The sequence below is a fragment of the Pimephales promelas genome, chromosome 19 (genome assembly GCF_988280905.1).
Source record: "Pimephales promelas chromosome 19, fPimPro1.hap1.1, whole genome shotgun sequence".
Classification (NCBI taxonomy): domain Eukaryota; kingdom Metazoa; phylum Chordata; class Actinopteri; order Cypriniformes; family Leuciscidae; genus Pimephales; species Pimephales promelas.
This window is the reverse complement of record NC_142787.1, coordinates 15,704,036-15,776,124: the sequence shown is the minus strand read 5'-3', so window position 1 is coordinate 15,776,124 and position 72,089 is coordinate 15,704,036. Positions and strand designations below refer to the sequence as shown.

The 72,089-nt window shown below is 36.0% G+C and overlaps 3 protein-coding genes across 5 annotated transcripts in view; 1 reads left to right on the top strand and 2 right to left on the bottom strand.

Moving 5' to 3' along the window:
- nr5a1b (nuclear receptor subfamily 5, group A, member 1b) overlaps positions 1 to 4,983 on the bottom strand; it is a 16,715-nt gene extending 11,732 nt beyond the window's left edge. Inside the window, exons 1-4 of one of the 3 annotated variants that reach the window (XM_039689532.2) lie at positions 4,275 to 4,983; positions 3,448 to 3,566; positions 2,826 to 2,967; positions 860 to 1,556 (exon numbers count right to left, since the gene is read on the bottom strand). In XM_039689532.2, coding sequence (XP_039545466.1) covers positions 860 to 1,556; positions 2,826 to 2,854 — 726 coding nt within the window. In that variant the 5' untranslated portion in view covers positions 2,855 to 2,967; positions 3,448 to 3,566; positions 4,275 to 4,983. The other 2 variants (XM_039689531.2, XM_089123705.1) reach the window with 2 other exon arrangements.
- An 8,974-nt stretch (positions 4,984 to 13,957) lies between these two features.
- On the bottom strand, positions 13,958 to 42,865 carry nr6a1b (nuclear receptor subfamily 6, group A, member 1b). The gene is made up of 10 exons (XM_039689533.2): positions 42,683 to 42,865; positions 36,242 to 36,277; positions 25,689 to 25,916; positions 24,167 to 24,222; positions 21,168 to 21,328; positions 19,337 to 19,543; positions 17,885 to 18,139; positions 16,976 to 17,097; positions 16,705 to 16,857; positions 13,958 to 15,327 (listed from the first exon to the last, which is right to left on the bottom strand). The coding sequence occupies exons 1-10, from the start codon at positions 42,744 to 42,746 to the stop codon at positions 15,212 to 15,214; spliced, it is 1,398 nt and encodes a 465-aa protein (XP_039545467.2). The 5' UTR covers positions 42,747 to 42,865; the 3' UTR covers positions 13,958 to 15,211.
- Positions 42,866 to 44,453: 1,588 nt separating this feature from the next.
- Positions 44,454 to 66,152, top strand: LOC120491646 (olfactomedin-like protein 2A). Its single transcript, XM_039689609.2, has 8 exons — positions 44,454 to 44,638; positions 50,645 to 50,905; positions 54,853 to 54,960; positions 55,545 to 55,733; positions 57,116 to 57,374; positions 61,685 to 61,951; positions 62,183 to 62,368; positions 63,837 to 66,152. Exons 1-8 carry the CDS (start codon positions 44,570 to 44,572, stop codon positions 64,448 to 64,450), a joined length of 1,953 nt encoding a protein of 650 aa, XP_039545543.2. The 5' UTR covers positions 44,454 to 44,569; the 3' UTR covers positions 64,451 to 66,152.
- Positions 66,153 to 72,089: the final 5,937 nt, after the last annotated feature.

Below are 72,089 nucleotides of genomic sequence, written 5' to 3'. Positions count from 1 at the left end.
GTAAAATGAGCCTATTTCCAAAAAAAAGTGGAGTATCGCTTTAATAACCTTGTGATGAATTCAGCTCAGTGTCCAGTATGAATTCCCCCCAAATTAGATATTTTTACTTCTGTGATACCCCAGAACATTTTATTTGGTATTTGCAACTACACATAACTACACAATTGTTCAAAGGTTTGGGGTCAGTAATTTTTTTTTAAAGAAGTTAATACTTTTATTCAGGGTGCATTAAGTTGATAAGAACTGACAAATGATATGCAAATTATCTATATTTCAAGTTAATGCTGTTCTTTCTATTCATCAAAGAATCCAGCACAAAAAAAATTTGAATTTGTTTCCACAAAAATATGAAGCAGCACAACTGTTTTCAACATTGATATGAACAAAATGCGGTTTTACCGTATTTTTTTATCAAATAAATCCAGCCTTGGTGGACTTCTTTCAAAAACACATTGTCAAACGCAACATTTGAACGGTCGTGTATTATCTAAATTGAGTCTAATATACTCAGTCTTTACCATCGACACCAGTTTAAACCCTCATTACAATCCAATGATTCACGTTTGTTCTTTTAAAAATGACCTACGACAAGAACAACCAGAAAACTTTCCTCGAATACTTTCCTGTTGATTGAATCACATCAGACATCACTAGCATTATACATGTGACAGAGCAAACACAGCAGGCCTGACTGTTTATCTGGAAACACACACACACGTTCATCCATGTCAGCATCATCTCATCATGCTGACTGCATCCGCTCGGTTCATGCAAACATTGTGTGTGTGTGCTGGTGAGATTACTTTCAATGCTCTTCTAATTCGGATTATAATAGGATTTCGCCCGTGTTCACACTCACCTTGAGCTCCTTAAAGAAGATGCAGCTGCGCGCCCACTCCACGATGGAGAAGAGCGTCTGGTCGGCCATGTGGCACATCAGGCCGAAGGTGCTGAGCCGTTCCTGTTTGGCTGCGAGACTCCGAGAGTTCTGTTCCTGCTGCAGGTGGGCCAGGTGAGCGCTTATCTTGCTCTGCACCTGCAGCTCATCTTGCTCACAGCGAACAAACTCCAGAACCAGCGGCGGGACCGTGGAGCCCGGCGGGGCCAGCGGCGGGCTGCTGGACACTCGCGTCTGATCCATGTACGTGTAGCCTGGGACCGATTCTGGGGAGCTGGCGCTGGTGTAGTGCTCTGAGCTGGTGTAGTGGTCGGGATGCTCGGACTTGATGGCGCGGCCGGGTAGGTTGGGATACGGGTACTGTGCTGGCAGAGGGGTGTGGGCCGGGACTGGGCCGGATAAGCTCAGGGAACTGGATGCGTACAGGCTGCGTTCATAATCGGTGGGGGCCAGCGAGGTGCCGATGTTCAGGTGTGTGTTTTTTTGAGCTGGAATGGAGAGAGCAGTGCTAAAGCTGTAGTCAGACTGTGGTGATGACAGCAAAGGGGGCGTGGCTTCCATCTTTAAGCCACTCGCCCGGATGAGAGCTTTCTTCTGCTGCTTTAACGCCCGGTCTCGTTTGTACATGGGGCCGAATTTGTTTCGCCCTCCTCGCATCCTGTCGGCACGGACAGCTGTGAGCACAAACAATACCATGTTGCATTGCGCTTTATAATTAATGTTCATTTGTATTATAGTATTGTTCATAGTATCATAAAAGTATTGATGTTCTAATTTATCTAAGTACAAGTTTTTTTTTATACAAAAATAATATCAAATTAAAAAAAGTATTTCTCTAGCCTAAGTTCTTTTTGAAGTCATTTAAAAAATAAAAAATAAAATCATGATTTGTTATCATTTCATATCTTTTTTTCTTCTGTCAAATCAACTTACATAATTTATATGGTTATTATGTGGTGGATTATTAAATCAATCTCCTTCATTGTATTAACTCAATTTTTCAATTTCAATGAACTTAAAGTTTTAAGGCAACCAGGTTACTTCATTTTTTTAAGTTAAACCAAAAATATTTTTTTTTGCAGTGAATTAAATGTGTGTGTGTGATAATTAATACATTATATAACCTATTCAAATGAAGCTTCAAATTAAATTTAATTTCTTGCTTTGTTTCTGGCTTTGAATTATATAAATAAATAAATAATGTATTTATTGAACTGGAAATGTTCTTATATGACATAAAACGGTAAAACCCTTTTTAGTTCTAATTGGAATCTTTGTTTTTAGAAGTGAAGGATAAGTTGAATTTTACTTCTTGTCCGTTTTTCTAAAATTCGTCCTTCTATTAACTCACGAGCTAGTTAAAAATACCTCTATAGCCTGACTGATTAAAATAGAGCCGTGCTTAAATGAATACTTAACCTTGATCCAAGCAGCGCGCGCAGCCGGGAACGCAAAGGTGCCCGCAGATAATAGCGACCTTGCAAGAAGCACTGCAATTTCTTTCTTTTTTTTTTTTTTTTTTTTTTGACTGTTGATTCTTTTTTCCCCCCCTGGTCTTTTCTCTTATTCTAAATCTACATCCGAAACTAATCAACCGGCTGCAATTCAATTTAAATTCTGATTCGTTTTTTTATAGCCTACTGTTCTGTTCAGGCATAAGATTGTAGGCTATATATCGTGGGTATATAATACATACATGTACTATATTTAATAATAAATAAGATAGGCCTAGTAAAATAATAAGAAGATAGTAACAGCTCTAAGAATGAAAAAAAAAATGGATGAACAATAACCCATTTTATACGAAACTATTTACACATGTAATCCCTTAAATAATTGATTATTATTTGACCTCCAAAATATATGCTTTATAAATTTCAGATGCAGAAATGCTGAAGTGAATTTGAGATGAAACTGTTCCGCTCACCCTCCAGCCGCATCCCGACGTTGAGACATTTCTGGAAGCGGCAGAATGGACACCGTTTCCTCTGGGTTTTATCAATCTTACAGTCTTGACTCTCTGCACATGTGTACCGTTTGTTATTCTGTACGGTCCTCTTAAAGAAACCCTTTATCATGAAAAAAAAAATACTGTTACGATTCGTCAGAGGTAAAAAAAATTAAAAACAATAAATAAATAGGCTAATATATTTAAACATGTAATTCTTCAGAAAAAAATGCAATTACATAGCTTAAAAATGCACATATTCATTATTAATTTGTTCGCAGTGACGGAAACATCTAAAAAACCCTAATATATAAATAAATAAATAAATAAATAACTAGGCTATATATAATCATACAAAATATAACATTTAATAGGCTACGATGCAAAAAAAAAAAAAAAAAAAATTGAAACTGCATCTGTCAGCTTACAGAGATGTTTCTTCACCTGACCCTCAAAATTATAAATAGCCTATATTAAATTAAACATTTAAATTAAACGAATTATTCTTAATTGTACAAAACAAGTAAATCTAATCACATAAATTACTACATTTTAGGTCACCTAAAACAGATTGAAACTGTCTTAAAGGCTGATTTATTACCTTGCAGCTCTCGCAGGTTAATAACCCATAATGATAGCCAGAAACTTTATCCCCACACACCGGACACAACTCTTCCAGGTCCGTATCATAACTGTAGTCCATCCCGCCCCGCCGAGCGCCTGCGCACACACACATAAACACACACTGGTTGTGCGAATAACGTTCATCGTATCGAAAATGTTAAAATTAAAAATGTTCTTGCAGTCACATTATTCATTTCTGGACCAGGACATCGATGGATTTCCATGAAACTCTGGATGGAACTAGATCATTTAAAATATAGGCTAAATAGCTTATGTATTTATGCAGCAGATTGTAAAATATTTGACGGTTCTAATTGAAATCTTTATTTGAAATGTGAGCTGATATCAAAAAATAATTAAACAATACGGGCTTGAAATGATCGCATTCAATATATAGGCCTACATCTAATAAAGCAGCTAATTTCATTGATAATAAGTGCATTTAAATATGTAATTACAGTTGACATTTTAGCATGATGGCATTGCAATTTTAAGCAGTAGGCTATACATGTTTAAAATCATATCACATTAAATGAACAAGAAAATATTACATCGGCATTTAATTGAGCAATAATAATAATGCAATCTATTTGTATTATTGTATTAGCGTAAATATCAATAGACTATATTACAGATGCTGTCTTAAACATGGCTAATTGCCTAGTGATAGGCTATATATTAAAAAAAATCCACTTTAGGCCTACTATTACAGAATAATCGTTTTTTCACGTAGTTTGGTTGGAATGCAAATGGGTCCAAATGAAGTCACGAAAGCATGTGATGTTGAAGTGAAAGAACTGTTACCTGTCAGTGACTCCTGCTCCTCTGCGGTGCTTCAGTGCTGCTGATCTCTGCGCGAGGAATTTAATCACTAGAACCGCGAACCCGCGCGAGCCTGCCGGTTCACTGTGTGCGTGTTTCCCCGGTAAAAACCTGCGTGATATCTGCGAGGACAGCGCGAGGGCAGCAGCTCTTTATTAGTGTTTGGCCTCGTGCGTTCACATAGTAGACATGCCCTCATATTCGCGCGCACGCACACACATACAAAAAAGAAGTGAATGAGCGACAGGAAGAAGCGCCTATCTGCAACAGGTATGGGGATGGGGAGGAGACATGAAAACGTTTTCAAAGGAACGCTGAATAATTTCGGATTGAAATGAACTCTTATTTGAAGACCTACCTGAGCAAACAAATCAACGCTGCATGCAAAACAAAAAAAGTAGTTTCCGTACAACCAACTTGGTTGATTAGGTCATCTCAACCTAATTTTCACGAAACTGACTTGAAAAATGAGTTGAACTTAAAAAAAGTTGAAATTGCTTAGCTTATTTTGATGAGTTCAAGCAATGTAAAACATGATGTCATAACTTATAGATCATGAAATGTTTTAGTGAACATGTTAACATTTTTGTTGTGTTAAAATAATACATAGCCTAATCATGTGCACAAACAATCTTAAAGTGGGCTAACCTTACATTTATTCATTATTATATTAGGCCTACGTGTTTATAAATAGCATTTGCTCACTCATAAATGCGAATTAATTTTAACTTTTTTGCTCTAAAAAAAAAATAAAGGTTCCAACACGTTTTTTTTTGTTTTGTTTGTTTGTTTGTTTTCTCAGCGATGCCATAGACGACCTATTTTGGGGCCTTAACTGGCAAGTAAACATTTTGCCAGTTCACTGGACAAGAACCATTTTATTTAATGTGAATAACGTTTAAAAAATCTAAAGATTACCCTTTAAAGAACCGATTGTAATTGAAAGGTTCCATTGATGTAAATGGTTCTTTATGGAACCACTGACACCAGTAAAGAACCTTTATTATTAGTGTATAAACGCTGAAAGATCAAGATCCACGTGACATTCAAAAGCAGTGAATTAATACGCTAATAATAACAGCCCAATGACAGAGTGTGATCTAGCTGACATGCTTTAGTTCAACTCTTAAAGCAAAAGTTGTCCATTAGGCTAGTATTTTATTTTGACTTGTATGACCCGTCATGCAATCGTTAGAAAAATACTTGACCCCGTTAATTATTTGTTTGGTATCATGACAGTTTATTTAAATGTTATAGCCTACTTTTACTTCCTTTCTTTTCTCCCATTAAAAGCAGGTTGGATCAGTCTGATGACTGACGGTTCTCTCCCTACATCATCATCCACCGCAATCATAACCGACTAATAAATCCTGAATGTGCAAAAGTGGACACACTTAAAACATTTCGATTAAATCTGAGGAAGATTTTTCTTACGAAATATTATAACATTAGGGTGTCAGAAAATTAGAGAATGTCCTCATTAATTTCACCATCAAATATATATAGCCTATACATAGCCTATATAGGCTATTCAATTTAATGAAGTAATCGGCACTGGTTTTCCAATCGCACACAAACGCTTACACGCGCAAACAAAACATCTTTCATTCTGTGACTCCTGCACACGAGTGTCTCCATATGGCGCATTTCCCATCAGTCATTGTGCTTCTTAATCAATAACGAACACGAAACACCGCGTGCAGAGGTGCTGAAGATCGCTCTCCGTCACAGACACGTGGAACATGTGTGCGCACAATAAAGACAATAGCTGACGGGCCCACTTTAATTTCTCATTAACATATTAATTAATACACTTCAGGAAATATTTGAGTAGCACAGATCAGAGTGCCAGAATAACACAGGTCACTTGTCACCGTTTGATAAAAATAATAATCTGTGACTGCAGGACTAATTATTTAGTTAGACATTGAATAGACATGTCAGCCAAAATATACCCCCTCCCCATAGATAATAATAATAATAGTTATAATAGTAATCACTGAAGAAAAAATCTTTCAATTGTGATTGTTGAAGCTGGAGTCTCCTTTCATTTCTAAATGAATATATAGCAACAACAAAAAAAATTATACAGATATTTGATCATAATATTAGAATAAACAGAGAACATTTATTTGTTTAAAATATTTATATTATATTTTATTTTATTTATATTTTACTAGTGGATTTATTAAAACATACAATCATCACAATTCTATCATTTATTATCATGTATCACAGTTTTGTAGGCTACTGGCCCACATCCAAACATTTGCTATAATAGTGACAAATAAAATAGAAGCAAAAAATAAAAAATATTTTTACATCATTGTTGTGTTTGGCATATTATTATAATCCAATAGGCCTATATCCATATCAGCCACACCCACACATTTGATACCACACAACCAAAATGCTTTGGCATGCTTATATTATGATCCAAACTTTACATTTGGATCATAATATAACAAAACTATACATATTATATTGGCCATTTATCATCACATTGAAAAGGATCTACTTAAGACCAGCGCCTAAAGCAGTGACAACGTCTAAAAATATTCATTAAAAGCCTAACAGAATTGGTGATTATTGAATTGTCATGCACAACACATGGTTCCCCATTCATTGACGGGATAGATGTTCATCTCCAATAGATATTTTGATCTAGTCTGTCGATCAAAATATTTGTCAAAATTAAACAACAAGCAAAAAAAAAAAAAAAGATAGACTTTATTCGCCCTAACAAGGTCGAAAGCCCAAACGTCCAATGGAGTCGTCACTTCTCACATAAGACCTGAACATCGCACCTGATTTTATTCAGGAAGAGAGGAGAGAAAGGGGAATAAAGAGAGATTCAAAAGAGTCTTTGTAGTCTTTGACCTTCGTGGCCTTTCCGCCGACATGACTCAACTATAGATGAATTAAAATGATATTCCAGGATAAAAGATGAATAGCTGAAGAGGGAAAAGAATGAGAATTAAGGGGGAAAAGCCAGAAAAACGATTAGCTTTCATACTAGCCATATTTTAATGCATTCTGTTAAAAGTGAGATTAGGAAATTGACATATAAAAAGTATTCCTCTCCTTGTATTGGTCTATACAGTGTACTCTATACTCTGCACTTGCAGCAGTGTAATTGTGTTTACCAGGGTGTGTGTGGGTGAATGTGATTTCACCAAGTGCAACATGTTCCTGGATCAACATCTTTGTTGCTCCTGAACAATCAACCAATCAGATTTGAGGGACAAGTGCACAGTTTGAACAATGGGTTAGGTGCTTTTACATCAGTTTTATTCACTGTAATTCAGTATTTCCTTGTGCTTGTGGTGACTTATGGGGCATGAATGTGGATAGGACTTTTTTATGGTTATGGTCAGAAAATTTTCGGAGAGGAATGTTGTTCTAGGCTTTTGGCGAAATCACGGGGATCGTTGTGTGTGTGTGTGTGTGTGTGTGTGAGTGTGTGAACATGGTGGTCTGTATTTTTAACTGTCCTTCACCTGCACACGCTTTCACACACTTCTGAAGATTGCTTTCCAAATACACACACTTACACATGTCAAGTGTGTTAAGTATGTAGGTCTATAACAGCAAGATCTTGTCACTGCATCATTTGCGTCAAGTAAATTGAAAACAGCTTTTTTTACGCTCACAGAATGGTAAACTAGTCTTTATTTACACAAAGTTAAAAGTGAAAACATGCAGGACTCAATCTTACCTTTAGAAAGTGACTTGGTTTTGTTGATGTAACCCCCAGGTTAACTCACACACTGTATTTTCACACAAAGGATTCATGGAGGGTTAGACATATGAGTTTAATAAATGTAAGCATACACTGAATATGTTGCTATAATTGCGTACTGTTTATAGCCGAATGTCTACTACAATATACTGAGGAGCAAATAGTATATATATATATATATATATATATATATTATTATTTTTTTTTTTTTTTTTAATGACATTTCTTACAGGCTACTTGCAGATATTATAAGCATTTCTTAATAAAAGTTATTACAAAATATAACATTGAATATCTTTATATATATATATATATATATATATATATATATATATATATATATAGTAAAAAATATAGGTGAAATATATTAGATTATCTATGACAGATAGATAGATGGATATATAGATAGATAGATTTTTATTAGTATTTTTATGCCTCTAGTACTTATTTTTTAGATATTAGTATCTGTCCGATTAAGTATTAGCTTATTTTTTAGTAGTGCCCATTACATTTTTAAAAGATACTACTAGTTATTCACTAGTTCTTATTTTTTAGAGACTTGTACACAAGATACTACCTAATAGACACACAATATCTAAAGAATAGGCACTATTAAAAAAAATAAGCACTAGTATGAAGAAGTAGGCTACTAGTATCATGAAAATAGACACTACACTGTACAAAAATATTGATGGGTTAACTTAAAAAAGTAAGTAACCTGGTTGCATTAAAACTTTAAGCTCATTGAACTGGAAAAAGTGAGTTAATACAATGAAGGAGATTAATTTAACCATCAGAAACTCAAAATGATATGTTATCTGAACTAAATAAAATTATTTAAGTTGATTTGACAAAAGAAAAACTGTTGTGATTACTACACTGTAAAAAATATTGTTGGTTTAACTTAAAAAAGTAAGTAAGTAACCTGGGTTGCCTTAAAATTTTAAGTTGATTGAACTGGAAAAAGTGAGTTAATACAATGAAGTAGATTAATTTAACCATCAGAAACTCAAAATAATAAGTTATCTCAACTAAATAAATTATTATAAAGTTGATTTGACAAAAGAAAATATGTTGTGATAACAAATCTTGAAAATATTTTTTACAGTGTATAAGGATTAAATGTTGAAACAGCTTGCCACAGACAGACAGAGACAGGCAGATGGATAGATGGAGTGGTGGTAATGTGTGTGTTAGTGAGTGTGGCATTTAGTGCCCCGGCCCTGAGATCTGTTCTACAATGACGTAAAATATTTCACCCCAAGACCCTCAAAACCTTGAGCCTGTTACACAGCTGATTTCAAACACTCTTGTATAACACACACACACACACACACACAACCATATAACTGACTATGCCACGAGCCCTAAAACAGCCACGTGTGCCTGTGTGTGCATCAGGAGTGTTAAGTGTGTGAAGGTCTCTGTGTGTTTTAGTTTCTTATCTGAGCCATCAGTATTTTGAATGTTCCGCACAGATAAGATTACTTGTGTCAGAGTGAACCTGAATGACTGTGTAGGCCTATGTGTGTTTAACACAGATGACCAAAAAAGGGAGTGAAAAAAGAGAGATTTGTTCATCTTGAAAGAATAGCCAATGAGATCTTTAGTCTTGTGTAAACTAAGACCAAGAAAAGCTTCTTTTACTGCCATTAATTGATGCTATAGCCTATTAAAAGCCTTATATATAGTAAAAATCACTGCAATTCATGGCCAGGGTTCAATAATGTTCATTAAATATTTTTTTTTTAAAGTTTTTATTTTCGATTTTGAAAGAAGCATTTCATTCCTAAATAAATTAGTAGGCTATCAACATCAGGCAATTGACAACATCAAAACAGAAGCACTGTCTTCTGACCGTAGATTTGATAAACAATCTAAAACTGAAAGTTTTAACACAAAGTTAGGCAAAAAACAAAAAACAAACAAAAAATACTAATCTATCTGAGACTGCTTTCATTTTACAGATGTGCTTCTCAAACTAAGCCAACATGAGAATTGGAAACAACTGAGAAATTAACTTGTAATATTTGTCTTTGGCTTGTACCTGTCAATGTCGCCCTGAGAACGGATCTCACAAACCGCGGGAAAATTAACTGCTCTGTTTTAACATGGGCTGTGTCCGAAATCTCCCACTACTCACTATATAGTGGACTACATAGTGAGCTCGCCATTTTGTAGTGCTGTCTGAATGTATGATGATTATTATACCCTACATGGTCCACTCAATGTATCCCAGAATGCATTTTGAAAAGTAGTGTACAACCGATGGTCACTAACCCAAGCCCTACATACCATCATGCATTGCACTGATCGTAAAAACGGCGGATGGGCGACAGCAATGACGTAATCAACGGCGCTGAGAGACGTCCGAGTACTGTCCGAAAGTGGTGTTTGAGCCCGTTTACACAAAGCCGGGTATTTAGAGAAACGAATATTTTCCCCCTCTCCGTTTTCAATAATAACATCGTGCGCACACCCGCCGTCAATCGCCATCATATCTATGCCAAACCTATGGGCGGCAGTGTAGGGAGAAGGATAAAGCCATGCAAGCCAATCAGAATCCTCAGAATCGACAAGAGAGAAACTAAAACACCGTTTCTCCCAGCTGACACGACAACACATAACGATTTCAGAGATCTCCACTTTGGCCGGAGTTTTTAGAAATAATCGTTTTCTGTGATAAAAATGGGGTTTTCATGTAAATGAGAGGCCAAACCACAGGGAAATATCTGCGTTTTCCCTTCGTGTAAACGGGGCCTCATATAATGAGACATACAGGTAAGTTGAGTTATGAGAGACTTAAACAAATTAAAATAAACAAAAACATTTTTGAGAAGGGCGCAATATTTGAAACATCAAAGTTGTGGAGCTGTGAAAGAGACGTTTGCTTACATATTTTTATGAGAATTAGTCACCAACCAAAATGTCAGATGAGAGGATATGGAAGTAAGTTATCTTTTGGAAGAATTAGACTAAGGAAGAGAAAAGGTTGTGCTAAAAACAGTCATGATTTCTGTAGCCTACTCCCCGCAGGAAGGGGCGGAGCCTGACACAGGAAACAGGATCTTCACTTAGAACTTACACATAGAACTCTATGCTGATTCAGGATATAAGTTTGCTAAATTTGTTGTATTGTTCGGTTTATCCAAACTACTCCATCATGATTGTGATGGAGAAAAGGAGAGAGGAAAGAAAACTGAATGAAGAGTGAACAAGGTCATGGGCATCTAAATTAGTTCAAGTGGACACTCAAAATTCTGCTCACAAGTCAAAAAGAAACAAAGACATTCTTCTATATCCAGCATTTAAAGACAACTTTGCAAGTTTTGACATCACAATTTACACATTAATAAACAAAATTCGCTCTCTCAATGGCCAAAGGCGTCCTGTATTTTTCCTGTTGTTTCATTCTCAATTCAAGAAGAGAATATAGGCTCAGATAAATCAGACCCATATCCAGTTCTAAGGCAATTAGACTGAGGAATCAGAGGGCCGTGTCAAGTTTATGCATTTTGACTGATCGGATTGCTCTCCAGTTGGGTATTAGCATATCTATACTATTAACTTCACTTCTATGATGTGTCCGCCCACTTTAAAGCAGCCTTGGTTTCGGAAGTATTTTTCCCATTCATTTTTCCCATAGGTATTGCAAAAAAAGTACTTAAGAGTTATAAGTAAACCAAATCAACCAGCTATGAAGTGAATCAAAACATTACCAACGTTTTCAAGACTGGCTGTGACATATAACGAGGCAATCTCATGAAACATTGTGAACAACATAATCAAAAATAAAAACAATGGATAAATATAAAACTATTGATTGAAATATGTTAACTATGGTTACACTTATTTTTGTACACTTATATTGCACTCAAGCCCCAAGTACTGAGTGATATTAATTACCGAGTTACAGTTAAGGTTCGATTTAGTTACTTGTTACTTAATTATGCATAAATTACTGTTATTACTATAGTAAACATACATTTAGCAACGTGTAACTATGTCACCCTAAAATAAAGTGTTACCAAAGTGTTACTTTTGGCTTGTTTCTGTTAAGGAAATTATTTAGCAGAATTATGGGTAATGCAGTTTTTCACCATGAGTTATTAAACGTGCTTCTTTTATGCTGGCTAATGGCTTCAACAAAAGCATATAGCATTGGTTAAAAACGTTGTAGCTCACAATACTGTAGGTCTATCTTTAAAGGTTTGTAAGTTATCATTAAAAAATAAATTCCTCTATTGAGAACATCTTTTACGTCCGGAATCTGACTGCTGCACTCTGGCAGACAGAAAAATGTTCTGTTGAATAATATTGGTATGTGACAACAATAAGTGTTTGAATTTTTGGTAAATTCAGTTTGGCATTTGGGGAATGTGATGAGCCACAAATGCTGAGTTTGTACATTTTGATCATTGCTGATCGAGTTTTACAGACTTGTATCCTGTACATGTCCAACATCATAACTATATGGGCACCTGCACTAATATTAAAATGTTACTAACCATTACCTTAGTTTCTTCACAATGAAGTACACTGTATTTTCCCGGCCCCTTTTTTTTAAAAAAAAATCTGCAAGTAAATATTAAGAAATGCAACTGTTAATTCTCAAATGTGATAAAAGTGTGCCTTGATGCTATTTGGTTGGAGATGGTATTAATGGGAGGGGCATTCTTAGAAAGCATTTGATTCAGGATGATTCATCATTAGTTTTGACGATTTGATCAATATTAGAATATCATATTAATAAAAGCCGAATGACTTATGTTGCTAAACGGCATGCAATTCATTTGAAAATATATAGTATAAAAATGCTGTATTACTGTTACGTTAGCCACTTGTCTCTGAGGCATGGTAAACATAATACTTGCGTTAAAACAAGAGTGTCACACAGTTAAAAGTTCAGGGAAGGAGGTGCTGGGAACCGGAAAATTCAATAAAAAAAAAAAAAACATAAATAAAATAAACACCAAAACAAAAGTAAAGCAGCAGCCCCCTCACGGGAGACTGCACCATAAAAACATAAATCAAAAACATAAAGTCCAGGCCTGGTTCTTTGTTGTTTCCATGCTTTCTATGGAAGGAAAACCAGAAATCAAGGGTAATGCGGATATGATGTCATTGACCGGCGACTCAATGTCATGGGCCGGTTACATTGGTTAATAAATATAGATGATTCTCTAGATTTAAACATTATTGGAAACATTTGGGATAATGTAAATTCATAACTGAACAAAATATAAAATTATTCAGCTAAACTTTATTTTAAGGTGTCTATTGTAATTATACAAGTACTGAGTAATAAAAATGTACTACATGAACTTACTATAAGCGTTATGCATGTAACTATGCATAATTCCGTTATCACAGTAACTACACGTAACATGTTGCCCATTGTTCTGTTTCGTGTGTGTGGATATTTTAAACTGAAAATCTTACATATTGTGCCTTTAATTTAACTTTCACTGGAAAGTTTTCCTTGACATGACACACAATCGGGGCACGTACGTTTCTGAACGTGATGAATGACGGGACGCGCTTAGCCTGACAAACCGCTCCGAAGCTGTATTAGAGATGGTGTGGAATTACTGTGTGTTGTGCATACAGCACTTTGGCATTTTTCAGACCTAGGGCACACTTGCGCACTTGGACGTGCTCTCGAGTAGCCAAGACCCCTAGTGTGGCTGTTTGGACAGGCCCCATGTGTTGTGTATATCTACTAGTTAAATTTGTCACCATTACGGAGTGCACTAGCACATAGACGGCCTCAAAGCGAACGCATATTGTCTAAAAACAGTCATAGAGCATGTTAGATTAGATCTGCAAGGCCACAGAACCAGGAAAACACAACATGGATGGAATGTAAAGAATAGTGGAAAAGACTAAACAGAGACACTGATAATAAATCAACACACAGAAACATGTTTATCAGGCCTTCTTTATGAAATGAGAAGAAAGTACAATGTTATTTTTAACGCTGTAAACATTCAAATTCATAGAAGAAAAATACAATGCTAAACAGATGAACAATGAATATAAACAGAAAGACAGACAGCTGAGCGACACAGTCCGTTTGTCACCCGGTCTTTATATGTCATCAACTACAGAGGCACTTCAAGGCCTCAGATGGTAACAAAACAGAGCGAGAAACGCGTGCGCACAAAGAAAATTATTACCCCCCCCCTCCCCACCCCCGCCTTCGTTATCTATCAGAGCGACCCTCGCATGCTATCCGCGAGTGTGCTGCTATACTCTAGCCTTTCATTGTCTGCTGCTGCGGCAAAAAAAAAAACAAAAAAAAACACAGAAATGTAAACTTTCAAAGGAATGGAAGGTTAAAAATCGCATAAAATTCTTCCAATGTTTCGTAATACTGGGAATGTTCCTCCGCCCAACACGACGAGGTTTCATCAAACTCAAAACCCTCTTCTCGAGAATCGGCTCCTCAAGTAACAGTTAAAACGCATATCAACAAGGTTAAAAATAGGACTAAAAATGATCCAAAAAACTACAACTATGGCAAAACACAAACACATAAACCCTGTTCAAACATTCACACTTCCTTGAAGACATGTAACACACACACACACACACCTGGGCTAAAGAGTGTGCTTATTGCATTTCGTTACCCCGGCGACTGGCTCAAACATTACCGGAAGTCTCCATCCCAAAGAAACGATGATCAACAGCTTGTATTTTGCGGCATTGGTACTCAACAGAACTAAGCTTGCGAGCTGTGGATGGTCGAAATGTCAATCATTTCAACTAGCGAACAACTGAAATCCCTATAGCTTAAAACGTAGCTACCATTCGAATAAGAAACATTGTTACTCGACTGAAATGCAGCACCTTGGCATATTTCATCAGTGACATCCTCTAACACAAGGACATTTTATATCATAGCTAGTGGCTGCATAATTCAACAAATGATTGCAGCACGTTCATCTTCATTTGGATAATTAGCACAATTGTCATGCGTTTTGTTCAATGTCACTGGAGAATGCAGAAGTCTTTATTTCAAAGGCTATGCTCCTGAGGTAATCTTGAAATCTAATTCGGTTGTTTGCTACATTTGCTACCGTTCGAAATAACACACACATCGGTTTTACATTCAACTTTGTCATGTAATAAATACATTGGGGGGAAAATATCAACAGCCAGCTGGAGGCAAGCCTTATGTCCTGGAGGCGGAGCTGTTGGCCAGCCAGGGGTTTTGATTGGTTGTGCAGGAGTACAGTACTGCCTTAAAGAGCAGTGGCAGCTGCTCCAGAGGAACGCCCATCATCTTACCTGGAACCAATTATTACATCATTAGCAGAGCAACGTTTTGATTGGCTATCGGTTGCACGCGTATTCACGATGCACCCGAATTTTCATTGTGAAATATTAAAAGGAAATCAATGTATTACAGTGCTGGGTTGATTACATACAAATTGTAGTCCGTTACAGATTGCATGATGATTACTTTTGACCAATCACATTTAAAATATTGATTTGAATAGGACAATCTTATGCCTGGTTCAGATTACACGATTTTAGCCCGATTTTGGCACGCTCCGTTTGACGTAGGGTGTCGTGGGGATTCGTAAACGACAACGGGCGTCGGGAGGCAAGATTCGATCGTATCATCTCGTATAGTGTGTCAGAGTGGGCGACAACCAACGTCGCGTCTGCGATGCTTCGAGACATCACGACAAAAAGACTAGCATGTTTAATTTTTTTATTTTTTTTAAGTACAGAAGCTTTTCCGTACTCAACTTTCAAAAATGGCGAAACGAAAGAGAGACGATGGTGCTAACGTTAAAAGTAAACTAAAAGTAAAAATATATAAGAAAACAATATTTTACCTCAAATTCTCTTTGAAGGATTGACAGCCCATACTGTCCTCTTCAAGCAATCCAGGAACGTGTCCATTGTCAGGTTTTCTTTCTTTTTTTACTTTTTTTCTGATACAACACTCATCGCTACTAGTTTCGCCTTCTCGATGACATCACGCGCGCCGTTAAAGATGCCATGCGATGACTGGTCAGAAAGCAACGTGTAGTCTGACATGTGTCTTGTCCACGACACAACAAGATTTTAGGAGTCAAAAATCACGTAATCTGACACAGTGACTATCGTAACAGACAAAAAAAATCGTGTAATCTGAACCAGGCATTATTAATAACATATTGATGTAAAATGACATATTGCACAGTATGAAGGGCATAAAACATAACGGATGTTTTTAATGTTTTTGAATGAACTCTCTGATGCTCACTGCATTCATTTGATCAATATTTCTGGTTGATTTCATTATAAGATATAATATATTGCTGTGATACAAAGCTGAATTTTCAGCATCATTACTCCAGTCTTCAGTGTCACATGATCCTTCAGAAATCATTCTAATATGCTAATTTGCTGTGCAAGAAACCCTTTTTTATTATTATCAATGTTGAAAAAAGTTGTGCTGCTTGACTTTTTTGTAGAAACAAAAAAGTTTTTTTTGTTTTTTTAACATTATAAATGTCTTAAATTGATCAAAAATGGCAGTTTGCTTTATAAAAATGTATTAATACTGACACCAAACTTTTTAACGGTAGTGTAATTGAAGAAAAAAAAAATCATCTTTTCGTGTTCTTGCTCTCATCTGTAATTTCTCTCCAAACGAACACATATACACACCTGAGGTATGGCGTATCTCAGAAAGGCAGGTGATGATGTCAGAGAAGCGTTTGGGCCGGTGAGGGTGGAGATGTTCAGTAAGGTCGCGACACACAGACCAGTAACGTTCACTTAACTGTTCCAGCATGGGTGTGTTGGACAAACCTGCCACATCTACAACACACACACACACACACACTCAAATTACACACATCTGCTCTGTCGTAAAAAAAGATCTCAGTGTGTATCAGGGTTAGTGTATGTGTGTTATCTGTGTGTATGTGTGTGTTACCGTGATTGAGCAGGGTGACTGTCTTCAAGCAGCTGAACTCCTCATTGCTGATGTTTAGTTGATGAAACTTACGAAAGAGAAAATTTAAGCTTTCCATCACCTCCATAGCATCCTCACCAAACCTGTACTCACACATGCATACATTCATTAATATCATTTTTTTGTACATATAATTCACATTAAAGATCAAATTAACTCTTATATATATATATATATATATATATAACACTTTACAGTAAGGTTTCATGTGTTAAATACATTAGATAACATTAACTAACAATGAACAATACTTCTACAGGATTTATTCATCTTGTTAACTCAATCAACATAAGTTAATGCTAATTTCAACATTTAATAATACATAATTAAAATCTTTTTTTATTATCACAAAATAAAAAAAAATTGCTAAATAAAAAAAGATGAATGAATGCTTAAAAAAACATACAAACATACACACACACACACACACACATATATATATATATATATATATACACACACACACACACACTGTATATTGCTCATTGTCAGTTCATATTATGTCATGATTTAATGTTTACATTACCAAAATATTTTATGTTAAATTCAGTATGAAATCAAAATGGATTTATAGTATTTATAATATTTTTAGTACAAATGATTTATCACATAATTGTTTGTTTGAAATTCATGTGCACTAATATTGAATCAAAATAACTTCCCCTGCCTCTGGCATCTCTTCTTTAGCGTGAGGGCGGGGCAACCGGTCACCAATAGCAAAACACAACCATCCAATCAATTCCCCATGGAAAATCAATTCGCTCCCTACATTTATTTTTGTTCAAGAGGTCGTTTCACTCGGTTATATGGCACAAAAAGGAAAGAATAGAATATCATGGAAACTTTGATGGCCATACACCTATATCTCACCTCTGTAATGTCAGGCCGGATGGTGTGTACTGGTGTGTGATGTTGGCCAGTTCTCCCAGTATCTGTCCGCTGTGCACCGTGAGCAAGGAGAGCAGGACGAGCTGATGCCAGGAAGCCCCCAGTAAACGAGTGCAGTCTTTGATGGACAGATCACTGTAGAACGGTAAACGCTTCAGCCAGACGATGTGTCTGAATAACAGCTCATCAGCTATACGACACAGCAGAGCCAACAGCTCCGACTGAGTCACGATATACCTGAACAAAGGACAAACAGAGACACTTGGAATTAAACAAGCTGGATCTTTCAGCATCTTTAAGACTCCTTTTCCATATAGGATAATATCTACATATAGGAGGATAACACAGTATTTATATAGCAATGGAACAATGGTATTGAGCTATTTTTTTTTATTATATGCACAAATAAGGTATACATACATTTTAAATTATGTTTTTGAAAGACGTCTGTTGTGCTCACCAAGGCTGTTTTTATTTCAAAAACGGTACAATTGTGAAATATTATTACAATTTAAACCAAATGTTTTAAAATGTAATTTACTCAAGTGATCAGAGCTGATGTGAGCATCATTACTCCAGTTTTCAGTGTCACATGATTCATCAGAAATCATTCTAATAAGCTGCTCAATCTTATTATTAATAATTATTAGTTGTTTTGCTTAATATTTTTGTGGAAACTGTGTTTTTCTGGATTCTTTAATAAAAAAGTTCAAAAGAACAGCATTTATTTGAAATGGAAATATTTTATAATCACTTTAATTCATTTTTAATAAAAGTATTGATTTCTCACAACAACACAAATCTTAGGGTGCAAAAGATTTCCAAATATAAAATGTCCCTCAGGAGCTTCTGGAAATATTTTGATACAAAATATGATGATACAAGCAACAATCTGTGTTTTGAACAATTAATTGAAACATCGAACCCTTAATAGCAAGTAACATAAAATATACCACTGAAAAAAGAAAAAGATAAATAAATAAATAATTATATATATATATATATATATATATAAAATTTTTTTTTTCAGTGGTATATTTTATGTTACTTGCTATTAAGGGTTAATTAATTGTTCAAATATATACATATATATATATAATATATATATATAATATATATATATATATATATATATATATATAACACATTAGACAATCAAAATGGCTCCAAAGATCAACTTTTTTATTTGTGGTTTGTATCACCATTTAAAAAAAAAAAATCTAAAAATATATCAACATTCAGCTCAAGGTCAGCTGCCTTTTGACAACATGCTGCTTGTAACATTTAGATAAAGATGGTGTCAGACCAGATCAAGACCATTAGACACGACTACTGACACAGACATTTGAAAACCTAATGGCCAAGTAAGAGAGATAATCCAACCAAATCCAGTTCAAAAGTTGTGTTTGATATGTAATGCTGTGAGAGTCTTACCCCTTCTCTATGACCATGGGTGTAGTGAGAGGTGTGAGGTCTTCCGCATTGAGTAGCTGTGTTGAGAATGTGTGTGATTGCGTCTTCAGGCTGCTGCCAGTAGGGGGCGGCATAGGATATTTACACAACAGGAAAGAGTGTGTAAGTTGAGGACTGCTGCACTGATCCCTACAGGACACAGAGTACGTGCTCATATCCACAGAACGGCTGCAGAGAGAGAACGACAAACAAGGTTATGTGTGTCTTATACGCCCAAGCAATCTTAGTTTATAAATGTAAATTACATAATTTGATAAAAACGGCAAAAGTCAACATAAAACAACATAAAACAACATTTGTAACACTGCTACTTTAGTACCATTGATTTACATTTACATTTTTAGAATTTCTGTTTTTTTTTATTAACTCCAGTTAGTTTTAGTATTCTTTTTAAATGTCTTTAGTTTAGTTTATTTATTTTAGTACTTCAACTTTAAAACAAAAATAGGAAAAATTATTTTACCGTTAACCTTTATTTTATTTGAATGGTTTTAGTAAGCAATAACCTGATTTTCAACCTATTTCAATATTTTATGTCACATATTTAACCCCTAATTGCATATACATATAGGGACACCATTCACTACCCTCCTCCTTATGATTTTTTTTTAAAGTTAGACATCAACCTTCTTAGCACTCCTCAATCAATCAATTGTAAACAATAAGACAAGAAAAAAAAATACAATTATAAAATATTTTTCTCCATTCATTTTTAGAATTAATTGTATAGGGTCACTAATGACCCCAGGTGTGTAACAGTGTAAGTATATTGTTCCAGCACCACAATAATTTAATCTTTGATGACTGAATAAGTGCAATTCACTCCAAACTCCAAACTTTTCTTCCTCCTTCACTTGGTCCTCCATTAGTGAAACAAGGGGGGAGACGAAAACAACTATCGGCTTTGCATCCCTATCGTTCGCCTAAGCTAACTCATTCACCACTAGCAGAGTGAGCTGGATAATCAAACTTTTCCCAAACCCCATGGGGAGGAGGGCCACAACATCATGGTCACCAACAAAACTTAGCAAACATTGTTCTTGCTCCTGCTTTAAATTCTGTATATTCGACAGTTTTCCAACAACGGACTGAATAGCTTTTCTCACGTCTTTCTGAACTCAATCTGACGCGCTACATCAACGTCACCGTTTTCAGCCACTCCCTCTATTCGCTGATTGGAATTAGAAAATGAATTTGAGCAGCCAGGCTAGGCAATGTCTGCAATGATGAAGTGACGTTTCACTCATAGTTACAGCAGGCAGAAAACAAAAGAAGAAGATACATCAGTAAAGCTTGAATTAGCTCAGCAATTTACTGTAGAGAAAGTACTGAACGCAATCAAACAGTGTCACTGTTTGAAATATTTCTGCATTTACGGGTTAAAAGAGTGAAAAAAAGAGTACATATTAAAAAAAAACTAGCGAGGAAATTGATTTTATCCATCGGAAAGGATAATTAATTAATTAGATGGTGAAAAGTGTCTATTTATGAAAAACAAGAGGGCTGGATGATGTCAGCAGAAAAGAAAACATGTTTCAGAGGTGGAGCGAATAGCACATTTTTTTGAAACAGACATTTTTCTCTTTGGAATCGCAACCGAAAGGAATGAATGAATAAAAAATTTGAGCGTTTCTTAATCTTGTTTTGATTTTCTGCTCGTGTTGGTTCGTTCCACGACAGAAACACCTCAATTCAATTAGATCAAAGCCATTTGTCCCCGCGCATAAAAAGGGCAGACTCAGGTCAGCGCGTCCGTGTGTAAATGCATTAGAACATCTCATTCGGGTCACACCTGGTTGACAGCGTGGAGAAAGATAAGGTCTGAGCGCCCTCGGAGATACTGTTGCCAGGTGAACTGTGGTTACTGTAGCCGTGGCTCCACGCGTCTGATAGTTCGGCTCCTTCTTTAAACTCCTGGCCAGACATGATTCGTTCGATCTCCTCCAGCGAGATCTACAAAGAGAGAAATGGAGAAAATCAGAGATGAATGCACGCCATCGACTCCACAAACAGAACGTCGCTACGGGATAAAAGATGGAGATCGGTCAATACGAAGACATATATTGAGAAATCCTAACGTGCTCATTATTTATATTTATCTCTTTTATACAGATTTTATTTTGTTCTGTTTAAATCCGTCAATAATAGACTAAATCAATAGCGAATGGGGTGTAACTCGTCCCTAAACAAACTCTTGCTTATCTTTTGTCCATCCTGAATGTCATCTTCCGTGGACTGAAAGCGATGGATCTGTCAATTGTATAACAGAATGAGATGGAAACTAATGAATGAAATGAGGGAGAGTCAGCAGCAATGCTAATAAACAAACACTTGATAACAAGGACACCCAAGACACAAACTCTGCACATTCCCATTCTCTATAGATCTATATGATGTGTACCTACTCATACTTAAGGAAAAGAGAGGGAAGGAGAGGGTTTTGTGTGTCACATTTAATCCCTGTGTGTGGCCTTCAGAATCAAAAGCACTTCAGGTTTAATTTGGCAAGAATGCTCCTAGGTTATGTGGAGAAGAATGGACGATCCAATTTATATGTCTGTGTGTGTATATATATATATATATATATATATTAGGGCTGTCAAACGATTAATCGTGATTAATCGCATCCAAAATAAAAGTTTGTGTTTACATAATATATGTGGGGGCACTGAGTATAATTATTTTGTATATCTAAATACACAAACATGCTTGTATATATTTAAGAAATATTTTCATGTATATACTGTATATAGATTTATATATAATTTATATTATATAGAAATATAAATATTTTATACATAAATAATATTTCTTTCTTAAATATACATGCATGTGTGTGTGTGTGTGTATTTATATATATATAAAAAAAATTATACACAGTGCACCCACATATATTTTGTAAACAAATTTTTTTATTTTGGATGCGATTAATTATGATTAATCGTTTGACAGCCCTAATATATATATATATATATATATATATATACAGTATATATATATATATATATATATATATATATATACAGTGTTGGGAGTAACGCATTACAAAAGTAATACATTACAGTAACATATTACTTTTTGCTGTAACGCAGTAGTGTAAGGCATTACTAATCAATTTTCAGTAATATTTTACTCGTTACATGTTCAGTCAGGCTTGTATTACAGTTGTATTACAGTGTATTGTCTGCTTTTACTTCTTAAAGGCAACAGACTGTGTGAAAGTTTTAAAGCAGTCTTTTAGTGCCAGTTCAGAGCGGTCGCGTCTGTAACATTGTTTTTTCCTCATAAATGCGAACACGAAAACTAAAATAAAATGAATATTTTAAGTTCTATGGAGACTGGAGAGCCAACCCTTTCTTATCCGATTTGCGCAGTGTAATTAACAGAATTACAAAAAATATATTTTGCCTCCTATTTTTTTGTCACGCATGAATGTGTGTCTTTTCCCTAATATTAAAAATAAAACATAGACTGATATTTGTCTAATGTCTGGAGTCCTTTAAGGAAGTAGCCTGTATACGTTTCAATACATGAATTTTCTGAGAATTTTTATTTCAAGTTTTGACTGCAAATGTCATGTCCATAATGCTGGACTTCCCCAATTTTAAATAATTTATCCTCAACTAGTTTTGTGGTGTAGGTCTACGTATTTTATAATGTTAACTTCAAATAATACTAATAGCCTAATTTAAAGATAAGGAGGCAGCATTGGATATGGACGGTAAGGAGAATAACGCTGGAGTTGGAAGAGGTGTGTCGCGATTCTGTAGGTTCGTGGATGTGGCGAATCGCGATTTTGGTTTCATATTGCATATCGTTACAGCCCAAAAGTTAAGTTCTACTTAGTTATTTTGGTGAAAGTAACTCAAAAGTAATACATGAGTAATGTAACGCATTACAATTCTGGGACAGTAATATTGTAAGGTAATGAATTACTTTTAAATAACAGTAACAAGTAATACCTAATGTATTAGAGTTTGGAAGTAACTTGCACAACACTGTATATATATATATATATATATATATATATATATATATATATAAACAAACCTTTTTTAAGTCTTATGCTGCATGTATTTGATCAAAAATACAGTAAAAAATGATATTGTGAAATACTATTCCAATTTAAAATAACTGTCTTCTATTTCATCGCTTCCCAACAAGGGGGCCTCAGCGAGCTCTGTGGGGGGTTTGAGCAATGAGCATTAATTGAAATTCCTTAACTTTTTTTCTGTTCAAAATTTACAAAATGTATATAACGAACGAGTTCATCATGAATCCATTTTCCAATCAATGTTTTTGTCTTATCCTGAACCACTATGGTACACCTATAATAAGCGTTTACATTGGGACTATTTTACACTGGTTCAGATCACTGCCGCTGTGGAGTTGCCCAGTACCTGCGTGACTCGTCATAGATTTACACAGAGAGAAGTAGTTCCGGCTACAATGTTCTTCTGAAAGAAGCATTGTTCTGTTAATAAATGCTAAATATGATCAACAGTTGTGCTGATTAATATTTTTGTGGACTTTTCATGATTCTTGAATAGAGAGTTGAATAGAATGAATCGAAAGTTAAAAAGAAAGAAAGAAAGAAAGAAAGAAAGAAAGAGTAAATTTTGCTATATATATATATATATATATATATTAAAATATTTATATGCAAGTACATATTGTAATTTTGACAGCCCTATATATCCAAAAGAGAGGTTTTGTCAGATTTAGCTCACTTCTTGGGACAAATAGCTATAGCCATGTAGAAACGCACACAACTGTACACAACTGTCTTACCTGTACAGGTCCGATCATTTTATTCCTCCCTCCTGGCATCCCATCCTCTCTGATTGCTGAAAGTGAGATAAAAAGATCTGTAAGGAATTGCATACTAGCATTTTACAAATACTATTTCTGCAATATTCAACATACTGTGCATAGATGATTACTTAATAATATTTACCAAAATGTGCAGAGCCCCAAAAAATATTAAATCCCACAAATCAGTGCATTTTTTGCATTTTACAACTTCTGACTCATTACTCGATGGGACTTGCATGACACTTTTGCACAAAACTGAAAAAATTAACCACTTTGATATGCAAGTAATGAATGCATTACACAGTGACCGTATATACTGTGTAGTATGCAGTAAGCAAGTCACTAGTATTGCAGATCACGGGGGGATCAACATTGCACGGGGGAAGTTGGTGGTTAGTACAGCAACACAGACCAACAGCTCCCTCTGATGCACACCACAGGCAAGTACACTCAACAGTGTAGAAATGGTAAATGATTTATATTTATATGTGTGAGAGAGTTTAGCCCCAGGTATCAGAGATGGACAGCATGATCTGGATCTAGAAAATTGTTATCAGCGCCATCTGAGCAACTCATGATTATACATGCAGCGGCGCAACCCAGATCTACAATCTGATTTATGCACGCTTTTTTTCCTTCAGGCATGGCCAATCAAACCCTGATCTATATCACCTAATTTACATAGTGGAAAGATCAGATATTTGCCTCTAATGAAGCAGCATCAAAGAACAGATGAGAGGGACAGAGTTAAGAGGTAAATAAACCTTGAACATTTTGTTTTTGTGTTTATACAAAAGAGGTGTTGCATAAATAGGGTGAAATTGTAATTCTGAGTGGATACGAGTAAAAAAGGAGTGAGGGGAGAAAAATAGCATGGAAAAATAAGAAAATAACAGGGGCAAAGAAAAAGATTAAAGGATGTTTAATAGAAAGGAAGTTTTAAAGATATGAAATATTATATTATTCATAGCATCAAAGAATTCAACTAAAAATTATTCATGGTTATTTTTCCTTTGATTTGGATGATAAAGTACATTTATTTTAGATTCTGTTTTTTATTGTTTTTATTTGAATGAACTATTAATCATTAACTAAAATAAGCAGACAATGAGTAATACATTTGTTACAGTTGTTATTCATGTTTGTTAATAAAAACACAGCTGTTTATTGTTAACAAAGGTCCATTAAACCATATTAACAGATACAACTTTTTAATTTAATAATGTATTAGTAAATGTTGAAAATAACGAAGATAAATAAAAGCTTTATAATTATTATTAATTATTGTTAGTTCATGTTAACTAATGTAGTGAAATGGAATCATATTGTGTTACTTTTTATTTTGATTTTGATAATGAACTTTTTTGTTTTAATGTATATTTTAATAGTAATAACCTGGATTTAAACAAGTTTCTCACTGCATTTCTTAAGCACATGTTGGATTTAATCTGCTGTTTTAAATCATCATCATCTTATGTGTGTGTATGTGTTTGCTCACCCTTGCGGTTCATTCCCATCTGAAGGCATTTCTGCAGTCTGCAATACTGACAGCGGTTACGTTGCTTGCGGGACATCTGGCAGTTCTTGTCCCGGTTGCAGCGGTAGATTCGCTTGTTGCAAATACTGCGTTTGAAGAAGCCCTTACACCCCTCACAGGAAATGATTCCATAGTGCAGTCCAGACGCCCGGTCACCGCAGATCAGACACCAGCGCTCACCCCCGTCCTCTACAAGGAAATTATATGCAAATTAAAGCAAGAGGCCTAATTTTATCATTTTAAATGTCCCCTATATTTTTGATTTGAAGATTTTTAGTATCAGCTTTGTATAAAAACAATAAAAGTGTATGATATGTCCTATTTTTATTTTTTTTTGCTATATTTATCGGGACAAGATGTGTAGGACATCACAAACAATCTACCAAATAATAGCTTAATTCAAATCTAAAAATGTCAAAATAAAATAATAAATACATTAATAGTAAGATAAAATCTAAAAAAAAGTTTATTTAAAATGCATATATATATATATATATATATACATAAATAAACACACACATTTTTAGATTTTTTTTATTTCATTTAATTTGAATAATGTAGTAACAACATGAACTAATGTAATTTATTACTTTAATGTATTTTATTATATATATATATATATATATATATATATATATAATTAAAATGTTAAAACATATTCTTTGTTGTTTTAATATATAACTGAAATAAAATAAATATTTTTTTATTTTATTATAAATCGTTTTTTTTATTAAAAATAATAAATTTGACATGACAAATGTCAAAAATACAGAATTTATTTTTATATATAATTAATTAAGGTGAAATTAATGAAAATTTATATAAATTAATATACTTCATATCAAATAAATGTCTTGGTCTCATTTACATCAGCATTAGCCATTTAAGATAAAAAATAAATAAAAAATAAAAATAAAAATACATAAGTCTAACATATGTCTCTGAGACATCTGATAGTAGGTTAATCTGAGTTTATTGAAATCATTGTAATCTTACAAAAAGTGTATATCTAAATCTCAGAGCAAAGGATTACACAAACACATCGCCCGGCCGGCACATACGCGTATGCCAGGAATCTTCTACAGTCTCACTGTGTGTTTCAAATGACTTACGGCATCATGCGGCGTGACCCAGATTTTACAACAAACCAAAGAGATGGAGAGCCGGCAGGAAGGGGGATGGGAAACATCGAAAGAAAGACAACTGAATGCAACAGTCCATGCAATCTAGATTTATCAGACGATAAATACAGCTGGACTGATACTAAAACAAAATAATATGTAAAATTCCATGCAGAGAACACATTGCAAGGACTATTCAAATGAATCTGTGAAAAACTGATTCACAGAAAAGAATCAGCTAAACAGAAGTGCCGGTGAACTGTAGAGGGAGCAGGTGAGCGTGCGGGTCACGGAGAGGTCTTCTAAAAGCCTGAACGTCGTAAACGCTAAGGAAAGCACTCAACCTAACCCTGAACTCTAGAGCCATTTTACAACCCTCAGGAAGGTTGTGTGTTGTAAGGGCACAGTATTGTTGAGGATTGGGTCAAACACAGGTCAAACTTTATAGCAAACGCGAACTATGGGACACACATTTTTAAAATCGACACATCCACTCACTCTAATGCGCCCAATGTCAAAGTAAAAGATAAAAAAAAAATACCCTCAGGCATAATCTTCATGTAATAAATCCCATCACATTCTTACAGGGACAGAATAAGAAAGAAATCTCAGGTCTGTTCAGACCCTGACAGAGCTTTTTTATGTTATTTTAGCAATTGTGTGCAGTTGGATCTGATTTTGCAGGTCACTGTGATTTCGCCAAGTAGATGTTCCTAGATCAACATATTTGGTTGACCCAGGAAAAACATTTCTGTCTGAAAATTTTGTCCCAACCATATTCATACCCCTAAACTTATCCTAATTAAAAGGGACTAATTAAAGGGATATTCACCTCTGGAAAGATGAATGTGTATTTCAAATGGGTCATTTGCAAAAGAAATGTGAAATACATTTTGAATTTGAAGCTTTCTAGACTGAGAAAAGCCAGAAAAAGTATGTTTGGCTTATGTGATGAAAGACAACAACTCCCAGAATGCACTTGCTGCCAGGCAAGTCATGCCACTCGGCCGCCATCTTGGCAACGCCTCCGGGCAGCTATTTCGGACTTAAAAACTGCATGCCGGGACATAAAAACTGCATGTACAAACACAGAAGTAAAATATAATAAAAATCGCTGAAAAAGTTTGATGACTTTGCCCCAAAACAAGGTTTAAAACGCCGTTTTTCCCACAGGTTATACTTTTACTACGCATGCGCAAGGGTTCTCTCGCTCTCTGTCACGCGCACGCTGCACAGTTTGAAACACAGTATATGCGCACTCTTGCTCGCTTGCGGAGATTTTAACTAATTTGCGGGCATCAGCGAGCCGCTATCAATCTGTGGGAGACACCCGGAACTTCTGGGAGACTTGGGATGCCTGATATTTACACAACTCACATACACTGCATATCTGCCGTCTTTTCAAACAGTAACAAATTGTACGCTGCCGCAAACATCAACTGTGCGCATGCGTCGGCGGAACCAGACGATAGGCTTATGCTGCGTTCAAGTCATCTCAATAGATTGTAATTACGAGTTGAACGCACTTGAACGCCACCACAATGTCGTAAATACCAGTGGGGAGCTCGGGATTTTCTTTAAGCTCCGATCTGTACGAGTTGGGAGCATGTGAGTGAGAAACATGGCGGAATCAATGGATGCAACGTCTGTTGACGGTAATTTTTAATTGAATTTCAATGTTTACTCATCGACATTGTAAGGCTTTTTTATTTATAAAGCAAGCTCTCTACACAAAATATGATATCATTGTAATATAAAAATTATACCTAATATATAATGATAGAGTTTACAATGGTTTCATAAGCTAATAAAAAAAAAAACATAGAAAGAAAAACACGAACTTCCCATGAGGACTTGAACGCAGCAATAAATGTTTCCCGGCTTGACTGTTAAAAGCAGACGATTGGCTGTCCAGTGGGAGGGGCCACCATCTTTGGTGTTACGGGTTTTCCCTATACATTTGAATTAAGGATTGAGGAAGTGGCATGTCTCTATATAAATAGTCTCCTACAAGGCGCCTACCGGTAATGGGGCGCAGTAGTTAAACAACAAGTCTAGGCTAGTAGTAACCCTCAGTGATGAGTCTGCCTGGGATTTCGAGATTAATTCAGTTAGATTGCAACAAAAGGTGTGTATGTAAACAATGAATGGCGACTGCAGAAAGCAAAAGCTAAATCAAGGACATTGACGGCCGGACAAGTTCGGGAAAAAGAGGATGGTAACCCCTACTACTCAGCTTTCTCCACAGAACAAGAGCCTGCTAGCTTAGCTTCCAAAAAAAAAAAAAGATGGCTGACACTATGTGTTCATTTTGTGAGTGAGATCCACCATCTATGGATGGGTTGAGAAAATGCAGGACAGCCCCTACTACTGACTGTAGTTTTTAGCCTAAAAAAATACATAAATCTCTCGTTTCGGGGGGATATGAGGGTGGAAAGCACAGTAATTTGAAAATACTACAGGTTTCCTACAAATACAAAATTAATGCTGAATCCTGAAGTATCCCTTTAAGTATTTGTGATTTAAGTTTTTATTAGCTCAACAAGGAAAAAAAAACAACTTCAGTAACCTGGATTAGCCCAGGTTATCAGTTTTTACCGGGGAATAACATACCGCTGGATGGCACAATTGACCAATCAGTATCAAGCATTCCACAGGGCCGTGTAATAATTATTTATTGTGAACTTTTATCTTTGAAACATTGCAGATCTTTAATATTCACAAACAGCTACAGTATATTATACACTACATTAAAATATAATATCTGAAAAACATAATAAGGGTTCTGCATACTGTTTAGTTTCACATTCCATTTAAAAACATAGTAAGTAGTACACAGTGCATCCTACATACAGTATTCAGTAAGCTAGTACTCTAATCTGAACAAGCCTTTGATTGTGATGATCAGAAGGAACATACATTTCACAGTCAGCGTGTGATGATGATGTTGGCTCATATAGTTCACTTCACAGCACCAGAGGAAACAGCAGGAGCAACAAATCCCTTGATTTCCCTACATCCCCGTGTCATTCTCACTCCATCTCTCTCTATCCCCCGTTCATGCCGTTCTAGATCTGTCAGTGTGTATTACTGCCACCTACATTCAGAAGCAATGGAAATCAGAAGCTTCTGTGTCTTGCCATCTCGGTCCTAGCACTTTAGCTCATTTATATCAATCACACATAGCAAAACAATGAAAATACGAAAGTAATGGCCTTAGAGTAACTTGTTCAAATAAAATGGGCTTCGCCAAAAATATAATGTCTAATTAAATTATATATATATATATATATATATATTTATATATATTATATATATAAATATATATATATATTAAGAAAGTGAAAGTTGTTGGTGATAATACAAAATTAAAGAAATAAAAGGACACTTATTTAATTACACACACACACACACACACACACACACACACACACACACACACACATACATATATATATACACACACACACACACACACACACACACACACTGATAAATACTGATATACAGTAACTTCAAAATAAAGTTTTTACTTTCATTGTTTTAATAATCGTGTCAAGCTTTTGAAAAATACGAACATAATGGCTAACATAAAGCACATGTATACTTGATATTCATTTTAACTGTAATTTGATATTACTGTACATTTAAAGTTCATTTATTTAAAATTGTACTAAATAACTAAGTACTCTTTTTTTAAGTGTGCTTTTTTTTTTTTACAAGAGTAACGCTAAAGATTTACACTAGATTCCTATTGCTGTAAATTTCATTGACTTTACTTATCAGTCCTCTCTGTGATTGAGAGGTAGGAAGGGTTTAAACCAGCAGAAGAATCAGATGTGACCTAATCCAGCATCTAGATCATTGGTCTGTGAACCCCAGTCCTATTTGATGGGGTTTTAGATATGGCTGGTTAGTACACATTGTTAGTTCCTATAGAGCGTTGACCTATTTGTGCGAGAGAATCACCGTAGGCAAATAGGATTGTGAGAAATGCACCCCAAGTGTTCAGAAAGATTAGGGCCACAATGTCAAAGCAACATAGAAAACAAAGCCAAACATACACCCACACACACAAAATGCCAGAAAATGTTTTGTAGGTATTGGACAGGTGTGTGTTTTTGCTCCCAGCGGAAGGCAAAGCGTAACAAACCGCATGATTTAGCTGTACGAAAACTGCCCAGTGGCGAAATGTATTCTACCACATCTCCTCTTTCCTCTTTGATCATTATCTTTCATCAATTATTCCCAAGACCCCCCCCCCCTCCCCCCCAACATCTCTCTTTTTCTGTTTGTCTTTCTCCGTCTACGCAAATGAACTCAGCCTCAGCCAATCAGATTTCTTCAATTCAGAGCATCAGGAATCTCAGCCAACCAGAATCCATCACTCAATGCACATGGCCAAATCCGTAGCAGCACATCATTTGGGTCATATATAGTTCATCTCAAATACGACAAACTCACAATGAGGATGTTAGCACTGTAGTGACTCATCCAGCAGTGAATGTGCATGTTTGCTTACCACAGATGCTTCTTGATGCGAGCATGAGAGATAGAGAAAAAGAAAAGCAGGCATTCCTCCAGATAACATTCAACTCTTCAACACGACAGGAGAGTCAAGGTAACTATGTTGAGGTAAGATTGGCTTACTCTTTCTCATTTGATATTTTTGTAGCTTTCTCCATCACTCTGTAAGTTCAGTTGCTCTTGTGTCTGATTCAGCTGGCTCAGCTTTATGCATTGTGACACTGACCCAGTTCTACTTAGATCCATTTTACATATGCAAATGACTACAATGCTAATTAGAATCAAATTATTATATTAAAAGAAAACAGTATGACACTTTTCTAGCATATGAATGATTATGAAATGTATATTCTAACATAAAAAACAAGATTTCTAATATATATATACAGAATGACTATTTTCAATTTACTATAATCATATTTCCACAGTATTTCAATGAATACTATGGTACATAATCAAAAAAATACCACAATTTCATGGCATGCCATGGTACTGAATTGTTATCATATCGTTATCCTTAATAGGGTTACTCCAAAGAATATTATGGTACAAATAAAAGCAATATCACACCATGCTATTGAATTATTATCATAACAATGAACCATGATTGTTTCTCAAACATAATAAATGGCAGCAACTCCTTCAAAGGACAATAGTATATATATATATATATATATATATATATATATATATATATTAAATAAAACAATATTTTCAATCTCAGCCAAGGTAACAACAATCAGTCTTCTTATGAATTTGAATGAATACCCAACATCACTAAAGACCATCATACAATAGCAGATGATTGCAACCACATAGTTTCTCTCTAAATAATAACATGCATTCTCCCGGAATATAATATAATACTAATTATATGCTAAAGCATCAGCATAAATTACACAATCACTTCAGTGTGTTCTGCCTGTTTGATGCTCTTCATAATACATTAAACATTTTAACCAATTGTTAGCAACTTTTGCATTATTTTACTGTAGAAGACCCCATGTGGTGTAAATCATTAAAAATAAGAGACGTTTTTAATGTTGTTTATATGTCTGTGTGCCGTTTTTAATATATTTTAAGATAAACCATGTGGAAATTCATAAGTCAACATCATTGCAGAGTATTTTCTCCTTAAAACTGCAGTGTATTAAAGACAATGGGTCTCATTCATGAAACACGAGCAGAACGAATTTGTGTGTAAATCATGTGTAAAGTGGTTCTGGCATAAATTTTTGGATTCATTAAAATGTTCGTATTTTCCAAATGTTAGTTGGTACGCAAGAAATCTACACCTGCTCCCAGGTCCCGGCCACGCGTAAATGGTGCGCTTAACATCCGAACGTTTTGCTCGTTAATAAGGCTGCATTTTAATTCACCTTAATCGGGTACATATTTAAAGAGCATTTTGAAAAAAATATTATATAGTAGTTACATACGTTTTTTCTTTTTACTTTTATTACGAGAGCCAGTAATAGCAGATCTGGTGATCGATGGCGGTCCTTCTCCAGTTTGAATACGATTTTTCCAAAGTGAACTAATTCGTTTTTTGTTGTCAAACTTAATGCCGAACCATTTTCTTCTCACTTCTGGGACTGTTCGATTGACAGATGAAACTCCATTAACTGCATCTGTAATATGCTGCCAAGGACCTGATAGGCCTCTATGTACGCTTGAAAATAAAATGTGGCGTTTTGAATGAATTCTGATAATAAAACTTCAATTTCTGCAGCCGAGAAATCTTTCTTTTTCATTCGCATTCACGTTAGTATATGCCTATATATATATAGATGTCAGTTGGATATAATGGGAGCGATTTATGGTAATTGAGAATGAACGTGCACACGCATCCCATTTACAACTGATTGGAATTCATTAACACACACATTTCACTATCAAATCTGACGTTTACGAAGTATTTGTGAATCAGGAGAAGAGTTTTCAGGAAGGTCTCTTTACGCGCAAATCACTCTCATATTTACTCGTATATTTACAATTTTTTTATGAATGAGACCCAATGAATGTATAAAACGTTCCTGTTTCCTGTCGTCACAAACATGCAACCAATCCTGTCAAAGTGGGGGTGGGGCATTTCCACAGTGAGTACAAGTACAATTTTAAAGGGTTAGTTCACCCAAAAATGAAAATTCTGTCAGTATTTACTCACCCTCATGTTGTTCCAACCCCGTAAGACCTTCGTTCATCTTCGGAACACAAATTAAGATATTTAAGATATTAAGATCGCTCCTGCATACAGTCCATAGGCTTCTTGAGGGACTGGCTCTTGCTGTCCTCGAAAAGTCATTAAAGACATCGTTAAAATAGTCCAAGTGACTACAGGGGCTCAATCTTAAGTTTATCAAACGACGAGAACACTTTTGTGCGCAAAAAAACAACAAAAATTACGACTTTATTTCAACTATTCACTTCGTTCTCCATGAGCCTGTAAGTCAGTTAACGTAGTGTGATTGCGTAGAGCTACGTCACACGTAGGCTCACTATTGGCCGACGCTGGTCATGTGTGTGTGATGCGTGTGACGTACAACAACAGAAGCTTACGCTATTAAACTAGTAACCTGACTCGCGCAGAGGGAGAAATAAACGAATAGTTGAAATAAAGTTGTTATTTTTGTTGTTTTTTTGCGCACAAAAGTGTTCTCGTCGTTTGATAAACTTAAGATTGAGCCCCTGTAGTCACTTGGACTATTTTAACGATGTCTTTAATGACTTTTCGAGGACAGCAAGAGCCAGTCCCTCAAGAAGCCTATGGACTGTATGCAGGAGCGATCTTAATATCTTAAATATCTTAATTTGTGTTCCGAAGATGAACGAAGGTCTTACGGGGTTGGAACAACATGAGGGTGAGTAAATACTGACAGAATTTTCATTTTTGGGTGAACTAACCCTTTAAGAATGGACAGGAAAAATCGGGTGCATATTACAATATAGTCGCTGAATTATGCATATTACCATGTTATGACAAATTATGTGCCTTTCTCCACTGACTTTATGTGATGTTCAAAGCATTTCCAAGGAAGCTGAGTTTCAGAAGACAGCTGTCTGACTCTGAGATGGCGACCGGTAACATGGTTTGTGTAACAATACACACACATTATTAGCTGTTTGATAAAGGCTAATCACATAAATTAACGTTTACTACAGTAGAGCGAGTGGATCCGAACTGCTATGGAGACGGGGCTAATTTGCATATTCATAAACCTTCAGGTTTACTAAATGAAGCAAGGGTGTAGAGCTACATTTAAGCTATTTTAAGACATGAAGAATTTATTTTCACATGTAAAATTCTATTAAAAACTATTTTTACATTAAATATGTCATTTTGATTATCAAGTCAATGGAAACAATGAACTGCAGGGGGACTTGAAGAACCTTTACTGACAATTTTTCAGCAAATACAAATCTTGTTAAATCAAAATGGCAAATCTAGATAAGGTTAATCATATCTCATTGGGTTTTGGGTACACACCTGGTGCATTCTGGGAACATTCAACGCTGTCGGTGAGTTTGGATGCATAAGAAACCATCGACCGTTGGCTGTGCCCTGAGATTACCACATACTACACACGCCAACACTCTCTCCTAGCAAACAACCCGGCACTTTCCTCATTATTACGGCTGCGATATACATTCATTGATGTCGTTGGGTTTAACATGCGAGCGACTCACTGACCAATGAGTGCAAACTGCAGGAGGAACACTGAAACAACGTCTGGTAAGGCATTTCAGGCATTCATGACCTTCAGGCCTAAATACCAACCCTTGCAGACAAAATAGTGACCTACAGATGTCAAATTAGCTGAGAAAACAGCAAATACCTCTCAAACCTTCACTTGAACAAGCACAGGATGGTGTAAAATGTAAGGTAAGCAATGATGCACTTTTGCATCACGGCTCTGAATGGAAACAACACTGAACAAAATTGAGCTGAATAACGTCTATCTTCTGTAGAGCTTCTTTACAGCTGAAATTGAACTTGTTTAATAATTTAAAAAAAAAGGATTTGACAATTAATTTTTTACATAAATATTTTAATTTGTATTATTGTGAAGCTGCTTTGAAACGATCTGTATTGTATAAAGAGCTATATAAATAAATGTGTCTTGACTTAGAACACTTAACCATAGCATTTAGTGCTCAAAAAGTTACATAGAATGCCACTAAATTTTATGACTATTGCGTAAAATCATAACATTGTAAATTATTACATTTAATATTAAATTTAGAATACTGTAAAATTAGAAATATTCCAATTAATCACCAAAATACTTTCAGCCAATTGGAGGCCTAATTCCTGCTTGTTTACACGTGTCTCATTGCTGACCTAACTTTGACTTCACAGACACAGGGAGTGAAGGTGATGTCACCAGTGTGTGTGTGTGTGTGTGCTTTTGAAGAGCTCTTCCGATGCTTTACAGCTTAATTGGTTTCTCACATAAATCAGCTGCTTTCTCTAACAATGTTCGACACTGACTTGTGCAGCTTTACAACAGCATGCATGCACGCATCACAGAAAGACTTGCTGGCAATATAAGAAGCCCCTGAACTAATCCTGACCTCTAAAAAGTCCACTTTTACCAGAGCTTTGGAGAACTTGGGAGAAAGAAAGAGCTCTGTGATAGACTCTACTGGTGAAGATGAGAACTGCAGTCGCATTTTACTCTGGATGTTTGTTTGTTTGCTTGATTTTTTATTCCAGAATGCAGAACTACAACTCTCTTAAATGGCTCTATAAAAGCCCCACCCTATGATGTTCATGATTCATGGACTGAAAATGTTTGAGACACAAAGCACAGGAATGAGTGTGCGATATAGCCAGTGGATGGCAGCGTGGAGATCATTCCTCACCTGTGTCATCTTGGAGGGAGTTCTCTTCATAAAAACCTACAGATGAGGGAAAGAGTGAGAGAATATGAGGGGAAGAGAAAACACTGCTTTTAGAATAATGTTAATGAGCTACTTTATTCCTTTTCAACAAATAGGGTCTCTGTATAAGTGTGTTCTTTTACTTCCACATCTATAGAGTGAAACAGCAACTTTGTCAGTAGCGTTGGTTCCGGAAGTTTCTTTCCACATTCACTTCTTCCATAGGGATTTCAAAAAAGTCTAAGCATTTTAAGCCATGAACCAAATCAACCAGCTGAGGTGAATCACAACACCATTCAAACTGAAGCAAAAAAAAAAAAAAAAAATTGAAAATCAGCCAAAAATAAAGCCATAAATGTATGTGAAATAAAGACGGCGTACTAAACTTTAGTGATGGAAAGGACAACAATCCCATAAAGCATTGTGAACAGCATAATCGAATTAAAAACAATGAAAAAATATAAAAGTGCTCATTTAAAATGTAGATATATAAACAATTTATTTTAAGTTTATTGCAATATGATAATCAAATATGTAAGTATTTTGAGAGTGCACTGTAAAAATTTATATGCTTTATCTATTCAAAAAAAAAATTGTGGCAACAGATTACAAGCAATATTATTAAGTAAATTTAACAAATTAGAGTTGAGTAATAATTAATCAGATTAATTCCTTAAAAGTTAACCATTTAAAATGAGTAAAACTTACAGCAACAACAACAACCAAAAAAAACATAAATTGAGGTCACCATTATGGTGATCGGTGTTTGATTTAAAATGGTTTTCTCCTTCAGTGATTCTGCTTGTTAACATCAGGTGTCTTCAATGTTGGCAATATAAAATAAAGATAATATAAAATAATTAATCTTTGACGTCTGTCTGTTATTCAGATTGTTTATTTTTTTGGTGTAAACTTTACTCATTTTAAATGGTTAATTTGATTGTTACTCAAATCTAATTTGTTCAATTTAATTACTAATATTGCTTGTAATCTGTTGCCACAATTCTCTTGATTAGATAAAGCGTATTCATTTTTACAGTGTGTATAGGGAGACACTATTACATCATTCGCAGTGCTTAATGGGGGTGGGCGTGTTTAACAAGACCCTTTGGTGCGTTTTTTGCTTGCTTCGACTCTCTTGATTGGTGGAATTTTTGGACAGCATCATGGGAAATGATGTTTATAGTTTTTAACACAGAATTCTAAATAAGTGAAGTATTCAATTTTAGATGCAGCGAGTGACTATCATAAGAGACAAACACATTACAAGGGTAAATTGACTTTAAAAAAAGTATCTTTAATAAAATGGAGTAAATGACAGAATTTTCATTAAAATATTCCCTTAAATTCCTTCAATATGCTTGCAGGAATTTCTGCCATTATAACCATCTTTTTCATGCTGTAAAGATTGTCCAAATGTTCTGTGATGGACACACTTAAGTTCATCTTACCACACAGAACATCAAGACAACTTTATAACAATGCCTCTTCTCATTCCTAAAACAACACTTTCTCTATCTATCTTTCTCTCATACACACACCCATCTGCCCAGTCCTCTCACTTCTGTCCCTCAGGACACGACCTTCGCGACCTCTTCAGAAACCGCCACGTGTGTGTGTGTATGAGTGTGATCTCTTCGGCTCGCTGGCAGCTGCGGATTTTTGATCTGCCACACGCAGGGCATCTCACACACACTCCAGCAATCCATGGCATATGGTGGACCAGAACACACAGGCTCCTTGAAGATAATCCAATATCTATGATGGCTGTAGGCCGTTGGTATTGAGCTACAGGAGCAAATACTCACCGTCTGCCTTCTAGGCCCCCCCCCCCCCCACCCCACCCCACCCCACCCCACCCCACACACACACACACACACACTTCGTCAAAATATCAAACCATGTGGCTTTCACATGATCCACTAAAGTTTGACAACCAGAAATTACACATTACAATCTATTGGTTTATTGTTAAAATACATTCGTGAGATTTGTTTATATATTTTAAAATAAGAAATCATAAAATATCTATAATATAAGAATTAAACATATTTAGTACTTGATTCAATGAATTAAATTGGATGCAATTAAATTCATACATTTTTGTGTCATTTTAAAATTGACAAATACTTTTTGTGGCTTTGAATATATTTCGAAAATGACATTTTATTGACTATTTTTTTTAAATAAATAAATATTTATATTAATATCAATAATTGTATATTTAATATAAAAAATAAAAAATAGATATGCTGATATCAACACAAATGAATGTGTATTTTATCTAAAACAAGAATTTCATGATAGCAAATGAAAATGTTTTTAAAAAAATAATAACTATATCAATATAAATAAATGTTTATTTTTATTCACATTTTAAATGACAATTGAATATTAATAAATGTTTTGATAAATACATGTATTGATATCAATATAAATAAATGTGTACTCATGCATTTAAGAATTTTATGATAGCAAATGGAAATATCTTAATAAATGATAATACATAATATGAATATTAATATAAAAAAATGTCTTTATTTACAATTTAATGATAGCAACAGACATTTTTTTATTCAATCACTTGAATTACATTGACCGATTATGTCGGAAATTGGATTTCAGGTGAATCAATTAAAAAGGCTGCTAGTTAAGAACTGCATTTTTACATTTTCAAAAAACATTTCTTAGTATGATTTAAAAAAAAATCTTTGACATTTTGTCCTCATAACGTATGGATTTACCAGGACACACACATAGACATGCAGCAATATACACACAGGTATAGAGACACACACACTCACACACAGAGACACACACACCCCACCCCCAGCCTTCAGAAGAAAAGGATGAGGCTGCCCAGATGTCTTCTGTTCCACTTGGCTGATGGAAGCAAAGAGGGATCGGGAGGGGAGGTATACAGATGTAGTAGTGATATGTAACCTGAATATCCATTTATTTTCCATTTTCCAGGGCTTCATCATTCAGATCCAAGGACATGAAATCCCAGTCAACCCCCCGCGCCTCTACTCATCACAATGTGTGTGTGCGCATGGCCATGTGTGGTAATCCACACTCAAAAAATACCTAAGCTGAAATTTAAGGTTCATTTTTGAATTAGGCTACATTCAAAATTTCCACCCATTTGGATAAAGCATTTTTAACATAAACAAACTTTTGAAAATAATGTGTGGCATTTGTCAATAACGCGAAACAGGTAAGATTATAGGGTGTGTTTACACTCTAAAAAATGCTGGGTTATTTTTACCCAATTTTGGGTAAAATATGGACAATCCCAGCCATTGGGTTAAAAATGTAATTTAAAAATGTAACCCATGGCTGGGTTTGTCCATATTTTACCCAAAATTGGGTTAAAACAACCCAGCATTTTTTAGAGTGTACACGACAACGATGTACTAAAAACGAAAAAGGTTTCCAAATGGCGTTTTCCACGTACAGATGAAAACATTGTCAAAACGATCATCAAAAATGACTAAAATGCTGTACTATTCATGCCAGGCAAGTAGTTGCCAGTTTCACTATGTAAAGAAAGAAACACTATAGCCTGTGGCCTACAGCGACATGCACTGACTGGCTGTAGTGGTCATGTTAAAACTGTAGGCTTAAGTATTTTATAATGAGAAAAATAGTATAATAATTGTTTTCTTTCTTACTTTTACCATTTCATTGTTAAGATCTTGTAATTAAATGTTTTCAGCTGTTCATCAATATGTCTCGAATATACTTGTAATACTCATATATTAATAATTAGTGGTTACTATAGCTTATGGGTTGACCTAGTGATTAAAAAAAAAAAAAAACCTTAAAGGGTTTTTCAGCCAAAAACGAAAATTCTTTCATTGATTGATTAACATTTTGAAGTGTAACAGTTGCATATGGCTGTCTTTGATGGGACAGAAAGCTCTCAGATTTCATCAAAACTCACCACACACATCCATGAAGAACCTTAAACAGTCATGGAACCTTTATATTCAACAAAAGGTTCTTTATGGAAAATGGTTCTAGATTTAAAGAAAAAAAAAAGAAGAAAAAACATGGTTCTTATGGCATCGCTGTGCAAGCCCCCTTGAGGAACCTTTATATATTGTATTTTACATGCATTTTAAAAGAGATTAAAAATAAGAAACGATTCAAACTACGAAAAAGAAGAGAAAATATTACGCTGAACACCTTTTTAGGATGTTTATGTTACGTTATCTAATAAAATTCAACCTAAAATGCAGAAAACCGATACAACGTTAAAACGCAATAGTTTTTTTTTTTTTGGTTTGAAAATCGCACATAATATTGAAAAATTAATGAAAACAAAAACTCTCATGGGACAGAATGAAACTACCTGTTCGGTCAAAGTTTCTATGGCAACAAGGGGGTCGAAACAAGAGGTCATGGAATGGCCAGCGCAAAGGGGGGGTTTTATGATCCCTGTGTGGGTGGGTGGACAGGAAGTTTATCTTCTATGTGTTTATGATGCGTGTTTGTGTGTTTGTTTATTTGTGGGGGAAGGGGTCTCAACCTTAAAGACTAAATCGCAAATCACACACAATGCATGCATGCACATAGGGTTTCCATGTTTTGTGGGGACTCTCCATAGACATAAGGATTTTTATACTGTACAAACTGTCTATGCGTTCCCTTTACACTAACCCTAATGCTAAATCTACCCATCACAGAAAACTCTTTGCATTTTTACAGTTTCGAAAAACATCGCTTAGTATGATTTATAAGCAGTTTTACTCATGGGACTATTATTATCATTGAGGGGATTTTGACCCCATAACATAGTGAATAAATACCCACACACACTCACTTCATTTTTACCTAATTGTGCAAAGGAGGAAATCTGAGCTTGTTTTGTTAACAGCTTGATTTATATAAATCACTAAAAATGAATTACTCTTTTACTCTAATGTCGCATTTAAGACACATACATGTTGGCTTCGCCTTCCTCTCTCTTTTTCCGCTCTATAAGGTCAGTGAGAGGAGAAAGGTCACTCAGAAGTGAAAGGTCAAGGCTGTTGACTGTACAGTTGTATTCTGGTATGTGCAGTGACCAATCCAGTGTTGCTATAGCAACGCTGCTCATCTAGACTTAATGTAACTGTTCAAATTAGGAGTTTGCTGAATAAATTTTATGCGGTGTGTGCATATAGGCCAAACAGATGCTGGAAACGCGGCTGTAAAAGCTGGGAAGTCCTGGAAACCTTTGTGTTTGCTAAAAACAAGCTGGTCATCTTAGAGTGTATGTGCGTTTCTTTCTTAGAATAGTGACAGAATTTTAGACTGAAGGCTTTTCTCTCTTTTCTCTCTGTGCTATTATTAGTGTAAGTACTGTGTCCACAATGATAATTCCTAATAGAAAAAGTACACTTTAAATATCCGGATGATCCGAAAAAAACGATGTATGGAATGTTGTACAGCTTTAATTATGTAGTTGGACTTATAAGTATATAAGTGGACTTATAAGTTGCGTATAAGTATATACTGTAAATGCATAGTGTATTGTGATTAATTTGGGATGCAATTACAGAAAATTACACAATTATCCCATTCAGTAGTTTGAAAGGTTTGTGATTTCTAAATAACATAGCATAAATGTTACACAATACAATTAGTGTAGGGGTGGCTTAAAGTCAGCTTAAGGCAATTAATGCTCATAAAAAAGATGTCAAATGATGACTGAAAAAAATTCTAAAAACTAAATGTGTTTTGTGTGGCAATATTTACATTAACTGATTTTAAGTAAGTAAAGAAAATATTATTTAGAATGACTGAAACAACCTGACGGACTGAGACGCGAGAGACGCGAAACAAATATAATCTCTTTACTAAAAATAATTTATAAAACATTTTTTTTTAACCCTTAGCCCATAAGACACATTATTCACAAATATTTTTAACAGAATGAATTGCCTTTTTAATTTTTTTTTTGTTTGTGCCTACAATGGAAACGCCACTGATTAAAAACGTTATACTATAGTTGGTTGTTTGTTGTCATTGACGTGTTTTTGTGGCGCTCGAGGGTGATTCGCTCAAGTTCAAAAGTTCATCTTTTACGATTCCTCGTGGACGTGCATATAAAAAACATTCCTCAGCAGCGCTTTAAAAGACCCCACTGTCCCCAATCCCTCAAACTCGAGCTCTATACGTCCATTCATCACATTTACTCCATATGTTACAAGGGGTAAACCTAAAGATTACGTTAACATTGCTGAAAGTTGCATTGAGAATGCTCTAAAATTCACTCGCTATTTATATTACACCAGTGAGAGATAATTATAGCCAATACTTTGCCTGAATTTTGACCTCATGCATGAGCATTACACATAAGATTCAGAACTGTATTTCAAACACCTTCATTTTCATCTGAGACTCAATAACTGTGCACGGGCACCAGAAACTCACCGCTGCTCAGTAATTTGTCCTGTTTGGAGAAGTGAAATCCGTTGGGTCGGTTCTCCACCTCCATCCTCCTGTAGATGAACTGAGCGAGCGTGTCTCTCCGCGGTCCGCCTGCACTCTCTGAGCTCTGACCTCCGCGAGCCCTCGAAGAACCGCGCGCTCATGTCAAACGCTCGTGACAGCGTGAAAACACCTTGCTCGGGTCACGTGACGACACGCCCCCGTGTCGCCATCTGGGACTTGCAGTTCATCGATAGATAGATAGATAGATAGATAGATAGATAGATAGATAGATAGATAGATAGATAGATAGATAGATAGATAGATAGATAGATAGATAGATAGATAGATAGATAGATAGATAGATAGATAGATAGATAGATAGATAGATAGATAGATAGATAGATAGATAGATAGATAGATAGATAGATAGATAGATAGATAGATAGATAGATAGATAGATAGATAGATAGATAGTTCATTTTATACATATGCTATTTTGCTTTCCTGTTTATAATAACGAACTCTACAGCAATAATATTTTTAGACATTCTGAACACTTATAAAGTTTATAAGGGAAGCGCAGAAGTCAATGGAAGTCGATCCAATGGCGTTTCTGGCTGTTATTCACAGTTTGGCTGTCCTCTGCTGCCGCACAGTGGCCATTTACATCAACACACCTGTAATTGAAGTTTTGAAGACCGTCTGACGTCAAACCAAAAGGACCAGAATAAATGTTTTTTTGAAAGAGTTTGAAATGTACCTTAACACCTTCTCACCCTCAGTAAATAAGAAAGCAATAAAATAACTTTTATTTTTTAATGACTTTAATTTGGTTAGACCTACTCTAAATTGTGTAGGCTATATAATGTCTTGTCCTCTTGACCCTTATTTTATTTATTTATTTATTTATTTACTCTCTCTTCTTTTTTGTTTTAGATAGTTACACTTCTGTTAAGATGACTCTGTTTGTTGTCATATTTTGTAGAGATATGTTTGCAATTTTGTAACAGAATTGTATATGCTATGATTGTCATCTGTGTTTGTTTGTAATAAAAAAATGGAAAGTTTCACATTCATAAGTTTCACACCAATTTTTGTCTTACTCTAATGACTTTTTTATTGTAAAGTTTTACATACACTAGTGGGGGAAAAAACTACACCAAAATATATTTAAAATACATTTAAATATAACTAATCTAAATATTTAATATATTTTAAATATATATTTATCTATATAAAGAATGAAATTCAACCAGTTTTACTATTCATTGCGTGAAAACTATATCACAACTTACACAAATAACAATTCCCAAAGTTGTGTCGTCATTTCCACTACTGTTTTGTCATTTTGACATGCTTTGTTTTATTTATTTATTTGTTTGTTTATTTATTTATTTATTTTTAACTTGGTTAAGGCAGCAGTGAAGAAACGCAATGTGTCTGTCAAGATAATTAATTGTGAACATTAACAGTCAAATTATGCAACAAACAAACAAAAGCAAAAACACTTTTTAAAACTGTGCGTGGTAGGCTATGGCTAGCTATGAAATTAGCATTAGCAAAACAAAGTCGGAGATTTTTTTAACCGTCGTTTCCACCACAGATTGTTATCAAAAACACGAGAGATGAGTTTGAGAAGTGCCACGTCCAGCAGGTGGAGGCGTTGGGAGAAAGAGAGAGAGGGAGAGAGAGAGAGAGAGAGAGAGAGAGAGAGAGAGAGAGAGAGAGAGAGAGAGAGAGAGAGAGAGAGAGAGAGAGAGAGAGAGAGAGAGAGAGAGAGGTAGTGCTGCTGGTGATGATGATGATGATGATGGTGGGTCTGTAGTCCATAGTCGCATCAGCGCACATCTCACACATTCACTCAGTGGAGCTTCATAGTCCGGCGAGATGTGGGGGATTGTGGAGCTCGTGGCTTGTTTACTTATGATGTCTAGTCATGTGTCATCTCTGAACAAGGTAAGAAAGAATTCAACTTAAATGTGTTTTACATTTATGTGCATTCATTGAAAAGATATTATTGCACAACTGTTATTCATGCAAAATATAGCCTAGCCTAAATTTTTTATTTACTAATTGTATTACTAATTTAATTATCAAATTATTATTCTAAAACATGCATATACAGAATATTACTTATTTTGCTCAGTTACAAACAAAAATATTACAAGCAATGTATTATAATTTAATTTTATAAATATCAATTTTGATCAAATGGGACTCATGCATGCAGTGTTAACTTTATCAGTTGTAAGTGGAATGGCTTGTTTTTAATCGCAGTGGAGGTAAAAGCAGATTGTATCATGTTTTATTCAGTTCAGTGGGATTTGGTGTTTTTGTATATATAGTTCAAATGATTATTCGCACGGGTGGGCACTTTGAAAGTGCTGGGATTAACCTCTTCAACAGGGCACACACACACTGAGCGTAACGCAAGCGCCACTGGCACGAGTTCAAAGGTCTTGGGTTCATGATTGGAAAAATATCATAACACAGTCTAAATCACAGGTGTTCAATCCTGCTCCTGAAAGATTCTGCTGTGTTGTTCTAATCGAATACACCTGCACAGAACATTTGATCGATCAGAGGTTTTTCCATTCATAACTCATTAGCCTTATCGTTCAAATGAAAACAGTTCTTCAGATCACCACACCTCCAGACACCTGGAGAAAACAGTGTCAGTCAGCAGTTCCGAATCCAAACTGTTTAATCTGTTGTTCTAAAACCACAAAAAACAAGGGGATCAAACCATTCTAATAATACTTCAGTGACTTGTCTGGTATAGAAAATGTTTGAAGGGCAAAAAATAAGACCTGATTTAATTTGCTTTCAACATTACCCTAAAAAAGGGTAATATTGGCTCTAATCTTTTGTGCATTTATCAACTTTGTCTCTGATGTTTCTACTGAAATTCCTATGATTTTATGGAGCAACTAAAAGGGTGCATAGACTGATTATTTGCTCTTGGAAGAATTTGATGAGTCCTTATTGAAATCTCTGATATTGGAGTCTATCTTGGCAAAACTGAGTGTACTTTGAGACATTGATATCATTTCTCTAACTCTAGAAGAGACTTTTTGTCCTGAGGGGAAACATCTTGGAAGCAAAATACCATTTGCTCTTTATTTCTTTGCTGTTAAACACCCTTTTGGAACTTTTTTTCTTCACATTAATGCCATAGGAGATATATTTAGAACCTTTCTGTCAACAGTTCTTAAAAGAACCTGCATTTTAATCATCTAAAGAACCATTTTCCACTATAAAGAACCCTTAGTCTAATAGAAAGTTTCCATGGAATCATCAATGCCAATAAAGAACCTTTATTTTTAAGAGTGAGAGAAATGTTCAATATGCAGTTTTTCCTAAAGGTGCTTGTTATTTTCAGATAAACCTCAAGACCTTGAGGCACAGGTGTGTTTGATTATAGTTGATCTGAACTCAGGAAGGTCTCCATGAGCAAACCTGAGCATCCTAAATCATAGATTTGAGTAACAAAAGAGTGCAGAGACATCTTTAATTCCAGCATGCTGCAAGACAGCTGATTTTCTAATCCATCATATAGAATTCCACTATCCTTCCATTATAATCTCCACTTCTCCAAATGTATTGTATGGTGTCTTCAACGTTTTTCACCCCAAACGTTCCCATTGCACCGAATGAGAAGTGTTTACCACTTCATTTGAAGCTTTGTTTGAGCCCTCCAGCTGTGGCGGACAAATGAAAGGCTGATGTGTGCAGCGAAAGTCACTTCAGCTAAAACGGTTGATTTACCATGAATAAAACAACACATGAGAAAACGACACTGAGACGTCACGACGCATCAAGAGCCGCACTTATCACAGGTCATGGCTCACTGGAGAGGAGGACAGGGCCCCTATACTCACTCTTGTAGGATTGTTTTCTTGCTTTATTCCTTGAACTAAATTGTTACTTATGCTGACCATAAAACAATGTCAGAAATGTATATATATATATATATATATATATATTCACATGCAAGGCTTGGTGCCATGATGCTAATTTGATGAGAAATGATTTATCCTTGCACATCATATTTAAAACAAACAAACAAATAGTGCCCTCGTAATCTTTAATCAAAATAACTTCCCTTTTCCTCTTGCAATGGCTTATCTTTTCTGATAATGGGCCCTATTTTCATGATCTAAGCATGGTCTAAAGCGCATGGTCTGTAAGAATGGATCTTTATTAATTAATATTAATATTAATTATTAGTCATTGATTCGAGTAACTTTTTTGACATTTGGGTTTAAAGTGTTTTATTTCTACAATATATGGTGTAAAAATGTCTTAGTGCTGCCCTCTTCAGGTTGAATGGTGGCTACTGCAGTTGAATTTTCCCACTGGATGTTAGCGGTTGTTCGTGACGTACGCACGTTTCAGCTCACCACGCTCTTGGCACAAGCTACTCCCTTGGCAGTATAAAAACCAGCTTGTTTCATCAAAACCACTGTAGCGAGTCAGGAGTTTGCAGAATTGCGAGTATTGAAAACGATCAGGATAGAGTGTTTTATCATCTGTTTCATCCCCTCTATCTCCGACCACTTTTTCAGCATTTTTCAAATATTGCCAGTGGGTGGAGTCAGGCTCTGAGCAGCGGTTTAGTTACCCTTTAATGAGTAATGGGCGTGTTTTGGGCAAAACGTACATTAACCAATCCAAGTCTCATCTCCCATTCCTTTGCTATTTACATGGTGGAATTTGCAAGCGGAAAGACTGAGCGTGTCTCCAGAGAGGAAGCTGATCTGCTCGTGAGCGAGGTCAAAGCGTGCAATTACACAATAATTTTCATATTTAAAAATATGATATATAATATTTCATATTAAAAATATGTGTGCTGCTGCGCGTTTTTGTAATAAGCAGTGTACGCGCGTGTTTGTGTAATATGAGTGTACACGCGTTGTGGATCGTCAGCATATAGTCTCATATTACTAATGTGCCCTTTAAATAACAAAAAAAAATATTGCACTATATATTGACTTTAGACTAGGTTTCAATTGGTCAATGCAGTCTATTTCAGTTGCCTCATAATAGCACGTGACAACAATGCGCTTGAACACACTTTTGGTTTTCAGACCAGCATGCCCATGGGCGCACAGATGGGTGCAAATGCATGCCCAGGACATGAAAATGACAACTAGCAACAAAAAAAAAAAAAAACACTTACGCTGCATTGCACTGGGTGTATGACAGGGTCTGATGTGTTTACTGGCGCGAGGGAGGGGTAACCTAGCCTGACTTCGTCATACTCATATTCTAGTCAGAATATGAGTCTGATACCGCTCCGTAGGGCTTTGATTATGAGGCGTGTCTTAACCAGACCAGGAAAAACGAAAACTCTGCACTCAATTGGATAGTCGGTAGACCTACAGTACAACCAATCAGAGCAACGCAGTAAGTCAACTTCTTGGCATAGCGCAGTTTTCAACTATAGAACTAACTTATTTTAGAAGTAAAATAACAAGTAACCACAACGACCACAGGCTTTTCATTACGTCCCATCTTCTTATCGACCGTCAGAGCCAGCTGATAAGTTACACTTTTGCCGAATCATGTTGGAAGGACGCCAAAAATATCTTTCCGATCGGCAAATGCTTTGATTGCAGTTTTCTGTTTGTCTATTAAAATGAATGCGCTGTAAATTTATTTTACAACAGACGCGACAGCGGATACATCTCAATTCTCCAGCTGCAGTCATCTCTCTTTGATAACGTGATGATCACGTCCCTGCAGATGATCTGCATCATCGTATAAAGCCCGCCCTGGCATTCTGATTGGCCCGTTCATTTTTTGACTGATCATAATTTCTCCTCAATGGATCGAGTCCAGACCGAACTTCCCGACCAAAAAAATGTTGTGGGCGGGGTTCGGGCTAGCATCCAGGCTAGGGGTACAACTAGGGGTAGGGGTAAGCAAACCACAACCATCCAATCAATTCCCAATGGACAAAATCAAGTCCTACTTTACATTTATTCTTGTTACATCACAATAAAGAAATTTTATGCAAATATCGTTTAATGCCGACTTTAACAAACTGCACTTAAAAGTGTGTCTGTCCGATTTAAAAAGTCTCAAGGGGTGATAGAGAAACGGTAGGAACGAGAAGAGAAAGACTGTGAATGGATGGTGTTGGTCCTGAGATAAAAATTCACATGCTTCTGTTTTATTCTTTGTTCCTGGAAGTGCATCAAAGATTGATATGTAGCTAAATTGCTAATTATCTCAGTTTAAAGTTGAAGGGCAAAAAGCCAGTCCGGTCCCTCACATGGGATTACAAAGGATTTGAACTTAAAGGAGGATTACTCATGTCCTTCGACTTTTGTCTATCCTCTCCTCGTGAAGTTTACATTTCAGAGTTCTCACAGTTGTCATGTCAGCTGCTGTGTGAATCAGAGTTTGTGCGTTTGTAAGGACTGTGTTTGTTCCACACGGGTGTTGATCGTCGTTCTGCACCTGTGCTTGGTGGTTACAGTCAGAGTTGAGATGGGGCGACAAAGAGAGCCAGAACTGAATGATTCAACATGGACAGAATAGACAACGGTTTGAGGTCTGTGAGAACAAAATTCATATTTTTGTTCAGTATGGATACATCAAATCAATCCTGCATTGTAAAACATAAACACATAAGGCCATTGATAAGCACAAGAGATGCCTTTCATACAGTTGTTTTGCTGTCTGCATGATTATATGGTGTAAATAACATTATTACACAGTTGTTATATCTGTTTAACTCAATATAGCTGTTAATTCCTTGGGATTTGTCATCATGCCAACATCTCAGTGGAAGAAATGCATCCCTGCTGTGGAAATCAGATTGGATTGGCTTATTTTAGCACAACACAGCTGACACTTGCCCTCTGTTTGTTTGGAGACTTCGGTTGCTGTCCTAAACATGCCAAATAATAGCTGGGAAAGAGTGACCGTACATCCACAGTGACATGGTATTGGCAAACTGATTATGTTGTTAATAGATCATCATGAATGTCAATGACCTGAGCTGACAAAGACATAAAGAAGTGTGGGGCAATCGAATAAAAACATGCTTGAACAGCGAGTTTGCTCATAAATCACACATCAGTCACCCACATACCCTTCACTCAAACACTATCAGACATGCAGATCAAGAAATATGATCTTTCTCACGCTTTAAATTACCAAAGGTGGCAGGGTTTGATGATTTGTGTTTCCATTTGTTTTTAAGAAGGTCTCAGAATTCCTGAAGAGGATATAAGTAATCCAAGATGTCAAACCTTCTCTCTCTCACACACACACACATGCAAGTATTTGTCTAAATGCATTTATACTTTCTTTGCATAGTGTATAAAACTGATCTGAATAAGGACACACTCTGCATGATGAGGTTTTCTGTTCTCAGAGGTCAAAGGTTACTCATTTGACACCATCTGTTTGCTTTCCACTCAGTTCATTGACATTAACAGCCCAGAAGACAGATAACAGGTAACCCTGTGGCCCTAAAGATGGTGTATTCTACAGCTTATGTGATTGATTTCATCATGTTAACATTCACTAGCTGATTTTGGACTGGTCTGTTGAAGGTAAGATGTAAAGAACAAATTGTCTATATGATTTTCAGAAACAGTCAATACGCCATATGACTTGACACTAATGACATTTAGTAATTGTGTAATGATGGACAAGGGGAACTATTAAGGAGAAAAGGTCATAGGTCATTGTGGCACATGTGGCTGAATTCGGTCGTGTGGCACTGGTGACCTTTTGACCTCAGAGTTTCATATCTAATGTCAGGAAGACAGCTCGGGTTAAAAGCACTGATCAATAACCTCAAGTCTCAGGCTGGCTTGCATGTCTCTGAAGAGAACTAAAGTGAACATAGTTTTGCAAAGTGGCAGAAATGACACCGAAGTAGGTCACTGGGTCGCAGCACACAGTGTAATCTCCATAAATCCAAATCAATTTCCTTTTCAGATTTTCGGGGAGGAACAAGTCCGCATGACATCAGAGGGATCCGACTGCCGCTGTAAGTGCATCATGCGGCCTTTGACCCGGGATGCGTGCGCTCGCTTGATGACTGGAAGTGTGCGCGTAGAGGATTTTTACACGGTGGAGACGGTGAGTTCCGGAGCCGACTGCAAATGCTCCTGCACGGCTCCGCCGTCCTCACTCAACCCCTGCGAGAACGAATGGAAGATGGAAAAACTCAAGAAACAGGCGCCAGAGCTGCTCAAGGTAGACCTGATACTTTTAAAACACATCCCATATCCCATATCCCTCAGGCAGAGTTCTTGCGTGATAACTGTAGTTTAATTTCTTTCATGACCAAATTTGCAAACTTGCCCCAAGTTTTTTTATTTTATTTTTTTTAATAAATTTTAGTGATTTGCACAGTAAATGGTACAGTAAGCTTGAAATATATATATATATATATATATATATATATATATATATATATTCTAAAAACAAGATTAAAGGAGTAGTTCACTTTTCAAAAACTTTTGCTGATAATTTACTCACCCCCATGTCATCCAAGATGCCCATGTCGACCTTCAGTCGAAAATAAATTAAGGTTTTTGATGAAAATATTCCAGGATTTTTCTCCATATAATGGACTTCAATGGGAACCAAACGGTTCAAGGTCCAAAAAACAGTTTCAGTGCAAACTCCAATCTGTTCAAAGGGCTTTAAATGATTTCAGACAATAAATAATTGTCTTATCAAACGAAATGATCGGTCATTTTTTTAAAAAAAATTAAAAATTTTAACTTTTATAAGCTCAAATGGTCGCCTTGCCCTGTTCTGTGATGCGCGTTCGTGACCCTATTATTCGAACTCGTTCATCAAAATGAACGAATCTTTTTTTCGTGTCCTTTAGTTCATTCAACGAATGAAATGAGTGTTTGTTAATTTCGATGAATGAGTTATTACTATTATTATTATTACTATTATTATTAGATTATTATTACACATTATTATTAATTTATTTTTAAATTCATCGTATTCTGTAATCAAAATAGCTTCACCTCCCTTTTGCAGAATCACTTCTCTGATGATGTGTTTACTGGCGTGAGGGCGAGGCAACCTGTCAATCAAAAGAGATCAACCAATACAGTTGCAAACAACAACAATCCAATGATCCAATCAATTTCCAGTGCCCAAAATCAAGTCCTGCACTACATCTTTAAAACTGTTTCACTCAGAAGACTATCGCAACTTCCGTTTAATGTGGACCTTAAGCAGAAGACTTTTGCAAAATGTAACTGTTTACTATATATATATATATATATATATATATATATATACAGTATATATATATGTAAAACATTTGACATGGTAAAAAATGGAAGCCTTTTACTAATGCTTCTACAAACTATAAATTAACATAATATAAATGCCACGGTTGTAATACAAATGAAAATGATGATTTAGTACTACATTTACCCATAAAAATATGCAACAGTAACTACAGTTAATTTTAATTTATTAAAAACATGGTACATGTTTGTAAGGATAGCCTAAAATGGTACTTTTAAATGTAATTTTACAGATCCAGGCATGAAATGACCACTTGACTCACTTAAACATTAATTTATTGTCTCTTAATCAAATTCAGCATTAATGATGCTCAGTCTATAACTTTAACCTGTTTGCACTCAAAAATATAAGCCCGACTTTTAACAGCCCACTGCAACGTACTAAAGCGTTTGGATGTTACTGATATGCTGCTAAAAACATGAGTGATACACAACTGTGACATAACTTTAAAAGAAGTATGACAGGAAGTGCTGTTTTTGAGGTTAATGAAACACTGACTCACTTTGAATGTTGAACGGCCGAATTCTGGGCATGTATGCGGCGCACGTGTTCGCAAGTGTGTTTTTATAGCACCTGTCCTCTTTCCTCCATACCATTCCTGTCTGGTTCACTCTTTCCATCTTTTCTTCTCCTTTGTTCATCTGTCTGAGCATTCCATCTCCACATTACACACACACACACACACACACACACACACACACACACACACACACACACACACACACACACACACACACACACACACACACACACACACACAGAGAGAGAGCCACATGACAATCCTGATGATCAGTCCAGGGTTTTATATTACTACACCCGGCGCCAAGGACACACGACTTGGGGGGGCTTTTATATTTCTCAGACTTAAATGAAATCGCATTTGGGGGTGTGTGGTGGGACCCCCTAAGTTTAAAATTGCATTGGGCATGGGGGGATGGGTGTTGGGGGGGTTTGCCTTGGTATCGTCCCTCTTGACGCCAGTCATGTCTACAGCTCTGCTAAAGGCTGAAAAATCATTCAGCAGCCTTTAGTCAGTAGTTAAACACAATGGTTTTAATATTTCCACCTAAAACATTTGCTGATCTTGTGCTGTTTAGCTCCAAACATGTGGCTCTATTTTAACCTCTCTGCAGTTTCTTCATATCTGTTGATGCTGCATGAAGCCATTAATCATCACGACAGTCAAGCTGTTACACGACTGAACTTTCAGCAGCACGAGTCAACAATAAGCATATGAGGAATTCACTCATGAAAAAAAAATCTGTTTTTTTTTTTCTGTTAAAAAGACCAGCTTAAATCTAAACTAGTTTTTATTAACTTGGAAGCTTGTTTCTCTCATGAAATAAAAATAAAATAAAAACTAATTCCGGCTTTTTATCTCTTACAGTAATCTTTTATTTTCACAATCTAAACTAGTTTTTAATCTAAACACAATTATGAGTTATAGAGTCCGAATTGCGGGTAATACAATCATAAATGCAACACTGTAAAAAAATAAACCGTAAATTTTACGGTAAAAAAACGGCAGCTGTGGTTGCCAGAACTTTACCGTTAAAAATATGGTAGGAACGTTAATGGTTTTACAGACTTAACTTAAAATTTACAGTAATAAACCGTATTTTATTTTCTGATAAAATGTTGATTCAATCACAGCTCATCATGAGTGATCACTTATATAAGTAATGCTTATATAAAGAAGCTGCACAGTGTCATTCACACAAACATTAAACACCATCATGGTAACACACATGAAATTAAAAAAAAATGCAATAAACATTAATTTAACAACATTAAATGTAACATAAAACCCTAATGTACATAACTGATTAGAAAAAAACAATAAAACTATGAGGAACTATAGTTACTTCAACAAAAATACATCAAATGTGAAGTGTCACACAGGGAATTGTGGGAATGTCAATTTATGGTTTTTCACTGTAAATTATACAACGATTTGTTCTTTTTCACTTTCAAAAACTGTAAATGTAACGGTTTTTTACTGTAAAATTATATCACAGTTATTTACCGTATAAAGTACGGAACTTTCTGTTAACTAATTAACAGTTTTGCACTGTAGCATTTTTACAGTCTTTTACTGTTAAAATCACGGATATTTTTTTACAGTGAAGTTAAAAAGTCAGAATCGTGAGATATAAACTTACGAGAAAAAAGTCATAATTGCAACATGGATTCCATACATGGATCTGTGCCGACACTATGTTGCTGTCTGGAAGCTTGTTTCTGCCAGGGAATAAAAAAAATTAAAAAGGTAATTGCGACTTTTTTTTTCTCAGAATTGAGAGATAAACTTGCAATAAATAAAGATAAAATTGCGAGAAAAAAAATCACAATTGCAATAAAAAAAAAGTTTATATATTGCAATTCTGACTTCATATCTCACAATTTAGAATTGAGACATTTTTAGTTCTGAGTGAGGAAAGAAGTAAATTCTGCAAGTTAAAAAGTCAGATATACTGTTTTTTCTTGCAGTTGTGAGTTTACGTCTCACAATTCTGACTTTATAACTATTATACATCACAGTTCTGAGAAAAAAGTCTCAATTACCTTTTTTATTTTGTATTCCCTGGTGGAAACAAGCCTACAGACAGCAACATACAGTCGGCACAGATCCGGCCCACGTCTGGACCATGTGCAATCAATGTGTACCAGATGTGGGGCGGATCTTGGCCGACACTATATTGTGAAGATGACCGAAAGCAATATGTTAATCATTATTGTGAATCACGAACTGTCAAACGTTGCTGCAGATTGAAAATAAACCCCAAGCAGCTGCTTTGTGAACCTTTAAAAATAACGTTCCACTCATGTTTCATTTTTGAAAGTCACCTGATTTTTGTGTGCAGTTGCAGTCCATGGTGGACCTTCTGGAAGGAACTCTCTTCAGTATGGACCTTCTTAAAGTTCACTCGTACATCAACAAGGTGGTGTCTCAAATGAACAACCTGGAGGAGGTGAGTGTGATTACACTAGCCGTGTGCGTGTGAACATACACACGTGAAAATTAATGAGCCGTGGCGGGGTTTATCTGGACATTCTGTGGCTACCCACAATGCTCTGGCTAAAGTTATTAACTGTTATAGCACTTCGCTTTGGCTTGAGGGATGGGAAAATAATGTGTGTGTGTGTGTGAGAAAGAGTGGGACAGAGAGAGGAAATGACCACAGTCATGTAATAGTCACACTTATGTACTCTGTTTTTATTTCCAATTAAATTTTGCTCATTATCGGGTAAAGCTGGGCTAGAAATCTGCACCGCAATAAATTTACTGCATGTACACTGAGGGTCATTATCAAATACCTTACATATATAGTCTGAGACCAAAATGCTTCTAGAAATGCTTCTAGCAGACAGAAATCATTTTTATTGTATTTTTGATTCAATAAATGCAGCCTTGGTGAGTATAAGAGAATATTGACTATATTGGCAGCATAACAGTTTGAGTAAATTGTTTATGCAGATGTATTTATGTACAGTTAGATGCAGAAGTGTTGTTGTATGTATAGTAGTTTGATGTAAAGTCGTGTATCTCATTTAGATGATAAAGATGAACCTCACTCGGGAGAATGACTTTGTGAGAGACAGTGTGGCAACTCTGACCAATCAGCTACGGCAGTACGAGAACCATTCTGACATCATGATGAGCATAAAGAAGGAGCTGTCCAACCTGGGCCTTCAGCTGCTGCAGAAAGACTCCTCCTCCTCAGGCCCCAAAAGCAAAGCTCAGGTAAGTAAGGGTCATGACCTTTCCCCTCTGACGTTTAGGTTATGCTTTGAATGGAATACTGCATACGGTTCAGTTTACTGCATACTCTTTTTTTTTTAAAACATTATATGAAAATTATTCAATTTAACCTTCAAATGGTCTTCGCTTCCTGTTTACACTTCTGGGCTTCGGGGTCTATATGACCCCAACAATTATTAATAATAATTGTAATTGTACAAAAAATATACATTTTTAATAATACAAATAATATATCATTTTTTTGTTTAATTCTCATCTATTCATTAATGCTGTGTTTTTGGAGATATAAAGTATTTTTGTATCCATATACCACACAATTGCTCAACAACACCATTAGCTTTAGCATTAGCATATGAAATATATATTTTTTTATTATACATTGCATTTATGCTCTAGTACTAGGCCTTCATTTATGTGTAATTTTTTTTAGATTTATTTATTTATTACAGATGTTTTTTGTTTGTTTGTTTTTTGACACATGAAGAAAATATATTTCGTTTTTTTGTTTGTTTGTTTTTTTCACATTTCCATTTCCACATTTTCCATTTCAATGTGGGGTCATATTGACCCCAAAGACCAGAAATGTAAACAAACCTTCAGGACAACCGAATCAAGCCCAGTTTTTTGTTTTTTTGTTTTTTTGTGTGTGTATAGATAGATAATGTATGAAAAGTCACAAAATCTTATTCCACTTAGATGAAGGGAACCTTTTTGTATTACGTAAGTAAAAGTTGATTGAAGAAGTCATGACCCGATTGAGGCCTACTTCACGTAAAAGCTTCTAATTATGTTGTGTACATGTTCAGCTTTTTTTAGTGTTGCAGATTGAGTATGAAAAAGGTCTGCAAAGTTACAAAATACAAAGTCAATTTAAAAGGAGTTATTCTTTTTATCAATGCACACTGTTTTTGAACTCCTCGATTGGAGTCTTGAGTTTCTTCCAGGAACATACACATCACAATATTCCTCATTTAAAAAAGGCATACCCAGAGAACGGAGGCATAATAGGTTCCCTTTAATATGTGCTGCAATATATCACATGATCATGTTGCTCATTTAATTCAGCAAGTGCCTTCCAGATCCTCTCTGACATAAATATGGTTATTTTGCAGTTTGGCTGTGCAAAACAAATGATTATTCAAAAATGAGATTTGTCAATATAAATGTAAGTCAAAGTTTAGTGCATTGCATTATTGGATACCAAATCTCAAGTCTGTTCTGGTAGAATCCAAAAAAGAAAATGCATACTATGTGCATTAGCAATATGAAACATATCTATATAACAGCATAGAGTATATGTAAGTGTTTATATAATTTTTTCGGATGAGATCTGTTGAGTTAGACATGTGTTATGTTTTTTGTAGGACACACTGGGAACAAACATCAAAGATGCTTCAAAGTTTCCAGCAAAGAAACCAGAAAAAGGGAAACCTCCACCAAAGCCAGTGAAGGAAAAGCCCGCCAAGCCAAAGAAAGAGACCACAAAACCAAACAAACCCAGTAAACCAGAGCAAACAGAACTGCCCAATAAAACCAAACCATCACAGAACCAGCCAGGACTCATCCGGGGAATCACATATTACAAAGCCACCAAAACCGATGAGACGAGCAACCAAAACAGAGGTATTTACACATTATCTTAGCCTCTAAAGCATTGGCATTGAATAAAAGACATTACTCTCTTTACAGACATTTTTCTCTTTATGGATTGTGTTGTAGTGAGGTATGAGTTAGCTAAATTCTGGGGAGTAACTTCAACAATTTTGCTTGCAAAGGCAAACACTTGCACTGACAGACAAAAGTTGGCATCAACTATGGTGTCTGTTGGCTCTTGTTTTCATCAAATGAACATTGAAACGGCATCTGTCGGGTCTTAGAATGTTCGGAGAAGTGAGGAACTGTAATCTGGTGATTGGCTGCGTCGCTCGCCGTCTGTCAGTGCAGTGTGGATTGGCCTTTATAGAGACAATGTTGTTTCCTTTGTGTTCCCCATTGAAGCACAGCTGCTTGTATCAACGCCAGTCCAGACACACACACACACACACACACACACACACTTAGATATTAGCACAGACCCTTTCATAACTTAAGACACATGTGCACACGTTCATACACACAGTCAATATTTTAGACCACTTCATCTGCTGAAAGGGTATAGGGAAACTGTTTTCTGATAGCATGATAATAACTATAATAATCCACTCACATAACCATGTTAAGAGAAGAATAAAATGCAGAATTCATAGTCGGTATCATCACAAATATCCACACTGAAACAGAGACAAGAAATTCCAGGTCCCTTTTTGCAGGAAAATCTGCCAGATGCACTGATGATAAATGAAATATTACACACACACACACACACACACACACACACACAGACATGCACTTCACTACTTGATGGGTACATACCCTTAACTTCTGTTGTTTTTAAATTAATTTAATTTATAATTAATAAATAAATACTACTAATGCTAAATATTACCCTGAAATAAAACTTTTTCATTTTTACAAAGATTTTTACAAGCATTTTTACAGTTAAAAAAGTATTTTCTTTATTTATGAACCTGACAACAATTTCTGCTGCATCTACTATGGTAAAATAGTTATTTTGATTTGATTTTCGAGTTGAAGATGTCCCAGATTTCCTCAAAGGGAGGTTTTGTCAGATTGCGGTCTCTTTTGGGGATATTTTTGGGCCCCAAACTACAGCCAAGTCCATGCACACACTGTACTCTCACATAATGAACATCTTACAGTGAGATTCGATCTCAGTATCTTGGGACTAGACGATCCAGCACTCAAGTTAACAGGATATAGTGTAGGATGCCAGCCAGAGAGTGTCTTTAGAGTCTGAAATGACAGCCAACACACACTAATGAATCAGTTTCAGTTTCTGACGTGACATTCATATCGGCATTAGGGTTTCTACAAAAAAACAGCCAAATGTCTCCAATTTAACAGTGTTTCCATTCATGTGGGCTTTCAGCCTCACTTCCTGTTTAAGCTTTAGATGTGTGCCTCTCGCCTAAAAGTCTCCATAGTTACCGCTGTTTGCTTGACAGTCTGTGTGATTACTGTTTTTTTTTTCCTGAGCTATACAAGAATGATTCTGAAAGCACCACAATCAGTTGTGACTTGTAATGTGGTCTGATCTAATCTTGTGTTATCCATAGGCGTAACCTAATCGCTACTTCCCAAATTGGGTCCCGACTATTTCAGCGCACGTTAGATACAATCACAAGGAATTTGATTAAGGCATAAACTACTGTAAATGAAAGGCTCTAAGATGGACACACTTTTGAAAAGTTTAGTCTGTAAACTAGCACTTTGGAAACATCTCATATTGCAGTTTTGGTTTAAGTTTAGTTTTAAAACTTATTTTTGAGACAATACAAAAAGAAATTGTAAGAAAACTGCCAATATCAAACAGATATCCAAGATTAGGGGTATTAAATGTAAAATTAAGAGTGATGGCACTGGTAACAGCCCTGGAGATGTTGGAAGACACTGCATTCAGTTTGCAGGTGTACGATTATCAACAAAGGAAGATTTACAGTTTTAATGCACACTTTTCTCTATCCGGGTACACCTTTCATGTTGTGGGTCAAATATATCCGCATTTGGTTTCCATGCAATTCTCCCAAAAAAATAAATAAATAAATAAAACATGTAAATAAATAAAACTTATAGAGAAAACCTATAGATATTAGGTGGCTCCACCCCTTTTCAGGGGCCACCTGTCTTCCGGTTTGTATTTTCACAGCATGAGGGTAAGATCTTATGGATTTATGAATGAACTGCTCGTTTTAAAATCTTCCCGATCTGCTGACATTTATTATGACATGCTCTTCAAATATTCTAATGCTCGTGATAACTTTCGTTAACTGTACAATAAATACATCCACTTCAGCTAATTACTCTTCAACAGCGATGTCATAGAAATTCACCACAGAGTTTCCAAATAGTGCATTTTTCCAAGTTGGAAATCCTGACTTTTGTTCGTTTACTTTAATTTTCATGAACTTTTAGTTTGCTTTTCATTATTTCCCGTGGTCTGTGTTGCTCTAATCTGTTATCATGGCATTTCATTGGATCATTACACAGTTCACTATTAAGTATTCTTAAATTCCTGTGTTTCCTCAGTTAATTGGCGGCTGTTGTTTGTGTGTTGAGCACTCGGTTACTCTATGTTGGATATTCTCAGTTTATTCTTTTATGAAATAAATTTTGATTATAAATTTTGACTCATCTTTGTCTTTGGACTCTTTGGACTTTGACAGTTACACATGCATTAGTCAGAATATAATTACATAGTTTCTCCATCCGTCAGATGTCTTGTTTTTGTTTGTCAAATTGAAAATGGCATCTCCTCTGACTAGGACTATTTAACTTTGTTAGCGTGTCTTGGCTATTGGACTGCATGGATTTGTTTGACTGGATTAAGATAATGCATAACAGAGCTGTGATGCAGATTCAGTATGATCAGTCCTGACAGGAATGCAAAGCCAATACAAAAGCCGGCGGACCGTGCGTAAGTCAAGTAAAAAAATTCTAATAAACATAAGTTACTTTCACTAATAAATACTGTTTATTTTCGTTGTCCCACCCTGTGATCTGTATAGTAATCAAATCCATTCTCTCATTAAATATAGCTGTCCCACAGTCCTGTGCCACTTAGTGCACGGAAATATATGGTGAGATTGATCATGTTATATGCTCAACGTGACAGCGGTTGCAGGTGTATTTATATTATTGGAGAGCAGATTGGCAAAATACTCACTCAAACGTCAACTTGCTTTGTTTTTCGATGCAAGTCATTTTGTCCTGGAAGTGTTGAGTAATTGGTGTAGAAACAAGTTTAAAACTCAAACTTCAACATGTCAACAAAGTTTTATTGGCATGACGGGTAAAGAAGTACTGTTTCCAGAGACTTCATGTACCTTTAATCTGCTTGGCTAGAATCTGCTCTTGTCTAGTATTTCTGAATCTGTCAATTCATATATTGTTTTTAGTATTTCAGTATTATAATGTGGTTTGTGGTCTCTATTAATTTGACCAAAGATGGACAATTCAATATACAAGTTTATATTTCTGACAAAATTTGTCAAGTTGCTTGATATTTTGTTTTTTCAGTCAAAGCTTCATTATTTGCAAAGATGTAAAGAGTGTTACCGCTAGTATATAAGGTTGCTGTCTGGTTTAGAGTTTGCAGTGCTTTTCTTGAAGTGAGATGATTTTAAAGGGATAGTTCACTTTGAAATTAACTTTTGATATGTTTTAGCTTACCTCAAGGGCATCCAAGTTGTAGGTGTCTTTGTTTCCACACTATTTTCAATTTTGATATTTTTAGGTCAAACCGTTCTTGTCTGTCAGTCATATAATGGAGGTATATGGGGTCCACCCATGGGTCCACCTCTAAGAGCATGCACAGAAAAGTCCAAATGACTAATGACTTAATGACTCATGAATGTAAGTACACACTGATGGCCTAAGACATGAAACGAGTGGTTTGTGTGAGAAAACAAACAGTATCTCATTTTTACCTCTTGTAATCACAGTCACGTCCAAGTACTCTGAGGGCGAGGAAGAGGTAAAAACGGTATAAATACTGTTCGTTTTCTCACACAAACCGCTCGTTTCGTGTCTTAGGCCATCAATGTGTACTTACATTTATGAGTCATTAAATCATGTTGAATTTGGACTTCTCTGTGCATGCTCTTTGAGGTGGACCCATGGGTGGACCCCATATACCTCCATTATATGACTGACAGACAAGAACGGTTTAAAAAAAATTCAAAACTGAAAATACTATGGAAACAAATACACATACATTTCGGATGCCCTTGAGGTAAGCTAAAACATATCAAAAATGAATTTACAAGTGAACTATCCCTTTAATCTCTTGATCTGTTTCTGTTACATTTCTATAGGTGAAGAGAAGCCTGATGAAACAGACACGTTGCTTGAGGTAGAAGTAGAGGAAGAGGAAAGTGCAATAGCTCCCGTCACCTTAGCAACAGAGACCACCCCAGAAACTGTACCCACGACGACAACAACAACATCAACATCAACCGCTCGTCCCACAACAACAACCCAAAGGACAACAACACCTAGCAGAACAATATACAGAGAGGAACGACCAGCCCCAACGATATCACTAGTGCTGGACAACACCAGCAACAACTCATACATCGCAGGTACAGTGTTTACAATAAAACTCAGTTTGTACAAAAGCAGCACCACAAAAATTATCTTAAACTAAAACCTATGGGTTAAAAAATGATGTCAACTGGAATAAAACAATGCAAAGTACCTATAAAAACTAAACTAAACTTAAAACAGTGCCTAAATGTTTTTCAACCAAGCGAAATGGCTGAATCCTGGTGCATGTGTGTTGTTGGGCTGAAACTGTTGGGTTTTTTTGGCAGTTAAAGAGCAAAGCTGTGAAGGGACGCTGGCGTCGGTGGACCTGCCGGTCAAACAGCACAGCTACGGCAGGAACGAGGGCGCATGGATGAAGGATCCCACCGCCAGAGACTCCAAAATCTACGTCACCAACTATTACTACGGCAACAACCTCGTCGAGTTCCGGAACTTAGACAACTTTAAACAGGGTGTGTAAAATAAATATTGTAATGTTCTTTAGAGACATACCAATTGATGATGTACTTATTTATTCAATGCGACTGTCTAGACAGAGAGACGGATATTTTTTTGGATAGTGTAGTGTGTGTTTTGAGTTAAAAGCTCTTCATATTGTTTTTGGTTTTTTGCGTGTGTGTGTGTGAATCAAAGACAGGGATTTTCCATTCTAAAAGGTTTGGATTTCTAAATAAATGTAAATGTGAATGAGTTGGATGTTTGGGAACCAGTTTGTTTGTGTCTGGTTGTATGCCTGTGTGTTTTGCTGAGTGAATGTGTGTGTGTCACTAGAAAAAAAGAAAGAGCTTGGAAGATGTTACAGTTGATTTTAGTGTGCGTTTGTGTGCCTGTTTAGACTGGTATTAATAGATTTCTAAAAACATTTCCTGTTAAGACAGAGCCAGGGGAGTCATACACTGATTCTTTTTCAGGCAGCTTCTTGGCTAGCGTCACAAGATATGTGAGATAACTACAGGTTTCGTTGCAATTTTGCTCATTTTAGCTCATTTCATTGAGCTCTTTTAACTGAATGCAGCTTGCACTGCAGTGAGTATGTAAGACATACTGCTGCTGCACAAATAGCATACCAATTACCCATAGCAGATCAATACAGGTGGAGCTGGGGAAGGTGGAGGGTTTTAGAGGAACTCTGAAAGCATGCTGCATGAGTGAGTCATTGAATCATTCATTCAAACTGATTTTTCTTTTTAATAAATAATTTAAGTTAATTAAATATTTTTAGTAGACTGCAACAATTAACATTTTGTCAGAACCTCTAGTAAATTACAATAATTTGATTTAGTTGTCTGTTCAGAAATTCTGTTTGAATTTAGTTGTCTGTTTCGGGAAACACAGACCTGTTGAACTATGCTGATAACGACGGAACTTGCGACCATAGTTGGCTAACGATGCTTTCGGGAAACGCACCCCAGATCGGTTTTAGGTCTATCCGCGACATCTGTTGGTGACACCCCTCTGGAAATGATTTGTCTATAATTCTTTGCCAGACCATAACTCAGTTACAACTGAGAATGGTCTGGTTTTAACCAGGCTAGAATCGTGGCAGAATCGTGATCTCTATTTGAAAACAAAAAAACAAAAAAACTTGAATTTATCCAGAATCATGCAGCATAGCGTTAACGTTTGGTGATTATTATCGTTGTTCTGCATATTTTCACGGGTGAAATCTAGTTATTTCACTTGGAATCCATCCAATTGGGAATTTTGCTTAAGGGCCAATCATTTTTTACTGGTTGCATGAATTTGCCACTTTAGTAAACAAAAAGTTGCTTGGCTTGAAAGTGACCTGTCTGAGCTGTGCTTTATACATCTGTACACACTAGACAATGGAACTTTATGGCCGTGAAATTTCACTATTGTGACATTTACTTCAAAAAATGTAGCAACATTTTACCCACTGTCCTCTCTTTTTTCCTACAGGCCGTTGGAGTAACCTGTTCAAGCTCCCTTATAACTGGATCGGAACGGGTCATGTTGTGTACAGAGGAGGGTTTTACTATAATCGTGCTTTCACGAAGAACATCATCAAATACAATCTCAAGCAACGGTACGTAGCCGCCTGGGCTCAGCTTCACGACGTCGTCTATGAAGACACCACACCTTGGAAATGGAAAGGCCACTCTGATATCGACTTCGCCGTGGATGAGAATGGACTTTGGGTAATTTACCCGTCTGTTGACGATGACTACGGACAGGCCGACGTCATTGTAATCAGTAAACTAGATCCCAATGACTTGTCGGTCAAAAAGGAGACCACGTGGAGGACGAGACTGCGGCTAAATTCGTTCGGGAACTGCTTCATAATATGCGGCGTCTTGTACGCAGTGGACACTTACAATCAGAGGGAAGGGGAGGTTTCGTACGCATTCGACACGCTTACAGGGGCCGAGGCGTCTCTGCGTTTACCTTTCATTAACGAATACGGGTTCAACACACAAGTCGATTACAACCCTAAAGAGAAGATTCTGTACGCCTGGGACAATGGACACCAGCTCACCTACAACATCAACTTTGTAGAGCAGGAAAAGAAATGAAATCAGACTTTATCCATCTACTCTACACTTCTGCGTAGCACATGTATCTGATCACGACTGCCTCATTGGTACCACTGACAAACACCTCTCATGAAACGGTTCATCACGTCCTAATGAACCTAAATGGACATTTGTTCAAGATTACATAAGGACAAAGGGATTACGTAACTTAGAAGTTTAGTTGTTGCGTGCTGCTCTACAGTTCTTGAATTCACTGCCAGTTTCGCCTTCACATGATTCACGTTAACATTCCCAATGCACTGAACACCATGGAGCGAAGCGTCAAACTATACTCGTAGTGTTGAGCATTGTATCTTTGTATCCACAATTACACACAGCTTAAAGTCAACCAATTTCAACTTTGATCCCACATGCCACTGACCTTTCGAAGCATGATCATTGGACAATTCGCATGACGTTCCTTCACTGCTTTAAAATTGTAAAGATTTACCTGTAAATATTGGCCTTCGGTGACAGGACAGACCTTTGCAGGGAAAAATGTTCAAAGTCACACAGTTAACTTGTCCTTAAAGTGTACTGAAGTCGTAATGCGATTCATGTGAAAGGTTCTGAAGAGCTATCCATTACAGCTTGTAGAACTTTGAATTGATTTTATAAAATATCTATTAAAAAATGTTTACATAATTTACACTGTTCTAACCAGGCATGCCGCAATAAAGCGACAAACAATAACATGTATGTACTGGATATGGTAAAATTGTATACATTTCATTTTTAATGTTTACAAGTGTAATAACGGATAATAAAATATTAAATCATTTTTAAATAATAAAATGTAAATTTTTAATTACTCTTATTTTTTTTTTTTACTTTTTATCTAAAAATCTTTTAAACATGAAAACTTTACTTGAGAAACAGCAATGCATAAAATGGATTGCATATTTAATATACTTAAATAAAGGTCTCGTATCGCTCCTGGTTAGGACACGTGTAAACCGTTAAGTTAAGAGTTCCGTGACATGCTCCTCTTTACTGTAAATAAAAGCTTGCATGTCATGTCAACTATACCAACAACATAACGCAACCACTAATCTTTCATGTACCTATAATGATGTTCGATAAACATAACAAGCATTCAAGACACACCTGCAGAAAACTTGGTGCTTGTTTTCACATCAAGAAGGTGCCAGAAAATTGTGTTCCAGTGTTTCGGCCAATATAGCCTCAGTGGACTGGTAAAGCACAGCATCATAATGGTGAAAGAATGCTTTGTGTGCTAATGGGAGCAAATGATTATGTTTGTGAGTCTCTCTAATGACTGGGCAGGGTTACGTATAGAATGTTTAAACAGACAGGTCATGCGAGGAAAGCCTGTGTGATGAATGGGTACAGATACAGACGTCATGTATAAACAGTTTAACTAGTGTTTAGAATGTTTTTTTTGTGGTTTTAAAGAGGTTTCTTGTCTTCGTGATCACTGTAAATAGCAGAATATTTCGTTTTGACTGAGTTTTAGAAACACAATCTTCCCAAGGGGAGTAGACTCCCGAGACTCTGTCAATGCAGCATGTCTGATTTTAATAAACTCTATTTGGATCTCGTTAAATGTGCAGTTGGAGTTGTAAGATATATTTCTAAACATGTTAAAAAGACTGCTGGGATGGAAGTGGGAGCAGTTTGTGGGAGTGTGTGGGTTTTGTTAAGTAAGCCTTGAAGGCCATTAAAATTTAAATTAATCTTATTTGTCTTCTTAATGCGTGTTACTAATCTTATTGTGAATGATTAATCTGTGCATTTTTTTTTTTGTAATCTTTAATCAAAATGTAACTTCTTGTGGTATGACTTGATATCCGATGCAATGATCACGTTTCACAATCCAGTCGATGGGAAATGGGTCAAATGTTGCAGTCGAGGGATAAAATCAAATCCCGCTGTTTGATAGTTTTTTCACTCTGAAATATGTCACAATATGGAAGTAAAGCCGTTGCAACTTTCATTTAATGCTGACTTGACAACAACAACAAAAAATTGACAGGCTTTATAATATTGAACAGTAGCTTGTCACATTTTTGATAGGTGTAAATAGTTCTTCATAATGATAATTAGTGTTCCCTTTGACTGGGAACTTGGTTCTTACACTCGCCTAAAGGATTATTGTTTTTAACCCCCTTTCACCTTCAGAACTGTCTTAATTCTATGTGGCATTAATTCAACAAGGTGCTGAAAGCATTCTTTAGAAATGTTGGCCCATATTGATAGAATAGCATCTTTCAGTGGAGGGAGATTTGTGGGGTGCACATCCAGGGCACGAAGCTATCATTCCACCAAATCCCTAAGATGCTCTATTGGGTTGAGATTTGGTGACTGTGGCGGCCATTTTACTACAGTGAACTCATTTTCATGTTCAAGAAACCAATTTAAAATGATTTGAGCTTTATGGCATGGTGCATTATCCTGCTGGAAGTAGCCATCAGAGGATGGGTAGATGGTGGCCATAAAGGGATGGACATGGTCAATGCAATGCTCAGGTAGGTAGGTAACAATGCTGTGGCATTTAAACAACGCCCAATTGGCACTGAGGCACCTAAAGTGTGCCAAGAAAACATCCCCCACACCATTACAACAAGGCATGATGGATCCATGTCCTCATTCTGTTTACGCCAAATTCTGACTCTACCATCTGAATGTCTCAACAGAAATCGAGACTCATCAGACCAGGGCAGCATTTTTCCAGTCTTCAACTGTTCAATTTTGGTGAGCTCTTGCAAATTGTAGCCTCTTTTACCTGTTTGTAGTGGAGATGAGTGGTACCCGGTGGGGTCTTCTGCTGTTGTAGTCCATCCGCCTCAAGGTTGTGTGTGTTGTGGTTTCACAAATGCTTTGCTGCATACCTCGGTTGTAACGAGTGGTTATTTCAGTCAAAGTTGCTCTTCTATCAGCTTGAATCAGTCGGCCTATTCTCCTCTGACCTCTAGCATCTACAAGACATTTTCGCCCACAGGACTGCCGCATACTGGATGTTTTTCCCTTTTCACTCCATTCTTTGTAAACCCTAGAAATGGTTGTGCGTGAAAATCCCAGTAACTGAGCAGATTGTGAAATACTCAGACCGGCCCGTCTGGCACCAACAACCATGCCACGCTCAAAATTGCTTAAATCACCTTTCTTTCCAATTCTGACATTCAGTTTGGAGTTCAGGAGATTGTCTTGACCAGGACCACACCCCTAAATGCATTGAAGCTACTAAATAATGCTTACCTGCAATAATTGGTTACACATGGTTACAGTCAAAATGTAATTATAAATATAATTTAATGACTTTTTTTAAACAATAAAATACTGTCTAACTTTTATTAATGCTGCAATGCACGCTGGGAACGCAAGTTCCAGCGCACTGTGAAAATCACACTGTTACAGTTACAATCTGTATATATACAAGAGATCACTATAAAGCAAACACAGATACTCACTGTGATTCTACAGATCAGTGCTGTTACATCAGTCATTTCCTGAGCCTGTTCACTCTGAACACGCTATACAGTGTGCATTTACTGCAAGTAGGCCTACTACTGCTTTGAAAAGGACTATACACAGTTCTTTGCATGAAGGATCTATATGACTGAATTCAAAGGGTTTTATCAGACTTTGTTGTGTTATTGTCTGTGGATAATTGGTCAGATAATGTGTTTTGGTTGCTTTTGAGCAGGTTTTGCTCACTGATTGGCGGTCCTGTGGTAGTGCAGTCTTGTTGGCAGTAGTCACCGTCTGTAAATCATTCTGATTAATTCAAGAGACGTTTGTTTTAATAACTGTGGACTGGTGTTATGGAGAATGAAACTGTAAACTCTGTAATCTGCAATTAATCAAACTCACAACGAAGAGAATCAGGCAGCGGATGAGAGACGTGCCTGAAAGTGCTTTATGGTTTTGGCTGCAGATACAGATATAGTTTGAGGAGAAATGGGACACTGGTTTCGCAGAAAATACAGAAGTGAGGATGTTTGAGCATTGCTTATAATTCACATTAGTTATTCATGTTGCCTAATAATAATAATAATAATAAAACATTACCTGAAATTAAATTAAAAAAATTGCTTAGTTTGAGTTGAAGTACTAAAATAACTAAAACAAACAAAAAACTAAAATTTAATAAAAATGATATATGCATTTTTTTTTACAAAAAACGAAAAATTCTCAAACTTTAAAATGAAAACACTAAATATAAAATTAAGTCTAATAAGAAACATCAACAGTATATCACTGATACTAAAACAACTATTTGCAGCTAATACGTTGCCCACATTATAAAAAGGTTCACCGATTTGACTTTAAATGCTTTAAATGTTTAAATATAATAAAATTGAATTTATAAATTATTTCAAGTCTTGAGTTGTTGAATCTCTAACTTTAAACTGAAGTTGAAATTGGTTAAAGGTGCACTATGTAACTTTTGGTCCATTTTGTGGAATAACGTTGTTTTGGTCTTGCTTTGGCTCTGTGTTACTGTTTGGAAATATATATATATATATATATATGTGTGTGTGTGTGTGTGTGTGTGTGTGTATTACTGCTCATCAAACATTAGGCTTAAGAGATATAAGATGGAAAGGATCTCAAGCTGACTAGCTGAAGACGTTACTGTAACTATAGGCCTAAACCCATTACATTCCTTCCTTGAAAATAAAATCCAGCACAACAACCCATAATGAAATGACCCGTCAAAATAGATATAATGCTTTACAATGAACTCGGTTAGAGAGCTACATATGGCAATTTATCGGTTCAATAAAATACATTTCTCATTAGTAATAAAAACACAATCTCCTTGTCGCTTTTACAACAATCTCCAAAAAGCCAAGCCAATGTTGCCAATGTTGATTCTTGTTTTATTACGAGCGTTTTCTTTTTGAGTGATTCCCCAGAGAGGTTGGAGATTTAGCATGCTCCATGTCAACCTTTCTCGCTTGTTGTGACAAATAACCTGTTACTCCCACAACATACAATTGTGAAAGTCACCAGAGCAACTTCTCCCTATTTACTGATATGAAAAGATATACACAGGCGAGCGACATATGTGCTCAATTTCCCATGAAAATCAGGGTAATGATGATGTATTGAATCATTCTTTAAATTTTAAAGTGTCATGACTTTTTAATCAAATACATTTTTACAATACAAAGTGCTGGATTAGATCCAGCTAGATTAAAAGGTTAGTTCACCCAAAAATGAAAATTCTGTCATTAATTACTCACCCTCATGTTGTTCCCTGCAACGTAATCACAACTTCCAAGGCTTTGGATTTTGTGGTTATTACTTCGCAGTCTATATGGGGTCAGAAAGCTCTCGGATTTCATCAAAAGTATCTTAATTTGTGTTCCGAAGATGAACAAAGATCTTACGGGTTCGAAACAACATGAGGTACAGAGTTTGAATTTTTTTGGTGAACTGTCCCTTTAAGGAATACGGTAACTGGTTTGTTGTTGGTTCGTAGTGGTCTACCAGGCCTAGCTTGATTCACCAGCTCCAGCAGTGGATGTTCTGCTGACACATACATTCAGGGCATATATGTGTTTGTGCATTTGTTAAAGCTTCAGAGGTTTCAGGGATTAAAAGTGAGCCCCAGATTATAGAACAGAGGAAGCTCACTCTCATTATCTGGCATCTCATCCTGTGGTATTTTAGGCAGGGGCAGCAGGGGTTAGTTAGCTAAAGTCCTCCAAATGTGCTTCTACACACAGACACCAAAGTGTCATATGTTATAATTGAATGTCTAAAAGCAACAATCCCTCTGAGGCTTCCTGGGGTTAAGTGCTGCAGTCAAGGGCACCTTTGATAAATGAGTTTTGTGATTGTTCATGGTTCATCCTCATTCAAGACTGAATGTGCAACAGTTTTCATTTAAAAGTGCGATAAGGAAAGAGTGTCAGTAGTGTCAGGATTAATCGTTAAAAAATTGCGATCTTATTCCTAAATGACAACGATACCTTTGATAAGTACGATCACGGTGTTTATTCAAATCTGCATTGGCACTGCTGTTTAGCAAGAGAATGCAATTGTCATGTATATAGGTATGAAAAGCTTCACAAATGGTATTTTCAACCACAAAGAATTCAAATTATCACAGCCACTGGGATAAAACTTTACAGTTCAGATGGCTGTGATCAAAAGTAATTTTTTCACTTCAAAAAAGTATTGTATGAATTGCATCGTTACACCAGTTCAAGTAAATGTTTTGTAATTTGTATTTATTTAATGCAAGATAATTGTTAAAAAACGCTGATTTATCCATAAATTAAAGTCCTTATGAGTGATCGATTGGATCATTCGTTCAAAAATCATCTTTTCTCGCAAGTGTGAGGTAAGTTTACATGACAACGATGTACTGAAAAGTTAATGCACATTACGTCACATTTTTAAAACTACAATAACAGTATAATTTTCAAAATCTTGCACTCTGAAACCTGTTTTCAAAAGCTGTTTTCATGTAAATGAACGGCCAAAACACGAAAAACGTTTTACGTTTTTTATTTGAAAACGGTGTGGTCTAAACTACATCATGAAATTGTGACTTTTTTTCTCAGAATTGTGAGATATAAACGAATGTTCGCGGTAAACTGAATGCTATTAAAAAGAGATGCTTGTCTATGTTTTTATTGATAGTGACAGCAGTAATTAATCAAATGATTGTGAAGAGCATTGAAAACCCAAAATGGAGTCGTGCGCACTTTTGGCATCTTACAGAGCTGATTCAGGCCGGGCTTGCGAGATCGGGAATTGTGACAAACAAATGTTTGCACCATCAGCATTCCTTAGTGGAAAAAAAACCAATATGATATATTGAGTGTAAATGATGCTGTCAGAGTTATCCTTTGAGAATTCATTGTGAAAATGTGCACAAACCAAGCAAAACACAAGGAAATGAGCAGCTTTAGTTTGGAGCTCTTCCTGACGTCAGGATAACAGGGATTCCTCATGGATTCCCTTAAATGGACGTCAGTCATCCCTTAAATCTTCAAAATAAGTAAACGATTCGGATTTCCAGGACTTTTCTTTGCTTTCGTGGGAATATCTCTCTCCTTTCTTATGTTCTCTTTGTCTAGAACTCATTTTGAATACCAGCTCTAAATGAAGAAACTTAAGGAGGCCGTTCTCTTCGAATTGTGTGTTTAAGCATAATGATTTTGTTTGGACCAAGGTCGCTTCACAAGCTAAAAACTTCACAAAGAACTGCTTTTCCACTATTAAGAAGCTTGTGTGCAAGGTTCCATGAATGTAAACGGTTCTTCAAGGAACCAGATGTGGATAAAGACAATTTATTTTTAAGAGTGACTTCAGGTCTCCAATGGAGAGAAAGTATATCTTTTTAAGAGGAATCTGATGGTTTTTTTGCTCTCAGCTGACCTTGGCAATTCAGACAACAGAAAATACTTTTCTGCAAATATCATGTGTCTGTCTGTATCGCAGCTCAAACACTCACACACACAGTCCTTCAGAAACAGATAAGCGAGACTCAGAAGGCAACACAACAGAGTCTTTCATTATTCGTCTGAAACTGGAGGCGAGGAAATATCTGTAGACAACACACACACACACGTTGGGTTTTTATGTTTTATGGGGCCTTTCCATATGAAACAAATATTGTATACTGTCCAAACTGTCTGTCTCCAAAACATACCCA

Excerpts from the sequence above, each read along its gene's own strand:
- nr6a1b (XM_039689533.2), bottom strand. The coding sequence starts at position 42,746 with ATGGAGGTGGAGAACCGACCCAACGGATTTCACTTCTCCAAACAGGAC. Across the intron at positions 25,917-36,241 it reads CTCCCTCCAAGATGACACAG|AGGACGGGGGTGAGCGCTGG; the intron begins GTGAGGAATGAT and ends ATTTCCTTGTAG. Across the intron at positions 16,858-16,975 it reads AGTCACCCTGCTCAATCACG|ATGTGGCAGGTTTGTCCAAC; the intron begins GTAACACACACA and ends TGTGTGTTGTAG.
- LOC120491646 (XM_039689609.2), top strand. The coding sequence starts at position 44,570 with ATGTGGGGGATTGTGGAGCTCGTGGCTTGTTTACTTATGATGTCTAGT. Across the intron at positions 50,906-54,852 it reads AGGCGCCAGAGCTGCTCAAG|TTGCAGTCCATGGTGGACCT; the intron begins GTAGACCTGATA and ends TTTTGTGTGCAG. Across the intron at positions 62,369-63,836 it reads CTTAGACAACTTTAAACAGG|GCCGTTGGAGTAACCTGTTC; the intron begins GTGTGTAAAATA and ends TTTTTCCTACAG.